Genomic DNA, 61,217 nt, shown 5'->3' with positions numbered 1-61,217 from the left:
GTCAAAAAGATTCGTTTCAAACCATTTTTCCTCAAAAGTTTGGATGAGCATGTCAGATTCTTCCAAACTTTTTAAAGTATTGATTTCCGGATACAAAACCCTGTCACTAAGTAATGTTGTCATGCCGCTCAAAAAAACTGTGGAAATAATAATCGTAGAAAAACTTAAAATTAAAAAGAGGATATTTCCTGTAAACAAATGACCAAGATGTAAAGATGGTGGACTCCCACAGATGAAGTAAGCATAGACAGTCAACAGGGCGGAGGTTTCCCTATAATAATCAACCTCAGCATCTGTATAGAAGCGATGGAATAGTTTGTACTGCGAATACTGGAAAATAAATTGCATCATGACAAGTGTGGTGATCGCTACAGAGATAAATGTCCAAACAACCGGTGAAAAACTCTTGAAAATAACCAGGCCTTGTGACATGTAACCACTGTGAGGGGTGGCAATGCACAACGCACTCGTGTCAATACTTACAGATATGGACTGAATTTTGCAATTAGGAACTATAAATTCTAGCCCGGTTTAAAAACAACGTATGAGCCATTAGTTTCCCTATGCACATAGGTGTTTTTTCAGATGTGCCAGAATTTATAGTTCCAAATTGCAAAATGCAGTCCATATATCGAGTTTGGAATAATCACTTCCCTCTAGAATTATTCCTGTTTCAAACAAAACCAGGCCTACGTCGTGTCTGAGTGCATACTCTATGTCGTACGTTATTGCGTACGAAAAGTCGTCCGAATAATCATGAGTAAAATTTAAAGAATGTCTCAAGTGTTCAAGCACGGTTGTATAAAAACCATGCCAGTTACTCCAAGCTGCCGCGTTTACAGTTTGTAAACCGCTTTGTCTCGAATAGTCTTCCCAAAAATTCACAGGTTTCTTGTGCATGTTTGTCCAAGAGAAGTCGAAAAAATCCCTGACCGCCTCGGTCCTGTCCTTGTAGAAAAGAAGGCTCTCCGTGAACGGCTCGTATCTTTCACAGCCGCCTGGGTGACATATGACAGTTTTCATGCCTTTGAAGAAGCGCCAAAAGAATTAGAAACAAAAAATTGGAGCGAGACTTTTGCCGTCTTCGAAATTCGGGAGAGTATCATTACGTGGCACTTTCGGCGGCCGCCCTTTGATACTTCGGCCCTCATTTTTTAATAGAAAAATTAAATGGTTCCGGTAGTTCCAAATCTTGTTGCGGTAGAAACCGCGAGTTGCATTGAAAACTGAATTACTATGAATTGAGCCATGTTCTAGTTCGGTGGATGTTATGCTTATCTCTTTCCTGCAACCCTCGGGGGTCCAAAGATATGGAAGTCCATCAATTTTAATGCAATAACGAGGTAAGGTCGCTACTGTCTGATTTATGGCGTCCTTCGTGCCACGCTCAAGGCCCGTTTCACGGTTCAGCTCATGATACTCTGATTGCGATAAAGTGCAAAAAGTATAGTCGAACAGCTCATCAACGTCATTAAAATTGAAGATGATATTTTTTCTGTGATCAGTGAACATCAAATCAGTCATTTTTCTGTGATCAGATATCGAGACCGTCTGAATTGCAGTTGCATGCATGTCTTGAACGAGCTGCTGAAATGACGGATCTGAATGTAGATCTACCGTGTAAAACAACTTTAGCTCGGTTCTGTTTACTATGTTTTGACGTACGGTGAATGAGTCAGCCTCAGTGGTGTAGTGGTCAAGGCAGTTCGCTGCCAACACTGAGGTCCCGGGCTCAATCCCCGGAGGTGACTGATATTTGAGGACACTCAAATATCAGTCATCGTGACTGTGGATGACTATGCCACTCCAATACCCTGACCCTTCGAGGTTACAAGGTGCGGGAGGGACATAGTCACCCAGTAAGTAATCCGTCTGCACTGTTCGACTGGGTTGTGAAATATCGGTAATCACTCGTAGTGTGCGCGACTGCCAGCGCTACCTACCAGTGTAGATTGCAACAACACAGTCCAACTCGGTGGAGGCATGGCCGTGCTCCGAAAGTCCGTGCTCTGCAGCGTCTGCCACAGTCTTTGATAAGACCTTCCGTTGGCTATCAGACGGCTGCTGAGCCTTGCGGGAATATAGATGATACTCAATGTGTCAATAGTACGAAGATATGTTAAGGAGTACGGTCCAACTTCGGGGTGCACGACGGCAGTTGCCAGTTGCCTTGGCCCCTTGAGGGCGCCTCGCCGGCCAGCCCGGCCTCGGCCTTACTTACTTACTTTACTTACTTACATACGGTGAATGCAAGATAATGAAGAGACTCCCACCTGTTTTCCATGGGCAGCTGAAGGTATGAATTGCTCGAAACGCTGGAAATAATCGGATTAATGAAGAGAAGACTCAAGTGGAATAACTTTCGAATCATCGGGAGGAATGCCATCACTGTCATGGTTAAACACGGAGGAAGAAATTAAATTTCGGTAATATGCCTTATTTTGCCCACGCAGCGTGCAACTTTTCATCAAAATAATTTCAACCCTCTTTAAGTTTTGAAAGAGTACGTTTTTGTGATAAAATTCAACCACACTGCATAACACAAACCAGAGTGATGCAAAGTTAGTTGAAAGCTGTCAAAAAAAAAAAGAAGATAACATTCAGTTTTCCTGTACTTTATATGACCCTGAACGATTGATTTAACGATTGAATTCAGGAAAAGTATACATTTCAACCTTCATTTGCCCTATTCAAGTATGTCAGACCTGGGCGATCGTGTTTCAATTTGGGGAATGGGGTTTTCCCGTTGAGGAATAGAACAAGCCATTCGGAGCGGACGAAGATGAAGTTCTCATTCTCAGTCCGGCTTACTACACATTTTAAGGGGTACTTCTAAATGGAAACGCGACGGAAAAGTCAATGCATTTACTATTGAACGCTGATGTTTTATATTTAGGACGATGTAACCTCATAAAGTTCCCATATAAATTAAAATGGCTCCAATCAACTCATCTCTGACCTTCGTGCGTCAGATTGGGAAAGTCATGAGAATAAAAGAGATTATAACTTCTCAAAGCACGGTTTTTGCCGATCCAAGTGACGCTGTAAGCGTATTTTTGTTGATGATCGATGTAGATCACACGGTTTCGTATTTTGCCATGCTGATTGCCTATCATTTTTGCGGAAGAATGCTTACTAATGAATTTCCTTGTCCATTTTCGTTTGATATTAGAGTCTAAAGATTGATAGTGACATTTTTCGTTTTCATAGGTTACCTACCCTTTTGGGCCCTATATATTTCGAGACGTCCGTACTCTCTCTATGTAGGCACTCTGTTAGAAACAACGCAGATTGCGCGGTAAAAAGCAGAATTCAGACTTTTTTTATGTGCCCAACGTGCGATTTTCGAGTGAATTTACGCTCAGAAAATGTATTTACTTGGCTGTATCTCTTGCGTACACCAGACCTATACAGGGAAGGTTGCCTCACGGATCCCGCAAAGATAAAAGGAGGGGGGTCAAAAAGTCGGAAAAAATGTCTTACTTGATACTTCAACTCTCAAACCTGGTTCCTCATACTCAAATAATGACTACAAATGCATTAATTTACTAGTGAACTGCACGGACTCACGTCGAAATCTTTGTGAAAATATACCAGGATTTTCATAGAAATTCAAGGAATTCATTAAAATCATTCAAGAGATACAATTAGAAAAGTGGTAAAATTTTAATTGCGCTCAATGTGACTCCGTGACTGGTTTTTCTTTCTGTTTTTTCCTCATTTTCAAACTTTTTTTTTTTTTCTTTCTATTGTTCCGTTTTGATTCTCAAACCACGGAATTTCAAATGAATTGAATGAACATTTGTTCCGTTTTTTGGGTAGGCCGGGTCACTTTCACGTGAAATTTTAATTTGGTCGGCATGAGAAGTGGAAGAAAAGAAAAAAGGCTGAAACAAGAAATTGCCAGAAAAATGGCAGCAAGGGAGCAAGTTTTTTTTTTGCTGACCTTCACTTTCCATTTCGCATTAGAAGATTTGCTCTATGCATTAAGCAGTTGCGGTAAATGTATTTCTAAAATGTTTATACGGACTCACCGAATGAACTCTGAAAAATGCTCAGAGAATGAGGGAGAACCTTTTTAATAGGCAGAACATTTTTTCTTAAACTTCATGATACTGAATGGATACCACGTTTAGTAAACTAAACTAAGATCCTTATCCATCACCATTCCCATAATTCTCCATTACCATCCCCAAAACTCGTCATTATCATCCCCAAAACTTGTCATTACCATTCCCAAAACTCTTGATAGCAAAGTTCTCAAACTTACAGGAGTCCTTAAGAAGATAACTTTCTCAAAATGAGCTAATAGACATTGATGGCTCTTCTGCGAATCAAAATGGAGAAGGAACAACAAATATATACAGAATGAATCCTAAAATGTGCATGAAAATAAATATATTTACTGGCAAAAGTATAATTAGACTTTTATAAAAATGATATCTACCCTTTTTAGGTACTGTGAAATAAAATTAAATAAAATTTTACACGGACAATGAGTCACAAAACAGAATTAAAACTGATATTCAAGATACACGTTTCTTTATAAAAACCCTTGTTAAATCTGACGCTCACTTCAAATAATTATAAATTCAGTTCGGTGAGTATCGTGTATGAATCGGTGAGTCTCTTTGGAGCCTCTACTTTGAACGTCTGATACGGGCTTTTGATTATAACCTAGCCGCGTGAAGAAGAGGAAGAATCCGAGGAATAATCACTTCGCGATCGAGTGTCTCTTGCATGACGAGAGGTTGCTGGTGGCGGAGGAGCCTGGTACTTATCGTGACGACCAGACTGACCATTCTTAGCGAGGGTGTCAAACGGCGGACCAACCCCATATTTCCTATAGTCGTAATTGTTCGATGGTTTCCTGCGAAGTACACGTTTCTTAATATATTGCTTGGATAAATAACCCAAGTAGGCGAGATTTCCTGCGTGAGGGCGCCTATTCACGACGGGCTTGTATCTTAGAACATTCTCCATCCCACTGTTGACGTCACTGACAAATTGTTTGACCCCCGGGCCGTACTCGTCTAGCAGGGGCATCGGATTGGGTACGTGGAAGGTCACGGGTATCGGGTCGTACTGATTACGCTTCGGTCCGCGAGGCTGCAGATCATGCACCGCTCCGGGATCCGAACCGAGGACGGCTGATATCGCTTGGTTTTGTTCGGGCTCCAGTCGAACTTCTTGTCCCTTGATTGTGACTTCGTTGGGTCGCGTAGGATCGGGAGTTTCGCGTTTCTGGAATCAAGAAAAAAAATCAGGAAACTGAAAGTAGCTAGAGAGGGAGAAGGTAGGTAGAAGGTAGAAGGTAGAGGTAGAGGTAGAGGTAGAGGTAGAGGTAGAGGTAGCCAGGATCGGGAGTTTCGCGTTTCTGGAATCAAGAAAAAATCAGGAAACTGAAATAGCCAGAGAGGTAGAAGGTAGGTAGAAGGTAGAAGGTAGAGGTAGAGGTAGAGGTAGAGGTAGAGGTAGAGGTAGCCAGGATCGGGAGTTTCGCGTTTCTGAAATCAAGAAAAAATCAGGAAACTGAAATAGCCAGAGAGGTAGAAGGTAGGTAGAAGGTAGAGGTAGAGGTAGAGAGAGAGGTAGAGGTAGAGGTAGAGGTAAAGGTAGAGGTAGAGGTAGAGGTAGAGGTAGAGGTAGAGGTAGAGGTAGAGGTAGAGGTAGAGGTAGAGGTAGAGGTAGGGGTAGAGGTAGAGGTAGAGGTAGAGGTAGAGGTAGAGGTAGAGGTAGAAGTAGCCAGGATCGGGAGTTTCGCGTTTCTGGAATCAAGAAAAAATCAGGAGACTGAAATTAGCCAGAGAGGATTCTGGACACCCCCCTCTCCTTTTTTATGTTTTTTTTTTTTTTACAAATTTCAAATAGCCTCTATTGGCTAATCCCACGCTTACCACCACACTGGAAAAAAAAAAAAAAAAAAAAAAAAAAAAAAAAAAATGGATCTAGCTTCCAGACTCTTGAAAACATTGACAAGAAAACATACTCTTAATTCAATCAGATTTTTGCTTAAATCAAAATGAAATCCGCTCAAATTAAGAGGCTTGGTTCTTGATCTAAGCAAAAATCCGATCGAATCAAGAGTATTTTTTCTTGTCGATGTTTTCAAGAGTCTGGATTCTAGATCCAATGTGTTTTTTTCCCAGTGCAGTATTCCATGATGGGAAACGTTTTCAATTTATAGGAATGTGTTACCTATGAGCCCCTTCCTTCTATTAAAAATTTATGGCTGCGCCTTACGGGAAAAAACGAAATTGCTGATTTAACAATTTTATAGAGTTTAAAAAATTGCCGGAAATTATTCAATGTAGATTTCATAATGAAAATAAATTAGCATTAAAATGTGACTTCGTTGTAAAATGTATATTTGAAACATGTCGGACGTATTTTTATAACAATTTAACTGTTAAATCAGCAATCCATTTCTTCCCTTGCACTAGAAGTAACTGAAATATCTGCGGAAATAAATAAAGAAATCAATATTTACACGTAAAAACAAGTAGATAGAGTTCTCGCACAGAGCAAAGATTTTCGAATTAATCAATTAATTAATCAACAAATTTCGCGGGATAGAATTATTTTTTTCTTTGAAGTCAACTCCCGAGCTCAAAAAAGTACTTGATGCTGAGGTGAAAATAGAGATCCTCCGGACGGTATTAGGTCTACCCCTTTGTATTTAGAAAAATTCTTCATGAATGAAATGGCGGAACGCATTTCATAGAACCACATACCAAGTCGCATTTTATTAAAAAACAAGAAAGAAAAAACTTAAGAGTAATTTTGAATTCAACTGGTCTTAAATTTTCCTCTATCGAAAATTCAAAGTCGATAAAATGGGTTTCAGGGCATTCCGCCGACGATTTTTTGTCCGCACTCCTGTTTTTTCCAGTAGTTTATGTCCACGCGTGAAGTAAGCAACAGTGACTTGGTCCAAGTGTCATATTTTAGTCCGTATGTAAAATTATATTGACAATAATGAAATGAGAAAATTGAGAGAGACGGAAGAGTTGTGGTAACTCATTTTTTAAATGAAATGTTATTTCCTTCTTTTGATCAATCTTTTTAAATTGTCGTGGGTGAATCATTTGGTTTTATTTCCATCCTTAAAATTTTCGATGAAAAATAAACCTTATCAATACTTTTTTTTTAAATGAAAATATTACTTTATTTTAAAAATATTTACATTTTTAAAACGTGGCCAACATTTGTAGAACCTTTTCTAAGCGATGGCATCGATATTAAAGTCAATGAGCAGTAGTTGTGTCGAAAGAAACTATGCACAAATGAATAAAAGAGGGGAAAACCGAGAAGCACGCAATCTTCGGTTTTAGCCCATTTGTACATCGATCTTTCAGAGTCAAATACGTCCTATTTTGAGCGTTTGGTTGCGCTCACACCACGCTGCAGCACAGTAAGAGCACAAAATATAAAGGAAAAAATTAATGTGCTTTGAAAATCATTAAATACGACAAGGAAACACCTTAATATTTACAAAACACACTTAAAATGTTCCTTTCATATACATATATTTTTTATCAATTTAAATTAAAGTAATCCATGGAGAGTGTGCAAACAAATGAAAATCATGAGTTGAAAAACGCTAACTCCGCGAGTTTAAATAATAGGCTCTAGCATGAAGCGGAGTGATGCGACGTGCTGCCAGCACGTACCGCGCACTGGCGCCTACAAACCTAAGCAGATACTTCACGCATTGCGCAATGCTTGAGGTATCCCTTAGGTTTGTAGGCGCCAATGCGCGTTCCGTGCTGGCTGGCTGGCCGCGCCACAGCATGCCACGTGCCACCGCTTCACTATTTCACAATGGAGGTGTTGTACAGTATTATACGAAATTGAAGGCACTCCAACATACCAACAATAAGAATGACATACATCCTTTAAGAGTACGGAACTTTCCTTGCAAAATAAGTCGAGATAAGAGAGATGAAGGAACATTCTTGAGGTTGCCGTCAAGAAGATTTTATTTTGAATCAAGAATAAAAAAGGTGAACAAAAGTGGATTTCTGCTTGATGTAAGTGACTTTCTGTTTTATAAAAGCGTCTTTTCTTCTTTAAGGAAACATTATTTTCTTTATTATTCTCTCTTTACTTTTTTAGGAAATCTTCTCGGCGGTAAATTTGAGAATATTTCTCCTTAAATTAGGTCACTTGTTCCTCTAATGAAGTTAAAAATCATACTTCACGTTATTAAATACAGATACTAGGACAGTAAGTTTTTCGACTACCGCTCTCTTTTTGTTGTCGTCACTCGATTTAATTTGCGAGGGAACTTCGTGCTTTTGAAAGATGACATCAATCATGATACGTTGGGGTGCCTTCGATCTCATATGATACTGTGCAACACCTCCGTGGCGAAAAAGTAGCTCGAAGCCCCGCGCAAACCAGTGCAGAAGTGAAGTTATCATGCACAGGAAAAAGAGATCCTTTAGCTGAGGCAAATCAAAAGGTTTTCCAGTTCAGGTATAAAAATATGAGATTTTCTTGAAAGATAATTTTGTGAGTCCTGTTGCACCAAAGAGGTGTAGAGATTTTTAGTGAATTTTCTCTCATGGAAATGACGCTCCCTCATTTTTACCAAAAATCTCAATTACATATTTTTCTCCGTTGGAGCAAAAAAAACAAAAAAAAAAAAAAAACAAGCAAACCCTCATTCTTCCAAGACATTAAACATTTTCATCCAAACATGTCGTTTGGATTGCCGTTTGTATTTACATGTGGACCAATTAACTTTGGATCTCAAGTGGTAAGTGGACCAAAACTCCCCTTCCGAAAAAACGCGTGGACGTAAACTATACTGGAAAAAACAGGTGCGCGGACAAAAAATCGTTGACGAAATGTCCTGTAACCATTAAATGCATATTACTGAACAGTTGAATACTTCGTCAGAGGTCAGAGCGTCCTCTTATATGAGCCCTATCGGTCAGGTTGCAGCATGCAACTATTTTAACAGTATGGATATGCGGGAAGTATTTCAGGAAATGAAGGCGTTTTGCGGGTCGCTTCATCTGTCCTCTCTCATAAAGGAAGTAAGACAGTGGGTCAAATTGAGGCGACTGAGGATCCGATGATTACTTTGCACCCCTATGTTCACATACCTATGATTTTAAAGAATACTGCAATCCCTAACGCATTTAAGGCTACTTATCTTGGCCTTATCACGGATAGCAAATTATCATGGAGAGAACATAACCCAAACTAAACGAAAGCAGATTGAACTTAAGCATAGAAAAATGTTTTGGCTTCTAGGTAAGCGCTCCAAATTAAAAACAACAAAATTCTCCTATATAAATCCATGATAAAGCCAATCTGGGCTTTTGGCAGCCAGACGTGGGCCTGCGCAGCAAATTCTAACTTAAGGTGATTCGACGGACGCCATATTTTTTGTCAGAATGGCATGCGATATATCGCATAAATTGGTAAGTGAGTGCTTTAGTCTCCTGACAACAGAATTGCGATCTCGAAATTGGAGGAAAATGACGAGTAGCTGAAAGAATGGAGCCAGTTGATGCGATATATCGCATGCCGTTCGGATACAAAATATGGCGTCCATCGAATCACCTTAAATCAAATCGAAATTACTCAAAATAAAATTTTGCGCCAAATGACCGGAGCCAGATGCCAGATCGATATTAGGGGTGAGCTCGGGATAGAATCTATGGAGGTGTACCTTCAGAAACTCGTAGGGTTCAATCTGCAAAGGAACATCACTTCGCTCTGTCAATTTGATCGCCGAATCGGTTGCTGGCTGGCCATGCGGGGTCCAACTTGAAATCTCAGGCTGTAGTCGCCGCGCCCACGGTTCCAGAAGAGCCGCCTCCGTGGGTTCCAGACTGACGATCTCCGGTTCCGTCTGGATTTTGTCGGGCGTCTCTCGAGCTTGTAAGTTTTGCATCGGACCATTCTCAGGCTCCTTTTGAACCTCCCGTTTTAGTAAACGACTTTCGCTTGGCTGCAAAATTACAATTAAATAAATTAATTGTGCTGTGTGTTCCTTGCCGGTGCGATTACACTATTTCTCACGTATCGGCATTGTAACAGTTGTAATTATTATGGTTTTAAGTTTTTCAGATAATACTTTAAATATAAAATTAAAACGACGAAAGAACTTTGAATTCCCATCAAGATCTAGATCGGCAGTCACCGATGAATATTCTAAAATATAAAGCAATGGGAACCTGTCAAAAGTTAAATTAAAATCTGAGTAGCCTTGTGATGATTTTTATGAAATGGCCTTCATTTTACTAGATCAGTACGGCGCTGCCCGGGAAAATCAGCATTTTCCTGCTTGAAATTAAGGTTGAAACTCGATTACGTATCAAAGGCCGGCAGAAAATTGAATTTTTCCCGGAAAAACTTGATTTATGGCCATATTTTCCGGGCAAAACCGAGCTGATCCCGAAGAATGGAGGTCATTATTAGATCCTGTGCTCTAATTCTACGTAGGCTCTCTTCGTCATGTCTTGGCATACCAACCCATGTTGGCATTTTTCGACACCGAAATCCTTTGACATTTCAACAAAACGTCGCGTGAAGTCTCCACCAACATTCTGAGAACTCGTGGTACTCGCAGTGACGCAGGTTTCGTGTCAACTCAAGAGTCGCCGTTGATAACAAACATTCTGGATTATTTGCCACCTCTCGTGGAATGCACGTGATTGGCAAAAAACCCTGACGCTAACACTTTTGCCGTTGAACTCGTTTCAGACCGCAGACATGACAGCTGGAATTCTCTGATGAACGCTGTAAAAAAAATCTGCATTGCGTTGTTGTGAGTTGTGCGTTGTGTCTCTTCAGACATTTTTTTCCAGAGAGACAATTGTACAATTTCAGCAATATACAGTTGCGGCCTGTAGCTCTGAGTTGCCACTAAAAGGGCCTACCTTTGAAAATGCATGTTTACTTCACACACGCGTGTATTTCAGGCAACATACAATTTGACGCACAGCACAAACAACTTGACTACACAAATTGCGATTACGTATGCTGAAATCCCCCCTCCCCCGCTCTAACATAAACATGTCCATTGGGAAAAAAAAAACACATTGGATCTAGAGTCTAGACTCTTGAAAACATTGACAAGAAAAAATACTCTTGATTCAATCGGATGTATGCTTGAATCAAAACGAAATCCGCTTAAATTAAGGCTTGGTTCTAGATTTAAGCTAGATTCTAATGGAATCAAGAGTAATTTTTCTTGTCGATGTCTTAAAGAGTCTGGACTCTAGATCCAATGTGGTTTTTTTTTTCCAGTGTGTGATGAATGTGTTCCAGTGTGTGCCAATTTACGTCAGTAACATGACGCCGGGTTTTGACATGTACTCTTTCCCTGCCATTAAAAACTGAACATCTCTTAAAATGCGCAAAAAGCACGGGGACGCTTCCAAGTCGCACACACCTGACTCAGTAACTTTAGGAAAATTTTGTCATGGGAACGGAGTTCCCCATGATATTAGAATCGTTCCGTTGCTTTCGCTATGGGATTCCCTATACCTCTGCGACCTTGAGCGTTTCGCCCAGTCTCCGATTTTTGGTTGATTTTCCGATGTATCAAAAACCGTTGTATTTTTTAGCCAATCATGTCTCTACGTCAAGTTGTGTTGATTGCTAAAATTCGCTTTCAGCGAGTTTTTTTTCTCCTGGAGATGTCGCGTCTGACTGGTAAATCTGCGCAGAACCACAAAGTTCCGTTTTTAGGCAAATTCTTTTTTTTGGGAGGTTCTGATTGGTTATTTTTCGCCATCAGTTTTCTGTTCGTTGGTGCAAAAGATCGCCTACCTCGGTGTTCTTGAGAAGCCGCCATTATCCCACCTCAAATTTGAAAAATAGAAGTAAAGAAATAATAACCATCGAACAAGGTGGAAAATTGTTCTGGAGGACTCGTTACGGATAAAGAAGTCAAAATCAGAGCTCGATTGATTGATTTAATTCATGGATACGCAAATATTGCCTTAGCTCAACTGCCGCGATCGGAATGCATAATGGGATGAACCTCGAGACGCATTAAAACAGCGCGAACCATGGCTCCTACAGCAATGCGCATCCCAAAAGCAGTCAAGGTCTCTTGTGATAAGTCCCGCCCATTGCCCGAGTCTTTTAAATGCTATTTTTACTCCCGCTCACGTGGATCCGTCATAGCCTAGTTGACCAAGCCGCCTCGTATTTGTGATTAGACGCGGGCGCCCGGAGATCGTGAGTTCGATACCCGACGGTGGGAACTACTTTTTAATGATTGTATTGAATGTTTTAGACCAATCATCAAAAAATAATTAATACTAGATGATAAATGTACGAACATTTTCTCGTGAGTTAATATGTTAAACAAAAATACTGGAATATACCTCCTTCATATAATCAGCCACATGTTCCCCCAAATTAATGACGTTATTTTCTTTTTTCAATAAAGTTAATTTGCATTCAACGTTCGTAAGTTAAGCAAAAAGTACCTATTGATACAAATAGAAAGACATGAAAATAGTATGTCTAACATTTCAGTTGTTTTTTTTTTATTTATTTTTTGTTTTTTTGTTTTTTCAATAAAACAAATTGACTGGGACTAGAATCATCGTATCTCTGAAGACAAAAGCAAAGTTTTTTGATACAGAAATACTAATATATTCATCCTTTATATAATCAGGGAGATGTTGACCCAAATATTGATGTATATTTTCTCTGTTCGCCCAAATTAATGATGGTATTTTTTTTTTTCAATAAAATTAATTTACATTCCACGTTCTTAAAGCAATATTTTCTCCAAAATTCAGCAAAAAATAACAATTTATACCTACGCAAAAAGTAAATAAATAAATAAAGCATTGACATGAAAGTAGTATAGGTAGTACACATCTAACATTTCGGTTACATCTATTTGAATGAAAAAAATGGCAACTTAGGAAGCACATAGGTCACTTATCGACGGTGAAACTACCAAACCACGTATCTCGGTTTGCGACGTCGCAGACTTCCTGTCATACTTTATTTTTTAAATGAAAAGCTACTTAACGTCCAGTCTTGAAAATTTCCGTGATTTTTCCTCTTCGTGCGGAGAAAATTCTGTGAAAATTTCAAGGAATGATATTGATTTGGTCTACTTCAAAAAAATAAAATGTGAGCGGAGATTTTTAAACACCGCAAACGAGATACGTGGTTTGGCAGTTTCACCGTCGTTATGATGCGTATTCGGGCATATGCGTAGAGTAAAAATATCATACTTTACGCCAAAAAAACGAAACTGAAAGTTAAATGCGTTAACTTCCAAAAACCATACATAATCCAACGAAAATAAATAATTGGTAAATAACAGCTTTCTTGTATGCAAAGAAAAAAAATTAAAAATGTTAAAAAAGAGATGTCGACACAAAATTACATAGCCCCTTCAATTCTGAAGATACTACAAACGAACTGTACCTTAAAATTTTCATATCCCAGAAGCAAAAGTTCCCATGACGAATATTGCTATCGCTAGCGATTGCAAAAACCAACTTGTTCCATATTGGACTCGATCGGTTCCAAATCCCATCGTTGATGGGCACCACGCTACTTCGATGACGACCAGACGTCGTTGCTAAGTTGATTTTAATTTCCGAGGCAAACGATGATGAATGAATCTATAGAAGTCTGAGGAGCTTCACTGTACGTTTGTAATCTATATTTAAGGCGCTATAAGGGAACTCTAAAGGGGGAACTTTCATGTAAATATTCTTAGGACTTCTTATAGCTTAACATGTATATCTGTCCAATAATGGTTCCACCTTTGTAACAAAATTAATAAATATTTCGTTATCTTTAAAAAAAAAAAGTTGATTTTAATGTTGCCGTGTATAGATATTTTAATCGTGCAAATTTCTTTGGAAACACTTTTATGACTTTCCACTCTTAAAATAATAAAATTGTAAAAAAAAAAAATTGGAGGCAGCAGCTTCCCTCCCTCCATTCGAGTCCTCATAGCTCTGTTAATTTTCCAGCAGATTTATATGGTTTCAATCGGACACAGATAATACAAGCCTTTAAATAAGACTAACATCAGCCACATATACTGTGATAAAGGTAATAAAAGTATATTATGTCTGAAAGATGAGTTTGAGTCAACTTTGACTGTACCCCTTAAAAATAGGGGGGTTGGGGGTAGAAAGTACCTCCCTTTAATGTAAGTACGTACATCTCAAAGTGTCAACTCGATAACCTGCTTATAAAAAATTCATCTGGGTGGTTTGTGACCTTCGGACGACACTGCAGGTATTATTGACACTTGATAAGTATTAATACATATATTATTCTAAAAATGTGTTTTTATTTTTGTGAACCCACTTACTTAACACTATACCGACCAGTTTTACCAATCTACATCTTAATAAAAAATCATGGAATCGTAATCATGGAAATGAAAAAATTTCCATTAGAATTGGTCCGGGTCTCGGGAAACCCCGGTTGGAAATTTAGGGGTAAAGATGAGTAAAAATTCCCCGTGACCCCATTTTTTTCCAAAACCGCCTAGGGACCCGACTTTAGAGGGCTTTTGTGGATTGCTCTGTAAAATACAGCATTGTAGGTGCCAAAAAAGGAAAATGGCAGACATTTTAATGAGCAGCCGGGCCTGACCCGGTTGTTAAAGCTAGGGTTAAACCTTCTCTAATCACAAGTTAAACCTAATAGGGCCTCCCAAAGAAAGGAGTTGTTTAAGAAACGATTATGAATACCAGCCCATGAATATGGATATGACTCTTACAAAAATAATTTTGGTTATTAATTCAAAAAACTCACCCAAAGGATGACACCCAGTGCGAGGAGGACTAGAGAAATGTTCCCCATTACTGACGCGTTTCTTCAGTTCTGTTGAATCTCCTCTAATTTTTCCAATATTTTTTTAACTATTTCCAGCCATGTTTTTGGATTATAATTTTATCTGAATTTTAATTAGTTCTACTACAGCCTTAATTTGAACTCTCTGCTGTTCCTCTCCTTAAAGCCCCTTACAATGACGCATTTGGAGTTTCAGCTAAACCAAATTCAGTTCCTTGATATCATAACACAATTAATCTTCCACGAATTGAAACGGACACAACATAGAGATCTAAAGAATCTATGCTTTTCTGGTGATTACTTATTGACGGATATGGATAATTGCCAAAATGGCAAGGCATACGTTCTCGTAGAACAACTGAACTTGCTAATGAAGGATTTTCAAAATTTTGCGATAATGCAAAGAATGAAGCGTAATTTTGAAAAGTCGATATCAATAACGTTTCGTTTATATAATTTCTACGTTTTTACACACCATCCGCACTAAGAGCATCCAAAACTATGAATTTTAACGCCACAAATGGAGGTGAAACTACGAATGTCGTTAAAAAAATATTGTTGAGGAGTGGGTTTCTGAATGACGGAGCTCAACCCACCGAAGTAATGGAAGCTTTTTGCTGACTCTCTCTATCTCTCTCTCCCCCTTCCCTTCTTACACAAGGATCAAATGATGGACGCTGTGCATATTTTCCCCTTTTCCTTTATGAATAGAAACCCGCAGACTGTAATCGCAGATTTTCTCGTCTACGGGCGAAAATTTTCCAGAGTCGCTATTTTTTTCAGGATGACTGGGAATTTTTAGAATTAAAAGTTTCAACGAGAAACACCCTGATTCACACGTGTTTTGACCTTTTCTCATCAATATTTTTTTGCAGTTCTCGGTACCTGAGTGCCTTTTCCCGTGCACGGCGGGCGAAAAAATAAATTGAACAAGAAGAAAAATCCAACACAAATATGTTGGAAAAGCGTGCCGAATAACTGAAATGTTGGGCACACACCTACTATTTTAACGCAAGATTTTAGTTACTTTTTCTTAATGTATCTAATGGCCTACTATCTAATGGTTACACGCTCAAATTTCCGTCAAAATCCGATCAAAATTATGACCAAGATGGCGGTCGAGAGTTATCTAGATTGATGAGTAAAATTAATTAAAACAGCGTGTTGATTGAAATAAGCACGGTTGTGTGGAAATCAGATGAAGGATGAGCCCCAGAGTCCCATCATCTACCATCAAATTTTTGCAGGCCGCAGAAATTTGATGGTAGATGGTGCGCACCAGTCACCATTTCATCGGAAATTGATGGGAATTTGAGCGTGTAACCAGCAAGATTTCCCGCTTGGTTTTTCCAAGGTGCGCACCAGTCACCATTTGATCGGATATTGATGGGAATTTGAGCGTGTAACCAGCAAGATTTCCCGCTTGGTTTTTCCAATGTAGGCATTTGCCAAGCTGCTTGATTTGACTATGCGCCTGTAACAAAAACATCTTCGAATGATGATTTAAAAAAAACCCAGGCAAGTTTTATTAACTAATTGGTTTTATACTCTGAAATAGAACATTATTCGCCCGCCTGATTGGCACAAACAACGCGCAATAACGCGGCGAGATAAAGCAGTTCCAGGGGAATCCCGTGCGGCGCTGTTGGGCGCTACCTCAGAGCCGCTGAACAACCCATTCATGGAAAAGTAACTCCACCAGGACGTCAGCCGCGGTTATAACGCGCTCTTATGCACTTCCAGGCTCACCTCAGAATAAATGTTACTGTTATTTTCCGTAGCATGGCAGAGCCGCGCTGTGTTATCTAGCAGTGGCGTGGCGTGCTTTGCGATGTATCGAATGATCTGCCATTTAAACCTATGGAAAAGGATCGATAAACAGGGTGTTTGCAGCGAACGCCTTAATAATAGATTCTTTATCATAGGTTTAAATTACATATCAATCGATATATCGCAATTTACACCACGCCACTGTCTAGCGCCACGCTCATCTGAGACTCGGTTTTCCTCGATCTGAGATCATGCTGGCGCGGCGTTTAAAAAACCCAACATCGGTAAAACCCGGCAGAACTTGTACTGAAAAATGTTATACTTCCCCCTTCTCGTCGGAAATCACGCTAAAAAATCTGATATTTCGCCTATGCCAAGACTCAATCAGTATCTGCTTTCGAAGGTGCTAGTTATTTCGTTAGAACGGTGCTCTTGTCAACGCGGTTAAAGGTTAGTGTAAAGCATTCAGTTTCTAAGCATAAGTGACTAGCAATGGAGAAAAGGGCCGTAGGGGTTTTTCTATTCATAAAATGAAATACGTTGAGAATTGAAATTATTGTTGTCATCTCCCCCTCCCCCACGATAAAGGTTTTGTAAGGCACAACTTCTGGGAAAATGCCGGGAAAATTTCGGTAGCCGAAAATGATACTACTTTTTCAATTGGTAATTGGTAATTGGTTTACATGCGCTCAAGGTGGGTTTTCATTGCACGCGAAAATTTGGAGGTGAGCGATTCCTAGGCGCACTAAAATCGGTTAATTTTTTGCTGATGAGCAATGACACGCGACCATACGAGTACCCAATGCTGCTAAGCTGTTTTGTATAGTTTGTTCTTATGAGATTTTAGCAATTTCTACGGGGATAACTACTACATCACCGGCGCAAGTGTATCTCATTTTACTTTTTTGTGTCTAAATTCTATCAATAATTCTAGACTTTTTCGGCAATGATTATCGTGGACACATTAGCGCATCAGGAAGCTTTAATTCAGGGCGGGGAAAAAGATTGGCGAAAATATTACGCTCACGAGAAAAGAGAAGCCTCAGAATATTCAATGATTTCCTATCCGAGTTTCTATAGTAACGTTTTACGTGATGTGATAGTTAATAATTTTTTTATGAAATACTTTCGCTCTCAACAGTAACACAGACCAAAGATAGAGATATAGACAGTGAATTTGCAAAAGCGCGTATTTCATTTCCGGTGTTTTAAAATCCCCACTCCTAGTTACCTTTATCAAATGAGAATGAACCGATACTCATGCGCCTGAAATTTTCACGGTCATGAAGGAGGTTTCCAAGGATGCGATTGAGTGTTTCACATTTAAAATTTAAATCATGACAGGTAATCAGTAGCGCCGCGAGCGGATATACGCGTTTTTTGGATTTTAATAAGCGACATGAAATGCAGTGTGAATGCCTCAGTCCGGTAAAACTTAACAACTTATAACCAAGCACACAATTGGTTCAAAGCGAATGGCTTGTCCTTGAATGAAGATAAGACTCAATTCATTTCTTATGTTCCGTCTAAAAGAGTCAAACAACCTACTGATCTTACTTATGGAAATACATTTGAAATCGACGATAACACCCAACTTAATTTTCTTGAATCCACAAATTTCTTAGGAGTATTTTTAGATCAGTACCTTACATGGGAATCCCACATTGATAATATAATTAGAAAACTCCAAAAGAGCAAATGGGCAATAAGAAATCTTGTGAAAGTTGCCTCTCTCAGTTCTGCTCTCCTATATTACCATGCTAATGTAATGTCTCACATCCGCTATGGAATCGCTGTATGGGGCAGGAGTAGCTTTACAAAACGTGTTTCTAAAGAACACCTCAAGATCATTAGAATTATGTACAACAAACCATACGGAAGTGACTGTAAAGAAATAATGTCATCAGAGAGACTGTTTACAGTGACCTCTTTATACATCTATGATGTATTAAATGAATCGAGGTATGCGAAAACGTCCGATGTCCATTTTTTTGGATTTTGAGTTTTTTGGCTTAACGTCATCTTCGAGGGTAGGCGCATCTATGTGTAGACGGATTTGACCTGTTTTTTGTTTTTTCGCCCCCATTTAGGGGGTCGAACCTCAAAAGTATGCGAAAACGTCCGATGTCCATTTACGAGGGTCATCCAATGAGGTTCCCTACCTCTTATCTTCCAAACGGAAAGAGATAAATCAAATCGGTAAAGAAGTTCTTATAAGGCATACTCTAAGCTTTAAAAGAAGCTCAAGTTTTTGAAAATTGGTCGAGGGGTTCGCGAGGAAACTTAATTTTACTGCGACAACTTCCTGTCGCCGCGCGCCCACCTTCGGAGTCTGGATGCGCGGAGAGTCGATTATTTCAGACTTGGGTTTTCGCCGCTAAGCATCATATCAAAAAGAAATTTGAAGGTTTTTATTGAGTAGACCTTACCTTACTTTTTGACGAAGTCCCTGCCTCTGTTTTGACATTTCTGGTGTCAATATTGCAGCTTCTTGATGCCTTCCGCGTAGAGGCTGGCTCTTGTCTTGGCACCGGAATCCGTCATTGACAGCGCTCTGTACTTCCGAATCATTCGGATTCCGCTTTCCACCGAGGAAGTTTTTCAGCTCAGTGAACAGACGAAAGTCACATGAGGCTGAATCGTAAGAGTACGGAAGATGGAGGGAAATTTTCTTATGCAAAGCAACTGATTCGGAAGTGTAGAGGGCTTGTCAATGACTGGTTTCGGTGCCAAGACAAGAGCCAGCTTCTACGCGGAAGGCATCAAGAAGCTGCAATATTGATACCAGAAATGTCAAAACAGAGGCAGGGACTTCGTCAAAAAGTAAGGTAAGGTCTACTCAATAAAAACCTTCAAATTTCTTTTTGATATGATGCTTAGCGGCGAAAACCCAAGTCTGAAATAATCGACTCTCCGCGCATCCAGACTCCGAAGGTGGGCGCGCGGCGACAGGAAGTTGTCGCAGTAAAATTAAGTTTCCTCGCGAACCCCTCGACCAATTTTCAAAAACTTGAGCTTCTTTTAAAGCTTAGAGTATGCCTTATAAGAACTTTTTTACCGATTTGATTTATCTCTTTCCGTTTGGAAGATAAGAGGTAGGGAACCTCATTGGATGACCCTCGTACTTTTTTCCACTCTATTAAATTCTGCGAAAACGGTACATGATAGCCCATGATTTTTGTTTAACAACCTGTATAAGTAATCGAAACTTTCCCAATCTTTTTTCAATTTTTAACTTGTTTAAGACGCATTTCAAAACCATTTTACTGACTGTAAATTTTTTATAGATGGAAAGTCATGATTAATGCTAAAGTTTCCGTCCGGTAAATGTATTACTCCAGTATTTGTCTTGTTCTTTCTCCTTAGCATGAGTTTTCCTGTTAAAAAGTTCACACTTTATTTTGTTTAACATCGATTCACCCTACTTTATATAATTACACTCGATTTTATGCATTCTAGGCAATCCTAGAGTAGAGCAAAAGAGTGGAGTGGTTGCGCGGACTGCACCGCCCCGGAAAATCCATTTTGAGACGGTAACTTTTGCAACGCTGGGGTGCCGTCTCGTTACGCTCTAAGGACAAGCTTGATACACGAATTTGTAGCATTTTGAATCTACTTTCATTTGAAAGGATCTACTTACTTTAAAGAATAGCTGAACAACAGTTACAAGCAAAAAACCATTAAAAAACGAAATTTTGAAAATTTTGGGCTATCTATGAGAACCCTGTAGTGACCGCAATTTTCATCAGAAAAATTTCAAACCGGGTTAAATAAGACCGAATTTTTATCTGCTTTCATGTGAGATCCACAAACTCTGTCTTAAAATCAACGGCTTTGGCGATAATAGCCGTAAAACGAGAGAATAACCTATTTTTGACCTTTTTTTATCGGGGGGGGGGGGGGGGGCTTGGAGGGGTCCCCATGATTGTTCGAGGGGGCAATTTTGGATTCTCGTTAAGGTCCCCCTATAGATGAGAAATTAAATGAGAAAAAAAGTTCTGCTCCCAAAACATGCGATGGTAGCCGAAAAAACGAGAGAAAATAACCGATTTTTGACAGTTGTTTCGATTATGGAGGGGTTTTCGGGGGGGTCCCCATGATTGGTCGAGGGGGCAAATTTGGATTCTCGTTAAGAACTCCCTATAGATGAGAAATTATATGAGAAAAAAATTTCTGCTCTCAAAACGTGCGCTAGTAGCAGAACAACGAGAGAAAATAACCAATTTCTGACTGTTTTTTTGATGTTGGGGGTTTTCGGGGGGGTTCCCATGATTTGTCGAGGGGGCAAATTTGGATTCTCGTTCAGGACCCTCTGAAGATGAATAATTTCACCCTACTTTATATAATTCTAATCGATTTCATGCATTCTAGGCAATCCTGAACACATATCTTGAGGGGCAATCTCAAAGTATGCGAAAACGTCCGATGTCCATTATTTTTCTTCTTCCGCCGTCACGTAACTTTCACTGAAGCCTCGAAGAAAAGAGAAATATTTTTTTTTGTGTTACTGGAGGTCTGACATTATGTTTTACTCTAGTTTAAAGGTTTTTGGAGGGGTCAAAAATAATGGTTTTTGGGCAGATTTTTGCAAAGTATGCGAAAACGTCCGATGTCCAAAGCCCTTTTTTTACAATTACTCAGCACTGAATGGGAGTTGGAATGGGACACAGTTGTGTGCCTTTTCTACAACCCTTTACTAAGAAACACATGCCTTGATTTTCTTCAAAACGCCGATTCTAAAGGCCTCCACAGTTTTTTGCAGTTACAATTACTTTTTTACATTACTCAGCACTGAATGGGAGTTGGAATGGGACACAGTTGTGTGCCTTTTCTACAACCCTTTACTAAGAAACACATGCCTTGATTTTCTTCAAAACGCGATTCTAAAGGCCTCCACAGTTTTTGCAGTTTACCAAGAGTATTATTTTGGACCATCGGACGTTTTCGCATACTCGATTCAAATATGCAGTAGAAGGAGAAATAATAAAGCCGGCTGATCTATTTCCCACACACAACTACAACAGCAGACACTTCTTCATCCCCAACAATTCCACCAAGTACAAAATTTCTGAAAACAGTGTTAAGTTTGCTTCTATTCAGCTGTTCAATGCTCTCCCTCTAAATATTAGACTTCACTTTAAGAACTCAGAGATCAGCAAATTTTTTTCACATTTGAAATCGTTTCTTTTGGCTGAATCCTTTCAAGATCTCTCTGAGTTTTTCACCACTGCTTAACTTCCTAACTTAATGTTCTAGTATTGATAACTCACGGTATTCACTCTCTCTGTTTTCCAACTTGCTGTTATTGCAGGTTATAAATTTATTATAGGATAAATTTGTTTTAACGTCTTTTTTGTAACTAAATACCATGTTGACTAGTACAATAGCCCCATATGGTGGCTTTATGTATGTTATGTAAAAATAAAAATAAAAATAAAATAAAAAAAATAAAAATAAAAATAAAATTGAAAAATTCGTGACTTTAATTTGATCGATCTAAAAAAGAATCTGTTGCGTACAGGAGATACAGTCGATCGAGTAATAAGTTTTGTAGTAAAACCAAACAAAAATGACATTAAGTGACAACAACTGGTGATAGACACACCGTCCGTTCCAGGCAACAACAGTTCCGGGTGCTGGGGCCGTAACTTTGACTGCTCCAGGTTCAGTGGCCGGAACAACGGGTGCTACACCCGGAACTTGAACTGCACTGAATTGATCATTTCTTAATTCTTGGACATTTCACAAGAAGAAGAAGAAGAAGAAGAAGAAGAAGAAGAAGAAGAGGAAGGTACATGGAGTATGAGTAGGTGGAGGGGCTGAAGATTTTGCACGGTCTATTCTGCCGCGCTAAAGAAGAACGTTGTATGAACATTCGAGAGTTGCCAAATTTCCTCCGCCAAGTGTTTATTTTTGAGAGAAGTTATTAATATTTTTTCTTGAAATTTTTAGACACTTCAGATCAAACGACCAAAATCATCCGAGAACTTGGAAGAAATCATTCTCAAATTTTCCTGAAAATTAGTAATTTGCCTGAAGAAATTTGGCAACGCCTGAAGGCTCATACGACGATTTCCCTCAGCACAGCAGTATTCTGGTTTGATTTGGCATAATATGTTGTTAAATGGCACTACAATAGTTAAATTTTACAACCAATTACTCTCAAATTGTTTTCATTTTGCAGATGCAAGTGTCACTCGCGTGCTTGATGATTTCAGTGTCCTTGAACGCCATTTTGACGGCAGGGCAAAGTGAATTGAGCAACGAGATCCCCGGGTCCATCTCTCATTCAGAGAGCTCTGCAGGAAACCAGGCAGACGAGGAGGCGAAGGATTGTGAATGTGTGCCTTACTACCAGTGCCTGAACAACACGTTCAACACCGATGGGGTCTACCTCATTGAAAATAGGTCAGGCACGCTACAGCTACATTCATTCAGGGGTGCAAAAATATCTCCTTGTATATTCAATTTCAGTCAAATGTAACTGAAATTGAGGGACTTGGAAGGCAAGGCGCATAGATTTTTTTTTTTTTTTTTTTTTTTTTTTTTTTTTTTTTTTCAAGCTTCAAATAGCCCCTATTGGCTAATCTCACGCTTACCGCCAGCCCCAGGTGACCATTGTCTAAGACCATTAAACTCAGGTCACCTGGCCGGGAACCGAACCCGAAGCTCTTGGTTGTAGGAACCACTGCACCACAGGAGGCCGACAAACAAGTGCAGTTTTTGAAAACTTGAGTTACTTATGATTTCGAGTAAAACTTGTCTTAATGCATATTCTGTGAGAAATTCGCTTACGAATTTCAATTTTTAAGCATTTAAAAGTCAGTTTGAACTTTCTTTTCGCCATAAGGATCCATGCAATTTCGAAACTTCAAACACATATTTCTCGAAATAGCAAAAACTGCACCTATGCATCTTGTCCTCCAAGCCCCGCAATGCATGATTATAGAGCCTCCAGATGATCGGAAAAACTTTTCCAAAAAGAAGAATTTGTCACAGCTTAACGTCATACACTCCTCTAGAGCGACATTCACTTCAAATTTTTTTTTTTTTTTTTTTTTTTTTTTTTTTTTTTTTTTTTTTTTTTTTGGCTTCCAATGTAAGATTGCGTAATGCGTAAAGTTATGACAAACATACATTTTAAATCCACGTGAATTTGTAAGTAGAAAAAATCTTCGTGGAATTTCGTTTTCAATGCGTTCGAATTCATACTCGGAGACTTCCATAATTAACGTTGGTTACTTCTCGATGTTTCGACCTCATTTTCCCCCTTGTCAGCTACACTGCAGGCACTCCAAGAGCCAGCCATCCTAGACACGGCGTCCGTGTTAGCTATCTTCGCCAATTTTCAACAAAAATGTGGAGCTTCTGGTACAACTTCGAAGTACAATAGCTACTATATTTCTGAATTTTTTTGAGGAAATTTTTATGATGAACAACTCTGACCCATACTGAAGGCATTTATATTTTTATGATAGGTCTGTCGATGACACGTTGAATGTTACTGATTCAATGAATGATGATAACAACAACTTACTTCATTATCTGAATAGTTGTGCACCGGGCTTTAAGTTTACTACTGAAATAAGCGGGAAGGTAATGCTTTTTTTGGACTTGAAAATTGATATGAGTATAGGAATAAATTTGGATTTAGTATTTATCGTAAACCCACAAAAACAGACTCTATAATTCCTAAAGATTCAAATCACCCTGAGGTGCTTCGTTTTGCTCTCGCCAACCCCTTTGGCCGAAACGCAATTTTCGTTCCCACCACCAGAGCCATGGCGAAAGACTTTAATTTCAACAATTTTGCAGTCTTGTCCGAAAGCAAATGATGACCTCTAAAATAAAAGGTATCAGTACTCCTCATTTGATTTTGTGTACAGTGACATGCGTTACAGTGGCGTGGCGTGCTTTGCGCATATATCGATTGTTCTGCCATTGAAACCTATGGGAAAGGATCGATAAACAGGGTGTTCGCAGCGAACACCTTAATAATCGATTCTTTACCATAGGTTTAAATGGTAGAACAATTGATACATCGCAATTCACGCCACGCCACTGATGCGTTAGGCCCTCATTATTACCGTCTCAACCTTATCTCTTCTACTAGATTTCGTCATAACAAAAGATAAATAAGGATCTAAGTATTGTAATGAAATGAGTATAAGCAGGCTGGTCTTTACCTTGCTGTACTTGCGAAATATTGTATGATAAGTCCCACTACATCCGACGATACGTCAAAATAAAATCCTTCAAAAATACATAAAACAGAAAACCAACATTTGCCCTACATGTTGTCGCTCTATTTAGTGACACATTTGCAAAGTTGTTCATCACCCAGTTTTATTACGTTCGAAAACACTTTGAGTAACAACATGCCCTATTTGTTTATTGGAACCTAACTCCTTCAGACGCTCGCTTTAATGATGAGTTTTTATTATTTATTCTAGTATTTTTGTGTTAAATTCTTAAACTGTCCGTGTTGATTCACGTTTTTTGATGTCAAAAATGTATGAAAGTTTGTTCCACAAAACCCTCAACAAAAGTCGAAACATAGGCTCTAGAAACAGCCACCAAAGGTTTTCATACAACTTGCTTTACATGGAATTTTTCGTTGAACGAAGGAACTTCAAAGGTGAGAAAATAATTTTAATCTTAAGTATTCAGAAAATAAAAGGTATCAGTATTCCTCATTTGATTTTGTGTACATAGTGACATGCGTTAGGTCCTCACTATTATCGTCTCAACCTCATCTCTTCTCCTGGCGATCTATTCTTCACTGAACCAATTTCAAATTACCTATACCAAGTGCCACTCCATCAGTTTCGTGCAATTTGCTTTGATTATATTCTTAAAGAAAATACTTTTCCTTGGATTTGAATATGAAATGAGATTTAATGAAACTGCATTAAGAAGAAGGTATCGTTGACATTCGTTGTAAATATTGGATAAGTTTTATTTTTCTCATTCAGATATTTGGAGGTTTCATATGCTAGCGTCACATCAGCGCATTTCTGCTAAAATGTTACCAACTTTGATACATTTTTCGGCTATCCAGGTTGTTCTCAGTCAACATAACAGTATTGAATTTTCGCATTCTTTAGGTCCACAAATGGAGCCTTTAACTCAGTCAGTTTTTGAGGTATGTGGTAAAATTTCTCAAACCCAGGAGCACAAAGTGCTTTACGTTGTGGATTTCAATGCTGATCCTGAAATTCCACATTTAATTAAACAATTTCATCGATCCTCACTTCAGACTATTTCAATTTCAGATCATGCTGAATTCACTAATTCAGTCGTTAATAATTATAATAAAATTATGATTTTCTCTCTGGACGATGTCAGTGAGCTATTCAGTTTGATTTTTCACTCAATATCAAAATCAGGTCCTACCGTTGTAGACAGTATGAAAAAAGCGAGAAAGCTAGCAACCTCCAATAACTTCACTCTTGCACGCTGCAGCCAAATGCATCAGGAACATCAGATTCTGCAGGGTTTACCGCGGTATTGTATCTTAGTGGATGGTCATCATCTTCACCCTGAAGGAAAAGGGTTCTGCGATGAAGAATTCAGAATAACTTCTCTAGAGCTGAGCCACAACTCGATTCTGTCAGATTCTGTTTTCAATTTGACTCGTGGCCTTTATATCAACGCAATTTGGAACTCGCAAGTCTATTTCGTTTTTATGCTGAGAAGTGACATTTCACCGCTCAAAAATGGCGGCCAAAATGTAATGGGTGAACTATTTTTTTGTTTCAAATTCTTTTGGCGCTTTTTCAGAGGTCGAAAACTCATCATTTGTCATCCAGGCGGGTGTGACAGGTACGATCCGTTTACAGAAATTATCCTCACCCTCGAAGACGCAACCGATGAAGGCTTCTTCGATTTCTCGTTGAAAAACATGCATAAGAAATCGCTAGGGGTCTTCTATAATGCAGCAAGTAAAAACAACAGAGTTATGACACATGGAGCTTTGGAGTTCTGGACTTTATTGTTAGACCCTATCGTTGAACATCTAGAAAAATCGATTAACTGTACGATCAAGGGACAAAATCGTGGATATTTACAATTAGCTGATGAACAAACTGAATTTATTGCGGATGATTTGAGTCTCAAGTTCGATGCTGATTTGGAAACCTTCGATTTTGGTATTTCTCTATCGGGAACCGATTACTCCAAACTTCACTTTTCACCCATGATCGGTTCAACCGCGCTGTGCATCGCCACTCCACGCAGCGAATATGTGCCTCAAAGTCTGGTCATTTTCAAAAGCTACACGCCTGTCGTCTGGATATTCATCGCAATCACGATCACTCTATTTGTCTGGGCGCAATACGTTTTCCAGTACACGCAATGCGAAGTATTCTCTCGTCTTTACTCGCAGTCAGAGGTTGATCTACATAGGAGTACGTCACCTTGGTTGACCGTTTACGCGTATTTCATCTGCGGGAGCCCACCAACTCTCCTTCTGGGCCGTTTGCATACCGGCAAAATACTTTTCGCCATCTTCAGTTTCTCTACCATCATAATCTCCACGGTTTATCTCAGCGGCATGACAAAATTTCTGAGTGACAGAGTGCCATATCCGGAGATCGACACTTTGAAGACTTTGGAGAGGTCCGATCTATTTATTCAAACTAATGACCTGTATGGTGCTTTGGATGTATTCTCGCAGCAAGAGCAATCGGAGAATCTGAAGACAAAACTTATCGGCACGCTTTATAATGATTGGGTGCACGTATTTTTTCAACCAACAAAAAATAATGTTCTTGTAGTGGAATATTTGTCGGCCGACGGAAATTTGTCCTTGCAATCGGAAAGCGAAAAAACAATGCTTGAAGATATTTTAAGAAACACTAAAAGTATGGTAGAAACGGATGCTTTCCTAATGAACGTGCCAGATACCTTTGGCTTAAAGCAAAACATTCGTTTTTTCAATGTCATGCTACAACAGAACTGTGAATATCATTTGATGGAGGAATGCTTGGCGACATATCCGGTAGCGTTCTCTTTCGGGAAATTTTCGCACGTTCTCCATGAATTAGACCGAGAAATGTTTCATTTCTTTGAAACAGGACACACAATACATATTATGAGAGATCTACTCTCAGTCTTCTATACTTACAAGACAATTCCACGTACCAAACCCAGACTAGCCGATGCCGAGAAACTCCGAGCTTATAATATGAATGATTTGCAATCAGCTTTTATTGGACTTGTGGTGGGGCTTTTCCTCAGTTTCCTTGTTTTTGTCGCCGAAATTCTAGTCGACATCTGCAAAAACTCAAAAGCATTGAATATTCCTGGACGCTCCAAAAAACTGCCGCTTCAGAAACGACGCATATGCACTACAATGTAATAGTGATTAACGGGACTTTTCTCAACGACCATATTAACCCGTTTAATGTACCGTGGTTAAAGGGAACCAAGCTCATTCATAAAATCACTTTTTTATGCGCGACTATTGGTAGATATGTTGTTCTTTTAATACATAATTGGAAGCAGACTACAATGAATAGAAACATCCAGAAACATAATTACTACAACACAGTCCGTTTCCACTCCTTGTGGGTGATCATACTTATTTGTTGTGGACTTCAATTACAAATGCGACGTTTTTGAAATAAATCATTATCAACAGACTGCGTTGAATCAACGACACCAAACGTTAAAAGCATATCGCTTAAAAAGCTCGTCTGCAACTCTTGTAGGAGTCGGATTGACCCGTTAGGTTCAGTCCGAGGATTGAGGTTGCAAGCAACAAAGACCGTTCTTAACATCACGTATTTCTATAAGCGATCAACGGCAGATCTGTCGTTTCTGAAATAAATGATCTTCAGCAGACTAGAGTGAGTCAAAAGGCATACAGTCACGATCATAATTCAATACCTATTCTTCTACACAAGTCTATTCGTTCCGCATTTGCGGGAGAAAGGGCAGGAGACTTAAACGCAAGGAATGTTTGGTAGATAATTACGCATTTTGCATCTACTGTGAAGAAAACCGGAAGATATTAATGTTCTTTGGAATTTGGCGGATTTCTGCTTGCTCTCGGTTAGTTTTTGGGGCCAAAAATTTAAATTTAATTCCACCTCACGCCAAACTAGTGCGATCATCACCGTATAACTCGAGAGGAAAGGATAGTGTTTTATTAGGATGTGGAGAAAGAGTCAGTTATGAGTGCCTTGAGGTTGATTTTATTTTAAACATTGCATAGGTACGCTAGTTGTAATAATGCCTATCAAGATGTCGAGAAAAGTGGAAAAATAGAAATTTTGAAAAAAAAAACATTAATTATACGTTATCCATTAACATGCAATCGATTGACATTCGGAGCAGTCAAAACATCAAATGGACCGCGTTTAACAGAAAGGAACCAAGCCACATCAGCTATCGCCAATTTTAGTTGGGCAATTTAATTTTTTACGAGAAATCGTTTGTGCGGATCCTTTTGAAAATGTTGAGGAATTTGCTTCGTATTATGCAAAAAATTCACTGAGTTTTGCACGAAAATCCGCACATCTGTTCTCATGTAAAAAATTAAATTAGCCAATTAAATTTGGCAATAGCTGATGTGGCTTGGTTCCTTTCTGTTTAACGCGGTCAAAATGCGCTAGAATTATTATTGCAATAACTAAAATTTGCACTGCTAGAGATAAATCAGATGCCACAAAGCAAAATATGTCTATCTATGAGGTGAGTTTTGAAAATACACATAGTCATAAATGAAAAAAAAAAAATATATAAAAACCATCCCCTTTGAAAATACAAAATGTGTTTTCCTTCTTCTTCAGTCTTGCACTGGCACTCATTAGAGCTCAAGATTTTTGATCCTCTTTGGCTTTGTTTTCCCCGCAAAATAGTGTGGACCCAGCATTATTTTACCACCTTATTACGCACAATTCAGGCCACGTTTCACGGTGTTTTTTTCTTGTTTGTAAATAGATTCATTTCATTTGATAACTTTAAACTATAATCGCCTAAACGAAAAATCCGACTGCCCCGAAAAAATTTTAACTGCGGAAAATATTCCAAGGACATCCTTGTGCTTTGAAGGGGAAATTTTTCTCGCGGGCCATTTTTGTGAAAAAAAGGGATACATAACTCATTCACCGAGGAGTCGATAAACTCGATGATTGGTCGGGAGATGTGACTGAGCTTCCGGAGAAGTCTATGGGAAGAAGCGCATGCACATGACCATTACACCGGCCCGCAGCTCAAGTTCGACCCTGTTGCCAAATTTCATGGAATTTCTCGTCGCTCTTCGTGCGTAGGCTCAAAAAGTGCAAATTTGTCAAAAATTAATGATTTTTTTCGGAAAAATTGAAAACAAATTGTATTGAAGAAGAATATACCACCTTTAGAGAGAGAAAACTCACACTAGAAAAAAAGTCGCTCGGATGTAGAGTCCACACTCTTGAAAACATAGACAAGGAAAAATACTCTTGATTCAATCGGATTTTTGCTCCTGATCAGAGCAACTTACTAAATTAGAGCCTAAACCAACATATGATAGTTTAACCATTACTGGCCGAAACCCACCCCATATTGGGGTGGTAGTGCAAAACGGATGGAAATCGAAACCCCCGACTTTGTTTACACAACCGGCGGAACAAGATGCTTAAATTGTCATATCTTCGATAAGATTCGCCACTTTTTCTCCCGGAAGAACTACCAAAAAAAAAAAAAAAAAAAAAAAAAAAAAAAAAAAAAAAAAAAAAAAAAAAAAAAAAAATCGGATTTTTGCTTAAATCGAGAGCCAAGCTTCTAATGTAAGCGGATTTCCTTTTGATTCAAGCAAAAATTCGATTAAATCAGAAGTATTTTTTCTTGTCAATGTTTGCAAGAGTTTGGACTCTATAGATCCAGGTGACTTTTTTTCCAGTGTATAAAGTTTGGTTAATATGGGAAATAAATCACAAAATAACCCAAGCCCTCGGTCGACTCTGGGGATTCCCAGTGTTCTCGTTGTTTTTTGCGCTAAACTCACCGCAAACTGTACCAAAATCAACACATCATTTGACTTGATCTGTGTTTTACTTCCATATTAACCAAAAGTAACACAAGGACACAAATATTTTTATCAATGGAATGGGCTAGTGGACAAGATCGGAGTTATAAAGAAACGTCCCATGATGGACTTAGAGGACAAGGCATGTACGTGCAGTTTCTGAAAAATTAAGGTATTAGTGATATCGACTAAAACTAGTCTTAGAATACATTCTGTGAAAGGTTCATCATTAAAATTTTATTATTATGCATCAAAAAGTGAGTGTTATATTTCTTTCCGCCATTCCGTGTAATTTTGAAACTTTAAACATGTTTCCAGGAATATAAAAGACTGTACTTGCACGTCTTAGCTTTTAAGGTATCCTCATGTATTTTTCTTAGGATCTGAAGAAAACGATCCACACAATGGATGGATCAAAAATCAACTCTTGCAATTGCATAAACCAACTTTCCGTGATGCCACGGTTATACTTCATTCACGCCATGCATAGTTTCTAAGCTTTGAGTTGGAGGTTTGTTGTCTAAAATTCCAGACACCAGATTGAATGTTAAAGATTCGTGAATGTCACAAAAAATTCAAGAAATCGATTTAAACATGATTCTACGGGGTCGTTTCTAAATAAGTAACGCTGTAGAGGGTAGGGGGAGGGCCGAGGAGAGCATTACGCCATTTTTCTTTGCGTGTTAAAGGATAATGAGGACCTACGTCACAAAAGCGTTACAAGGGGGGGGGGGGTTAATTAATACAATTAATAATACAGGGGGGTAATTTAGGGACGATCCCTCAGTGCTAATTAAAGTATCCTTCTCTGTCAGAAAGTTTCCTTTGAAATTGTCTCTACTTAGCCTCCTTTATGTCCTTTGTTGACTGGACTAAGCAGTTTTGTGCAAAAAGGAGAAATATAACGCGATTTATCTAAAAAATATCGTAAATTATATTTTCATAGGAAAACATACAGGGTTGCAAATTCTCTACAATCATGTAGAAAATACGACTTTTCAACGACCCGCACCCGACGCGCGACGCACCGTGGTATACGTTCAATGCATGAAGTATCCTGCAGACTTGTAAGGCGCTGAACTATCTGTGGCTCGCGCCGTGCTGTACGCGCAATGCATGAAGTATCCAGCAGTCTTGTAAGGCGCTACTATGCGTTCCGTGCCGTGCGCGCCACCCCCGCGCCGGCCGCACCGTGTTTAACGCGATTTTCAAACTTGCGGCGTCAGCGGTTTCCAACTTATGGTTTTGAAGTTTCTGTTCATTTTGTTGGAATTATTGACGCCTCAAACGATAAAACATTACATAAAACCGAACTAATCTCTTCTCTTCATTTACATATTTTTAAAAATAATTCTAAATAGAAGCATGCAAGTGAAACCGCTTGTACGCGTAGGCTCCCTCGTTGCTCAGCGAAGTAATGACGTGATCATTTGGACTATATTTTGCTTTACCAACAATTTCTGGCTCATCTATAAAAGCACTTGTGTGCATAAGGAAACTAACGTTATATAAGTTGTTCCTCAGCGAAGCCGGAGACTGTGGGTAGCGGAACGTAGTTGTTTTTTCTCATCGTGATAATTAAACGTGGAGACCGTTTAGAGTGCTGGTAAAATTTGTTTAATTAATGCCGAGAACAAAGGAATCTATTATGACCCTTTATGTCCTGCTAAAGCTCTCTAATATTTACGTGACTACTAATTTGCTTAGAGCAGATCGCTGTTTGAAATTTCCTTATCGGTTACACGTGAAAGCTGTGTGGCCATGTAACAGGGTTTCCGATTGGCTGTCATTTCGGCAGGCAATTAAGGCCAAGATACACCAGCAAGTTGCCAAGTGTCCAGCGACCCATCCAGAGACAAGAGACCCTCCTCTGGCCTCCCAGCGACAGGTGGAAGCTTTTACTTTCGGGGTTTCAACGATTCCTTATGGACAATTATTAGCGAGCAACCCTAGTTTCGGCTGTTGACTTACCTACATGGTCGATGATGAGCTTCGGATGACGTCATGAGCCAAACAACTTTCCCAAACGTCGGCCATTTTTGGCTTGTTTGCAAAACGAAACTGCCGACAAGTTGTTGAACATCAACCATGTAGGTAAGTCAACAGTAGAATGCTGAAGTCCCGAAAGTAAAAGCTTCCACCATGGCCAAGATACTAGTGGAGGGTCTCTTGTCTCTGGACTCATCAATCGTTGCTATGACGTCACGAGACCCTAATCTGCCAGTACTAATAGCTGCGTTCAGGGCCGGATTTAGGGGGTGGCCACATGGCCGTGGCCCATGGCGGCAAATTGTGCAATTGTTTTAAGAGTAGGTGTAAAAAAACTCGGTGTATCGGACTCAGAAAATAAAATCACAAATGAGAAAAGGTGACGAAATTTCTCATTTCCTGAGAGTATAATAATTTCCAACTTTGTCGTCTTTCGGTGGTACAAGAGACAGCGCACCTTTAATTAGTCGAGTTATGAGAAAATCCAAACACGCAATTTGGCCTGGAACGGCCTGGAAATTAGGCCACGGAATTTGACCTGGCGCAAACAGCAATGATGACGAGGACTTGAGATGAAAAGGAAAAGCCCTCGGCGCGGTGGTCGGCATGTAACACATTAGCGCCTACAAGACTGCATGAATACTTCACGCATTGCGTCAAACCTAGTGCGGTCAACAACGGTCGACGAGAAACGGATAGCGCCTACAAGACTGCACGAATACTTCACGCATTGCGTCAAACACAGTACGGAATCGGATGGTGTGCTTTTGGGACGGAATCAGGATATCACCCGGCCAGCGTGAAACGCGTGGCGCCTATAAGACTGTAGAAATACTTCACGCATTGCGCCACACACAGTGCGGTCAGCGCGGCGCGGCGGCGGCGGCGGCGGCGGAAGTTAAAATTATTAAACCACATTTATGTTTGTTCTTTCATAATTTTTTAGTTCAATTCTTACAAATGAAAGGCCTTGTCCACACAGAGTTAGGTTTACGGAACTGAACTCCCGCGCAAAGTTCTGTGAACTTTTGCTAGTAGTGTTGACAGGGCTTACGCAAAAAATGTGTCCAACACGAGTGAACGCGTTTTATGCACCCTTCCCCCTCTGGCACGTTCACTTGATGGTTTTTATTGATGTTTCAAAACGAATAAGAAGGGGGCGGCAAAATACAGGCGGCCCATGGGCGGCAAGTAGATAAATCCGGCCCTGGCTGCATTCGCAGTATTTTTCGTAGTTTTATCCCGATATGGGAAACTGTAGTAAAAAAGTTTTGAAAGTGAGAAAATCTCCCGACTAGTGACATCATCAAGTACAATTATTCATTTAAACACATGCAGATTAGACATTTTATCAGATTAGGTCTTTTGGTCATATCTCCTCTAAAAATTGTTTATTTTAGAAACCGAAGATTTTTTCATGCTTCGTTTACTCAGTGACGTCTTCTTTAACATACTCGTAAACTTTAAAAAATGTACAACACCTGCAAATTCTCAATTATTTTATCATCAACATCAGACGGTCACATTTGTTTTTCGGCCAAGACTGCAAAATTGTTGATATTCAAATCTCGTGCCACAGCCACAGCCACAGCCAGAGACAAGAGACCCTCCACTAGTATCTTGGCCATGGCGGGAGCTTTTACTACCGAGACTTCAGCATTCTACTGTTTTTACTACCGAGACTCCAGCATTCTACTGTTGACTTACTTACATGGTTGATGTTCAACAACGTGTTGGCAGTTTCGTTTTGCAAACAAGCCGAAAATGGCCGACGTTTGGGAAACTTGTTTGGCTCATGACGTCATCCGAAGCTCATCATCGACCATATAGGTAAGTCATCAGCCGAAACTAGGGTGATGACTGTTGCTTCCTAGTAATTGTCCATAAGGAATCGTTGAAACCCCGAGAGTAAAAACTTCCACCTGTCGCTAAGAGGCCAGTGGAGGGTCTCTTGTCTCTGGCCACAGCTCTGGCGGCGGGAGCGAAAAGCTGCGTCTTGGGTACAGCGCCAGATACACCTGCTTGCTACCCGCGCGTCTAGACGCGAAAAGTATAGGATCCGATCCCACTTTGAGCGAGTTACGGGCGGCGAGTTGCAATCTGATTGATTACGAAGACTATCTAATGGCCTGGTTACACGATCGAATTCCCGTCAAATTCCGATCAAATAGTGACTGGTGCGCACCATCTACCATCAAATTTCTGCGGCCTGCAAAAATTCGATGGTAGATGATGGAGCTGTGGATCTCATCCTTAAACTGCTTTCCACACACCCGTGCTTATTTCATGCTTGTTTCAATCAACACGCTGTTTTAATTAATTTTACTCATCAATCTAGAGAACCATCGACCGCCATCTTGGTCATCATTTTGATCGGAATTTGACGGGAATTTGATCGTGTAACCAGGCCAAAACACGACCGAAGGCCTACTCGACGCTCAAGACGCGCGTCTAGCTCGCTAGTGTATCTGGCACTCGTGAGCAAGACCTACGTCTCACTTACCCTGTGGACGGCCCCTATTTTAAACATCCTCATGTTGCAGGACCCTAGGGCCGTGCACCCACTACCTGGACGTCTACTGCTGCGCGCGGGTGACGTCGGACCCGAGGCTGGACGCAGAGGACCGCGTGACGTCACCATCGACACCAACACACATGCACGAGCGACGCGAATGTGGACGTCGGAACGCAGGGGGCGTCGGCGGCTTGAGGCTGAGCGACACCCTTATCAACGAGTCCCAGTTCGGGGAGTTCCCGTGGATGGTGGCCATACTCAAGGACGAGCCCTGTCCGAACTGCTCCAAACCGGACGCCAAGCTGAGCGTGTATCAGTGCGGTGGTTCCCTCATCGGCCCCCAAGTCGTCCTCACTGCTGCTCATTGTGTCCACCAGTGAGTACTGTCATTTTTGAATACTTGAATACACTGGGAAAAAAACACATTGGATCTAGAGTCCAGACACTTGAAAACATTGACAAGAACAAATACTCTTGATTCAATCGGATTTTTGCTTGAATCAAAACGAAATCCGCTTAAATTAAGAGGCTTGGTTCTTGAAGCTAGATTCTGATTGAATCAAGAGTACTTTTTCATGTCGATGTTTTTAAGAGTCTAGACTCTAGATACAAAGTGTTTTTTTTTTTCCAGCGTATGGATATCAATGCATCACTGGAAAAAAGTATGATAACATCTACTATGAGTCTACTTGAGTTTTTACACAGTGATACCATTTAGGAATAACCCGAATTATGGTAGTATTCACAAGAACTCTGCTGATACTTACCATAATATGGTAAATGAGAGAGTCTCGTGTTTATTACCATATACTCGTATCACTGTTTCAGAGTATGGTAAAATTGACCATATAGTTTCAGTGCAGTGTGTAACGATCTTAGCTTGCGTTAAAAATGCGTTGTTAAAGTCAACAACTGCACAAGGAAAACCCGCTGAGCGCAGCTGAAGGTTAAGCTTCGGGAAGAAAGTCAAGAATCTACGTCAAGGAATGCTAAAAATTTTCCAAAAAAATTTTCCAACAAATAAATCAATGTTTTCAATGTTGCAATCAATGTTTAAATCTAGGGAACGGACGCAGCTGTTGATGCTTAGTAGCTGTCGTTCTTGCATATCCATAACAATGGAGGCACTATGGCTCCATTTTTATGTACACCGACGGAAGGTGGAAATTTCTCATCCATATAACTCATCACAAAACGCTAATTGAACGGAGGTATATCGGACACAGAGTTACGTAATATTTTTAGGAGGGGATGATTCAAATTTATTTTTTGCCTTAATAAAAATTCAGACAAATTTGACGTTGAAAAAAATGAAGGTTTTTGAGAGAGAAAATGCTGAGTGAGTATTGAAAACCCTTGAAAATTCAAATTTGTGTAAGAAAAACACTGCTAAGCTACGATTTTTTCAAAGTGATGTCCATGTATTACAAAAATTCCCTTTACTATACTTGAAAGGAATAAGTACAATACAATTACACATATCACCCTGACATGTGTTGGCATATTCACTAGAAATAGATGAGGTATGTCAAGAGTGTTTATCGATTACATTTTAGCTACTGTACAAAAAAAGACATCACAGCAAGGAGCTTCCGAAACAAATACATTTACACATGAATGGTTTTGAAGGAAACTCCCAAATTTTTGCAGTTTTTTTACCACGATATTTTCAAATTTCACTGATTTACAAAAAAAGAAAACAAATTGAAAGGGTTGGCCAAGGGCCACACCATGCACTTTATTTATTCTAAGGTGAGGATGCAACAATTGATTCTCAGTGGTTGCTCTTGTTTTATATACAAAATAATGAAAACATCGAACGCAGTGTGTTGATTTACTAGTTTCACTTTGATTTTTAGGCAAAACACAGAATCATCATGCCAAGACGCACATTTCAAGTGTTTATTTTCCAAGAATTTCATCGGAAACCTTGAATTGAAGCTGAAAATGTGAGAATACTGAATTTTGTATTCTTGTATTCGATCAGCCGAATTGCACTGTTACTTTTCACTTTCGCATACTTTCTGCGTTGATTCACGTTTTAAAAACTCTTATTTTGGGGAATAAACAGCATAATTGTTCACTTAAGCGTATCATATCAATTCTATATAGAAAATTTAAAGTTAGACCAATACTTTTGAAATAGTTGCTTGATACATCGCTGTTTGGTGTCTTCCACTATACTACCGAGCTAAGCAAAAACGCCGTAAATCCAGCAAGCTTTTCCTTCGTTTTTTGGAACTTAACGCTTTGTAAAACAAAAAATGTTTTACCCATGCATCTCAAATTTTCAGGTCAAGCTCTTGATAGTATTTGCGAAAGAATTCTGTAAAGACACTGTCCCAAGGTACACAAGTTTTTCTGCTGTGATAAATTGCACCGCGTTAAACAGAAAGGAACCAAGCCACATCAGCTATTGCCAAATTTAATCGGACACTTTAATTTTTTACATAAAAACGGTTGTGCGGATTTTCGTGCAAATTTCAGTGATTTTTCTCCATTATACAGAGAAAATTCCTTAAAATTTTCAAAGGAATCTGCACAGACGTTCTCTCGTAAAAAATGAAATTTCCCTGTTAAATTTGGAAATATCTGATGTGGCTTGGTTCCTTTCTGTTTAACGCGGTCCAATTGTTTCCAAAAAATGTAAAACGGCGTTTACGGCGTTTTTGCGTTGCATGGCAGTATAGATCCACCGGTATGTATTCTTCAACGGGAACATCACAGTGCCAGTTCAACCCGCTTCAATCCGTCGCGCTTCAAGTTCCGGTACCTCGCCAACGCCCACAGCGGGAAATAGCTCGGGTACCCGTGGTACCGAAGGTAAAACATCCGCGGGAACGCGGTACCCGTGATCGCCTCCTCCTCCCAGGCCCCGCCCTCCCTTTGAGCGCCCACCAACCACCGAACTCCTCGCGCCACGGCCGAGTGGTCGCCCTCCCCGGCGGCCATTAGCCCAAGAAGCGCCCAGGATGTCTGCGTGGGCGTACTAGGCGCCCACTCGTGACAACAGTGATCGAGCGCGTAGCTCCCACCGTCCTCTCCCCACCCCCCGTCTTCATTCTGCACCCGCAGGAGCCACCCCACCGCGCGTCGGATTCTCTCGTCGTCCAACGGGAAGCCGACGGCGTTTAGGGCGCCCAGCGCGCTCCAGGTGCCGTGGGTGTAGTTGACGCCCCAACGGCCGTACCAACTACCGTCGGGCTCTTGCTCGGCCAGGAGGAAGTCGATGGCGCGTTGCTGCGCCTCGGTGACGTCATGTGGGTGTGACGTCAGCGCGGCGAGCATGGAGATGCAGCGCCCGGTGACGTCGGAGGTGGGCGCGTCGAGGAGGGCGCCGTACTCGGTGAAAGGGACGTTCTCGAGGAAGGAGTTGGTGTTCTCGGGCTCGAAGGCGCCCCACCCGCCGAGGCTCGTCTGCATGCCCAGAACCCACTCGGTTGCGCGGGAGATGCATTCTGAGTAGGATGACGTCGAGGCGCCGTCTTCATGGCTCGTTCTCTGGAAAGTAAGGGACAGAATTAGTTCCTGATTAAGGTACAGTAGACCCTGGATTATCCGGATTAATTGGTGCCGGGCCCGATCTAGAGTACCTATATAGCGAGAGTATAGACAGATGTGAAACTCCGAAAATCCATCAGGCCTTCACCGATGCCTCTGCGAATGAAGTTAGGGCCCAGAAATGCAGCCAACCTATGAATTTCAATTATCCAGAGAGATTTACTAGTACAATTATGACGAACCATCGTTTATAAAGCACGTATTTGACTTAGTTTTTGCCTAAATTTACTATTTTTTGCGGAAGAACGCTCATTTATGTACATTCTTAGCCATCTTGGTTAGAACTGGAATCTGCAGACTAGCAGTGAAATGTTGTGCGTTAGAAGTTGGTTAGAAGGGTGGCTGCATTTTTGGGCCCTAAGCCCTCCATGAAGCGATCTGCCCATACTCTCCCTATATAGGTACTCTAGCCCGATCCGAATGAAAAAGAAATCCAGATAATAATAGTAAACACAAACACCACCAACCAACACCACAGTATTCTTATTATGTATACATCATGTACATACCAACACGAATTTAAAAGGTTAACGCCAGATTGAACGACTCAATGGTGATTATGAATGGTAGCCGACGACGATAAATTACAATACAACGATTAAAGCGCGCAATGCGTGACGTATTCATGCAGTCTTGTAGCTGCTAATGTGTGTTAAAGGCTGACTAACCGACTGCACTGCGTTTGGCGTAATGCGAGAAGTATTTATGCAATCTAGTAGGCGCTAATGCGTTCCACGCCGACCTCACTGTTTGGCGCAATGCGTGCAGTATTCCTGTAGCCTTGCAGGCGCCAATATGCCTTGCGACCGCTTCTCCGCGGATCCGCTCACTTATCGGAATGCGTACGTCGTTACATGGTTGCAAAATCGATTCGGATAATCCAGAGTCCGGATAATACGAAGCCGGATAGTCCAGAGTCTACTGTATCACATTTTGCGTGTTTATTAACGAAATTAAATTGAAAAACGAAAGTCTCGCCCTCACACGCCATGTTGTATATTACAAGTTCTTATAGTGTATGTACATTTCGGACATCAAGTCCATCCTAAGCACTTAACGGTGGTTTCACGCTAACTGGAATAGTTTTGTTGCCGTAACAGACAACACATTTTTCGGTCACGTTTTTAGTAGAAATGATAAATCTTTGAAAAGCGTTATGAAACGTGACCCTGTGTAGATTAATGCAAAAAAATTCGAGGGATTATCATAACTACTAAAAATATGACCAAAAAATGTGTTGTCTGTTACAGCGACAAAACTATTGGGTGACGTCATGAGCCAAACAAGTTTGGCAAACTTTGGTTCGTTTGCAAAACAAAACTCCTGACACGTTGCTAACCATCCACCCTGTAGGTAGGTCAGCAAAATTTGAGGTTGAAGTTGTATTTTTCGGGATGCATTGTAGCTGATAATTTTACCTCGGTTTTACCCGGTCACGTTGATTATTCGACTTGACTTCGACGATAGCTATTTCGATCTGTTTAAGATCATCATCAGGTTACCGCACTAAAAATGTTTGAATGTGCGACATCCGTAAAACGAACATTACATGGTAAAACACTAATATTAAAAAAACTCATTAAAAAATTTGTAGGGTGCACCCGCCGAAATAACTATCGTCAAAGTCTAAAAATCAACGTGATCAGGGAAGACCAAGGTAAAATTATCAGGTAGGTCAGCAATGGAGATGTTGCATGTGTGAGGGATTTGCGATTTGACCATTGATTCGTATGTAAAAGCTCGCAAGAAACACGATGGTGCCACTGGTTTTCTCTGAAATCATCTCCCAAGCTCAAAAAAAGTTCTCAAAGTGAGGCCAAAATGGAGGGGATATCCCACCCTACCCTGAGAGTCCACCTCTACATCAAAACAATCTCTCCATGCAAAGATAGGGAACAAATACATTAGCAAGGTTGCCTTGTTTTCAGTGTTGGAGTCCCCAAATAAAGTGGCAGCCCTGTCAATGTATTTGCTCCCTATCTTTGCATGGAGAGTTTGTCTTGATGTAGAGGTGGACTCTCAGAATAGCGTGGGATACAGTGGCGTGGCGTGACTATATCCGGTAGGCGTTCGGTAGGAGTGTTAACTTAAGGACGAGGGGGGCTCAGAAAGGTTCACTCCCCTTCCTTAAAGGGGGTTCGGGGGGCCTCCCCCGGAAACTTTTTTAAAAGTGAAGCCGCAAGAACACGATTTTAACCCTTTCTGCTGAAAATTGTGCCGGTAAATTGTCATTGAAATTTTGTTCTTTTTACTGATCGTTTTCCAGTAATTTATTTTGTTGAATGATAACGTATTTTCGCAACACGCACCTGCAGAGAGAGGTGGGAGAGGGAGACTGGGAAACTGGGAGCTGCGGCCCGCAGGCGCAGGGGGGGGGGGGGGGGGGGGAAGCGGAGAGCGAATCGCGGCATAGAGGAAATTCGGCGGTTCGCAAACCCCTGCGGACCACTGCTATAGGAAACAGCTGGACTGATGAGCGGCTCTCCTCTCTCGTTCTTTTCCCCTCCCTTTTCTCTTTGCTGTGTTCCTCTCCTCCGCGAGCGCGGTCCGCACTCGTCTCCGAACCCAATGCTCACGCTCCGCTCTGCGCCGCGCGCCGGTGCCTCTCCTCTCTCGTGTACCCTTTGCCCCTTCATCATTGCACCCAGGTTCTCTCTCCTCACCGTACGCAGATCATCCAGGTTCGGTAGCCGGTGCGGACCACGCGTCACAGGATTTTCTCTCTCCGCCGCGCCACATGCCGATGTCGGAAGCCAAGCGCCCGATACTTATTTGCGATCTACTATTCACAATTCTGTATTGCTTCCCACATTCTTAGCCATAATTTATTAATTGTTTCAAAATATTTTAGGGTGTTCGGCGAACACTGCGAACCTATGGACGCCACGCCACTGAACTCCCCTCCATTTTGGCCTCAACTTGAGAGCTGTTTTTGAGCTTAGGGGTTGATTTCAGAGAAAACCGGTGGCACTATCGTGTTTTTTGCGAACTTTTACATATGAATGAATGATCAAATCGCAAATCCCTCACACATGCAACATCTCCATCGAATGTTGAAGTCCCGACTATAAAAGCTTCCACCATTGCAAAGATACCAGTGGAGGGTCTCTCTGCTCCAGAGACAAGACACCCTCCACTAGCCTCCTAGCGACAGGTGGAAGATTTTACTTTTGGGGATTCAACAGTTCTTTATGGATAATTATTTGGGAGCAACAGTCATCACCTCAATTTCGGCTGTTGGCCTACCTACATGGTGGATGATGAGCTTCGGGTGACGTCATGAGCCAAACAAGTTTCGCAAACTTCGGCCATTTTCGACTTGTTTGCAAAACGAAACTGCCAACACGTTGTTAAACATCAACCATGTAGGTAAGTCAGCAGTAGAATGCTGAAGTCCCGACTATAAAAGCTTCCACCATTGCAAAGATACCAGTGGAGGGTCTCTTTGCTCCGTCTTACCTTCTCATTGAGACGATCCGCACGCTGCATGGCAACGACAACAACAGCCGTATCGTCGACATCCGGGTAATAGGGGTTCTCGTACTGGAAGGCCCAGCCACCCGGTCGGAGTTGGGGTCGATGCCAAGCCCAGTCTCCGCGAACCTCGGTGATCTGCTTGCTGCGGAGCCAGTCCAACCCACGGCGGGCAGCCACCTCGGCGTCCGGCTCGCCCGTCTCCAGGAGTGCGTAGGCGGCCAGCACCGTGTCCCACACCGGCGAGTCGCACAGCTGGCAATAGGCCTCGTCTTCACGGACCACCAGGAGGTGCTCGATGTAGTCTCGAGCGATGGTGAATTTCGGATCATCGCGGGGACGCTTGAGGACGTCGTACATTATCACCGCGTTCATCGTCATTATGAAAGCTCCGCCCAGGCCTGGAATGAAATTAGTGCGTGGATTGAAGCTTTTAGGTTAATATGTAGCAAGAAATAGAGTACCAATATGCACTGAAACAAAAATCTCGGTGTATTTACTAAAAAAGGGTAAAATTACCAAGAATTCAGGGTTCTATTTGATCCCAGTTTTTTCCTGGTAAAATTACCATTCATGGAATTGGTAATTTTACCGAGAAATGTCGGTAAAATTATTGAATTTTCTCGGTAATTTTACTGGACCTTGGTAAAGTCGCCAATATTTTTTATCGACTGTGGTAGAATTACCGAGATAAAATGGCAAAGTTACCGGGAATTGATTACCAATAAAAGTGGTATTCTTACCTGAAAAAAAAAACCAATAAAAATACCGGTTTTCAGGTAAGCTTACCAGTCTGTCTTCGTAAAATTATCAATAATTGGTAAAAAAAGTGAGCTGGTAAAGGTACCAACGGACCGTGGTGAAAACGCCGAGAATTTTTTTTCAGTGTGGGGAGAGTACGGACTAGACGGACCGATCCAACCACGGAAACAAACATTCCGGTCGGATATTTTGAAACGCTACCTTGCCTTTCTCGGCGATGCGCGTTCAAATGGGTGCTTAAAAACAACCTTGAAGTCGTACTTTGTGCAATACATTACTTTTAAAAAAATCCGGGAAATCTCTGTCAAGTAAGTGCACTCTCTACGTTCCGAGAATTCAGTAATTAATAATTGCTAAATTTCTCTTTTTGACAAGAAAGATCCATCACGCCTCGAGACGAATTTCAGCTGTTTGTTCCCAATAAATTCTTCCGGAAAACCTCACATAAAACTAAAATAGACTGGCAGAAAAATTCACCCTTCGAGTTGACTAAAAGGGTGCAATATTCTGCGTCCATACACTTTCAGATTTTATTTTATAGTTTACAACGTAGATTTCTTGGGTTTAAAACAGCAAAAATGTGCCTTCAAACGTAATGGATTCGTGTTTTGCAAAAATATTTGAAATGGGACTCAGGTTCGGCACATGCTGAAAGCTGGTATTTCTGTTACAGATCATACGGCTTCGGGCGCATAGCCGAGCTTACCTCAAAATCTATTAAATATCGAACAAAAAATTAAAAATTTTAACGGGATATTTGCCACCATACACGCAACTCGTCTGCACTCATCGAACGTTCCATTGTATTATCCCGAGCCAGCTGCTAGTTTTTTGCGAGAATGTCAAATGATGCCGTATTTTCTCCAATTGACATGCATATTTGAGGCGTTGGGTGCAGACAGGGCATTTCTCGATTGCGTGGTTTCAGAATCTTTAGTGCTAATTTATCCTTTAGAGAGAAGACTATTGGGTGAATTATCTGAAATTTTACGTTTTCAGCATTTTGAAATCGTAAAGAATATTCGGAAACAGTCACAAAAAATTACATACATTTATTTTAATCATAACGGATGAAATGATAGCGGAGATTTTGAGACATCCCATCCAAGAAATGTCCTTTCTGCACCCAGCGTTTTATTCGCTACGATCACGAGAGATTCAGTGTTTCCCCAGATAACAGCGAAAACAGACATCAAAACTGTCGTTTTAAAGAAAAACGCCGTATTGGCCTTCAGGCGTTGCCAAATTTCCTTCGATAAAAACCGAATTTACTGGCAAAATTGTCATAATTTTTCTTCAAATTTTTCAGTCAATTTTGTTTGCAATTTAAACTTACAAATCGAAAAATTTCAGGGAAAAGTAAGAGTGACTTCCTTAAAAAATACATGTTTAATCTGAAGACATTTGGCTACTTTCGATTTTTCATACGGCGTTTTTCCTTAGCACGGCAAAAAAAAATGCGCCTCAAAACTTTGCGGTACTCGCAAAGCAGCAAACCAAGTGACAAATACGTCCACAAATGGAGAAATTGTATCGTTTTATCTGAGAGTGCTTAATGAGCTGAGTTCGCAGTATTTTTCATAAGTTTCAACTGAAATGGGAAATAGGAGGAAAATGGATTTAAAAGAGAGAAAATGTACCGCTTCGTGACGTCATCTGGCGGCATTTTCCATTTAAACCCATTAATTTTAGCAGATTAGTTTATTTTTTTATATTTTCTCGGATAATTTTTCAATTGAGATACCAAGGATATCCCCGTGCTCAATTTTCCCAGCAGTTTCATTGCAAAAATATTTACAAAATTTCAGGCACCTGCAAATTCTCCGTTCTGAATTAATTCTACTCGTCGATGTCAGATTTTGCTCGTTACTTGGCCAACACCGCAAACTTCTGGCTTCAACGGGCGAATGAGGAAAACGCGGCACTTGAACCTCGCACTACTGATCATTACTGGTCAGTTGTGCTCGTTACAGAATCGGGTTTTAGTAGTATCAATGTCTTTATGTAGATTTACGAAAATAATACGATCTGTTCAAATGCAACGTTTTTGCATTCAATATAAACCCTTATATGCCCCGGACTTTTTTAACACTCAAAGTTCCAGGTTGGGTCAAATTGACCCGTATTGATCTTGATAGTTGTTGAAGTATCGTTTGTGTTACTTGTATTTGTTTTTAACGAAGTGAGTACTTTTTTTAAATTATCACCTTTGCGTCACATGTTGGCATTTTTTTATCCCTCTTCCCACCCTCCACATGTAATTACCCAGAGGAGATAGTTGCATTAAGATCAGGATTGGGATGCACAGAAGTGGGTAGTCGTCAAAAGAAATTCCTTCACAACACACACACTTTTCGCCAAAATATCAATTTTTTACGCAAAACATGAACTCGCAATGCTCAACGTTATGCTGCCGATGAGCTGTCTATCAGATTCGAAAGAAAAGTTGAAACAAGGCCGGATTACGTTTCTCCTAATATTGGCTGTGATGGTCATAGAACCCTTGAACATTGAACCATCACTAGAAATGAGCCATACTAATAGTCCAGTCAAATTAGCTCTAGAACAGGGAAAATCAATATATGTATGTATAGGAGGTTCTTGCCGACCAGCGGCCGCACTGTGTTTGGCGCAATGCGTGAAGTATTCATGCAGTCTTGAAGGCGCTCATGTGTCTCGCGCCGGCCGGCGACCCTACTGGTGTTTGGCGCAATGCGTGAAGTATTTCTGCAGTCTCGAAGGCGCTCATGCGTCTCGCGCCGACCGGCAGCCGCACTAGGTTTGACGAGATTAGAAACGATGATACAAGATTAGATTATTGTATCGAAAAGTAAATGAGGGCAAGAAGCAGAAGCTGATGCGAATTAATTTTCATCCGTAATAAAGATACTTATATCGGAAGAAAATTTTGACGAAAAGAGGCAGCGTTTATTTTGCCAATAAATAGTTGCAATGTAAAGAGTTTGAAAAGGCAATAAGGGCCGATTTGCGGAAACAAGTTAATAAGTTCTCACCTAAGAATGTAAAACAACACTTCTTTAAATAATAGACAATTTTGAGGAGGAATAAACATAGCCCCAAAAGTCAATTTAGAAATCTGAGGGAACGGGTTTCTTGTGATAGATTTTTTATTCTAATGAGTATAAAATGGCAATGAAAAGTGCAATTGTTAGGAATTTTTTCACTTTCAGCTTTTCTTATACTTAAATCCCAACATTTTTGCTTGAAGTTATGTTCTGTTGTTTTGAACCAAACGATACATCGAACCACTATTGAATACGATTCATTCCGACTTGGAATCGCCGCCATTTTTTGGGATTTAAGGTTTCTATGAGCCTCCACGGCCGTAGTTTCCCTCTAAAGATACTCAACCAGAGATGGAAAATTTCATGAAATCTATTCGAGTGAAATTTTACGAAATTTCATGAAATTTCTTGAAATTTTTGGGGATACATCCAGGAGGCTAAGAAACGCCTAGAAACAGTGATTCTAAATTTTGAAATTTTTTACCCCAAGCCTAAAACATTCGCACGTTGCAAATATGTTCGTTTAGTTCAGAGGTTAGGTTGGGGTTCTTTTCTCTAAAATCCCCTTTTTGCCCCCTCTTTGTGTCTGGCACCTTCAGTAGACTAGCACAATACCGCAGCATTAACAGAAAGACCATCTGAAACGCTTTCAGACCTCCAAAGGTTTAATCAATAATTCTAAAAAAAATTAATAAAATCCAACTTCTGTGAAATTTATTCGAGCCTTATGAAATTTCACTTTCCATCTCTGTACTCGACTAGAACCGGGGAAAATCGTCTCTATCAACCCACTCACCTATATCTGTCTCCACCCTCTCGTCAACAAACTGGACTGCCTTGTCGACGGCGTGTCGCTTCAGCCACGCCGGTTTAATCGGCTCGACGAGCCTCAACGCCTTGTCGAACGCCTGGAAGAAGGAGAACCAGGCCGCGCTCTGATGGAGCGAGGGGAGAAGTGGGCCCACCTCTTCCGGTTTGCAGTGGAACAACTCTTTGATCCCTACGACCGGGCGGACCGGTTGTTCCGCCCGGAGAATCATCAGCGGCACCAGTGCGGTCCGGGCCCAGAAGGAGATGTTCGAGACGTGGAACGGGAACCATTGAGGAAGAAGAATGGCCTCCACCGGGATCATCGGGATCACATCCCACGGGATCTACTTGAGAGAAACAAAATACACACAGTATGAAAAAGTAATAGTGTGTTGATGAGTCACTAAACCATGAAAGAACTTTGACTTGCGAATAGTCATATCATCTCTAAAGAAAATCAACCCATCTGTCACTTCTGTAATTCATCACCTCTAACCATCAAATACATACTTATGGACTGCTCTGCCCACCGATATCTCCAATCAAAGATCTACTCCCCTACAATCAACAGAAATACGAACCCACTTACATGCGATGAACCCAATATTACAACCAAAATTCTGTAACTCTTCACCTCTCTTAATTCAAAAATCTAAAGTTTCGTATATACTCCCATTTTCAAAATTATCTGTAAAGACGTTAATAGCCTGAGACGCTGAATGTCTTAAAATTATACTAACTAACTAACTAACTAACTAACTATTTTTCCAAAGGTGAATGACGCGTCGAGTACGATAGGCCTTGTCTCCACGGGCCGTTTCACGAGATTTTTATTATTATTATTTTGAATTACTGGAAGATTTATTAGAGAATGAAGAAGGTGGTATGGGGGGACAGGTCCCTAACCAAAGGCCTACATTCACAAAACTAATAAAGGAAGATGAAAGGGCAGAAATAATTGAAAGGTCACAAAAGATTGAAAGAGGTAGTAGGGGAAATTGGTCCCAGGGAAAAATCCCACTTGTGAAGTTAGGAGAAATATTGAGTTAATCAATATTTTTCCCGGTATCAAGTACGGTCCTTGGACCTCTAAGACAAACAACTGAGAGAGGAAGATGAAGTGAAAGAGAACTTGCGATATTTTGTTGTTCGCTCGATTTTTTCGTGTTTGTTTATTTAAAATAATTTGTCTAATTGTTGATCGTGTTTAATTAATATCTTAGTCCCGGTTGAAAACTCGATTTTCACTAATTTTTTATCCCGCGCCAATTGGTCGCAGGAACGTGAGAGCCCCATCCCGTGGAGTCGGTAACTGGGAAAAATCCCAGAAGTTTCATTCATGCGATACAAATTTGGGACAAATCCCATGAAAACATCTCGTGGAAATGCGGTCATACGCAAATTGGGCGTATTTCTGTCAAACGGAACTAAGCGCCAATTTGAGTTCCTTTTGCGGAATTTAGAGGGCCGGACAGCGCGGTCTGTCAAATGGAACTAAGCGCCATGGAAAAGCATTGCGATTGTAGGACGGAATGAGCCCGACGCCCGGTTCCGCCGCTATCAAAGTCCCCCTCTACCTTCCTCCCCCTATGCCGCTTAGTTCCGTTTGACAGAAATACGTCCAATTAAAATAAAGCAAATCAATAACTCAGAAATACGCAGTTCAAAAAGCGCATTTTCTCGCAAATTTAAAACGTCCCGGTGTGAGATATAAATGCCGCAGCGATGATTATGATATCTCCTTTTGACCTCTCTCACACTTTCAACCTAACGGAGAGATGTATTCTATGTGTAGTAAGGAATCCACCCTTCTTGCGGAGTAACATTCGTTTTTTATTCCTAATTCATGTCACTCCGATTGTTTTCAATGCAATTCCGATACATATTCACTCAATGCTGTAACTTCAGCACAATTGGACGTATTTCTACCAAACAGACCTATGTGCAGCTGAGAAATATGGGGTGTGTTCTAGAAAGCTGCATAAGAAGCAGTGTAAAAGTGGGCGTGAATCCTTTTGAAGAATTGAAAAAGCGGGATTTTTCATTCTATCAAACAGACCTATGTGCCAACTGAATGCGAGATGCCTGAGCCGTGGGCATGGCAAGAGAGCGTTGTGGACAGGGCTCATGAGTTACAGCGCCCCGACGACGATCTCCCCCTTGCGCGTGCGCTTGATCATTGCCGCTGACGTCACTGGCGCTTTATTATTCTCATTCACTCTTACGGCCAGAGAACTAACGAGCACACCATATTTCTCACCTCCACATAGGTCTGCTCGGTAGAAATACGTCCAATTGAAAGAATGTTTCCGATTGCCAGCTGATGTAACCGGTGGTGCTGAATATTTCCGATGCAAAATCTGATTTAAAATCTAACCACGCCGAAAAGTGCGAGAAGCACTCGCGTGAAGACGTTCGAGGCCTCTGCACCGCCCGCCCGCAAGATGGCGCTGCGAGCATGTGTCATATGCTCCGCGGAAGGTGGATCTCCGATGAGGCGAAGGGCGAGGTAGGCCTGGACGGAGGTGTTGATGTTAAGCGGACCGCCGGTATAGAGGGGCCAACCGCCTTGCTCCTGCTGGAGGCGGCGCAGGTAGCGAGAGATCTTCTGCTCCAGGAGAATGTTGGGTGGTTCGCCGAGAAAGTGTACCAGCATGACGTATTGAGCCGTGAGTGTGACATCGGCCTCCAGTTCGTACACCCAGTGTCCTTCATCTTTCTGGGATTCGAGGAGGGTGGAGGTTGCGCGTTTGATGGAGGTTCCGATATCGTCGTCGAAGAGGGTTTGGTGGGTCTCGGTAAGGACGCCCGCCATTGCGCCGTCGAATCAGAGTCAAAGTAGTCCTAGAAAACACAAAGAATGGTGTAAAGTTCAAGCATACAGTACAAAGAGTCGTAGATGTACAAGATGACGTCATCCCAACGACTAAATAAACTCACCAGCACCAGGAAAAAAACACATTGGATCTAGAGTCCAGACTCTTAAAATATCGACAAGAAAAAATACTCTTGATTCCAGGCCCACCACATCCCATCTCGGGCCCTGGTACCAGTTTTAAGGTCCGGGCCCCAAGCACGGAGGGGGGGGGGGGGTCCGAGGGGCATCCCCCGAGAAATTTTAGAATTTATACCGCATTTTGAAGCTTCCATAAAGAATTTTTCCATCAATTTCTGCGGAATAATTATGTTTTTTTTTTATACTTTCAGCACAAAATACTTGCGAATTGTTGCATTCAAAACATCTGGAAAATTTGTATTTCTTTTTTTTTTGGGGGGGGGGGGGCATATGATACTATTTTCAGTTCTAATAGGGCCAGGCCCCCCTGGATTCCCCCTTCGTTTGTCTATGGCAAGGGAGTTGAGCCATGAGCCATTGAAGTCGAGGATGCCCAGACTGGGGACTCTTAGCATCTCACGACGGAAGCAAATGAAACGCAGTTACTAAAAATATCCCTCTGTACTGAAAATCTTGAAAATAGATAGAAATTGTCCAACAATTATACTTCTTTAAAAATTTAAGAAGAATTCTACAGTGCCCGAGCGTGTTTCTGAAAATCTATTCACCTTTTGCGAAATTTTTAGGGTAAATTTTTCACTTTTTCTTACGAAACAAGGGTTGCATGTGAATTCGTAGTGGTTTTTCACAGGTACCACGGGCCCCCTCCGGGGCCCGGGGCCCGGTACCAGAGACCCAGTATCTTCCCCTTGTAGCGGGCCTGCCTTCATGCACGCTGGGCTTGTCGATTTCCTCTGAAATTTTTGCAGTGGTGAATGCATAGCTGAAGTGCGCTTCAGCTAGAATTGTATTTAGCAAATGGGTGGTTTTTATACGAAGATTAAAAATAAACAAGTGGTTAGAAATGGAAAAAAAAATTATATGAACTATGCAAAACGATAATCCGGGTATCAGAACTTGGCTGATTTGAAAACGCCTTCAAATGCGGCGTGATACCTCACGCATTCCGGAGAGTTCAAATTGTTGTATCATTGCGCCGTATGAATGTGACGGAAGATTTAAATGGAAATGCCTCCATGCACGCTGGCCTTTTCGATTTCCGTTAACATTTTTGCAGTCATGAATCCGCTTAAGTGCGCTTCGGCTAGAATTGTATTTAGGAAATAGGTGGTTTTTATAGGAGGATTATAATCAAGCAAGTAGTTAGAAATGAAAACAAAATAATATGAGCTATGCAAAACGATTATTCCGATAACGGAACTTGGCTTTTTTGAAAACGCCTTCAAATGCGGCGTGATACCTCACGCATTCCGGAGAGTTCAAATAGTTGTATCATTGCGCCGTAAGAATGTGACGGAAGATTTAAATGGAAATAGCCTCCATGCACGCTGGGCTTGTCGATTTCCTTTGACATTTTTGCAGTGGTGAATGCATAGCTGAAGTGCGCTCCAGCTAGAATTGTATTTAGGAAATGGGTGGTTTTTCTACGAGAATTAAAAACAAACGAGTGGTACGGAATATAACTAAAGATTATGAACTATGCAAAACGATAATCCGGGTATCGGAACTAAGCTGTTTTGAAAACGCCTTCAAATGCGGCGTTATACCTCACGCATTCCGGAGAGTTCAAATAGTTGTATCATTGCGCCGTAAGAATGTGACGGAAGGTTTAAATGGAAATAGCTTTCATGATTCAATCAGATTTAAGCTTAAATCAAGAACCAAGCCTCTTAATTTGAGCGGATTTCCTTTTGATTTAAGCAAAAATCTGATTGAATCAAGAGTATTTTTTCTTGTCAATGTTTTCAAGAGTCTGGACTCTACATCCAATGTGTTGTTTTTTCTAGTGAGTCGGAAGAAAATCGAGGCGTTGTTGTTTAATTCCATAGATACAGAGATAGGAGAGAGATGAGACACAATAACCCGAAGGTAGACAACAATAAAAACACATTAAAATACAAAAACAAATCGGTATACAAGGCTAAGGAGAAATAAAACAAACCAGGACGTTACGGGCCAGTTTTATGCCCATTCTCAAGTGGAAAGAAGCTAAAAATGTAAAATTTAAAATGATAAAATCGTAAGAATCGTCGTAATGTAAGTGGGAGAACTGACGCCACTTTTAAGCATTTTCCAGATCCCGAACTCCGTAACTCCTGTGTGATGCCGGGCCACTTTTTCGATGCATAATCGATTGTTTTCGACACACGGTGACCGGCCGTCCGATGTAAACAAAGACGATAGAAATTACTACGTATTCCACACCGCCATTTTGGATAGAACATGTATCGAAAAAGTGACCGAAGCTCGGCTCACATCGGGCTCAGAACTCGTCGACCAAAACATGGAGTCAGAATTTTCATTTTCATTACGACTCTATGCACTCTATGGGTACAAGGGAGAGTACCGAAATATCGGTAATTTTAAGGTTAGGTCATAGAGCTTTCATGGCCCAAAAGGGCAGCCGACTCACAGGGATCCGGCAAACTGACCTAAGATAGCGTGAAGCACCCTCTGGAGGTTGGGCCGTATAGCGGCCGGGAGCGTACCCCCTTGCATTAGTGTAATATACATATGTAAACAACTACCATCATATTATCTTTAAATAAAAGAAATGAGGGAAATTTTTTGTGTTTTTGGTGCATAAAGCCAGAACGCTGGATGATGCCAGAACAGGAAGAACAGAATTTCTCATATCGACGGTGCAAGTCGGCAATCACATAACTCGTTTGCGGTGTCTGAAAATCTCCGCAACTATGTTATTTTTGTAAAGGAGAACAAATGGACATGATTCCTTGAAGTTTTTGCAGAATTTTCCTCGCACATAGAAGAAAAATCACGGAAGTTTTAAAGAATTACCGTTGAGTAGTTTTCCGTTTAAAAAATAAAGTATGACAGGAAGTCTGCGACGTCGCAAACCGAGTTATGTGATTGCCGACTTTCACCGTCGATATATTATATCGCCCAACAAAAATTGTAGCATGTGACATGCATACTTATGATGATTTTACGGGGAGTTCATGTTCATTTTGAGCGCATGAGAATTATTTTGATTTCGTGTAAGTAAAGGACAGCAATCAAGGAATCGCGGAATCTCGGAAATAACTTGCACTTGGATGGAGATAAATCGTTTTATCGCAACACGTGCGACTAGGTCACTATGTAAACGGAAGAAACTGCATTTTTAGTTAGCCCCGTGCGATTATTTAAGCTTGGTTGTTGGATAAGAGACGCTGACTCGTCTAAATGTCCGACACGCGTGGATATAGCTTCCGAATCTGAATTCTTAACATGTGTAAAGGGTACGGCTAATTTATTAATAAGTTCGAAAAAGTAATTTGAGTCCATTTTGCGTCAAAAAGTGACTTCCTCGACATCTTACAATGATTTTTTTTCCGTAAGGCTTTTCTCTTACGAGCTTATAGGTATCATAAGAAAAATTAGTTTTTCGAACACGGTTTGTTGGCAACATTCTGAATCACTTGAATTATGTAGAATCAAGCAGAAGGGCACAGTGGGACTTTTTCCAACTGCCAGGCAGCAAAAAAAGTCTAACGTTTTTTTGGCACAATGAAATATTTTTCAACTAAGCCTTCAATAGCTGTTTGGGTCCGGTGTTATTAAAGCTGAATATTTCAAAAGTCAAATTCGATTTATGACATAAATTTCAAAGAGAGGAAACTGAATATACAGTATTTGTTTTTTTTACTATTATTAGTCCCATTAGTATACATTATGAACGATAAAACTGCAAAAATTCGTATCTCTTTTGCGATGTTTCGAAATTTCCGCGTCCATTTTATTTTCTAAGAGGGTACCTATTATGACTTGAATCATTCACAGAATATTCTTTGCATAAGGAGTGAAATCATCGAGGTTTTCAAGAAGAAATGGCGTTCAGTGGTTTTCTAAGTGGAAATCCGATATAACAGGAAGTCTATACTTACACTGCAGACCGAGCCACGCATTTCTGCAGTTTTTCTATCGATATGCTGTGTAGACTCCACCAATATAATAAGTAAGTTTCGTAACATACTTTTTGGAGGATGAAGTTAGTGGCGAGGCGTAAATGATCGATCATCGATATTTCCCATTTTGAAGTTATGTTGAAGATTCGATTAATAAGGTACCGTTGCGAATTGACACCCTATTTATAGATCCTTTTCCATAGTCATAATGTAATCGCTCGCACCTGAATCACCCCGTATACATTTGTTTATGGTGGTTATATTTTATCACACTGACCTTCATTGATAAGTTGGCTTCTCAGAGCATCATCAACGCGAGCAGGCCAATAAATCAATTGGATGTATGTCTGTCAAATGAAATTATGTGCATTATGACGTGAGCCCTGTTACGCGTGCGTATATTCTTATGGGTCTCAGGGCTCATGTCTTAATGCACATAGTTCCTTTTGGCAGAAATACGTCCAATTAAGCTTTTGACCCGGCAATTATCGGGAAATCTGACTTTCATTGTAAGTGCTGCTGACTTTTCATTAGGCACTGTTGCTCGTGCATATTATGTCTATGGATTTCGCTAATGTGTTCGTCAAAATCTTTTACTCCACAATAAGCCCAAAAATTTGACAGTTACACAGTGCTAGAGAGGGAGAGCTAAGGGAAATCTGAGTATCGGGGGTTCAAACTAAAATGAATATCTTCAAAATATTTCTTTTGTAATAGCACACAATATGGTAGGTATTGCGAGTACTGTAAAATAGTACATTTTTACTAGGTCGCTTTTGCCATTCAACCCAGGAATATTAAAGTGCGTTTTGCTACCTCGAGGTTTCCTTGAATGAATCATAATGACTTCCAACACTTTTACGTTCCGTCACCTGAGATGATTTCAATGAAGAATCTGCGCACATCTGCACTTCGTATATGATAGTGCAGTAGTTTATGATAGATGGGAGAGTGCTTCTTTTTTGTACTTCGGTTACCAATCATAGCACCCATTTTGCATGAACTCAACGCAAATTTTGCGTTTGAAGTGCTTGCGCCAACCTGTGAAAAATATCTAGTGTGCCTGGAAGCTTCTAAATATGTGAACGGTACGGCGGTCAACTTTTAATTTGTTGCCATTTTGATTCAACTGTGAGACCCATCATTTGACATGATTAGCTTGATTCGATGAGTGTCATCTGCCATTGATTCTTACTTGTTTATTTAAAAAAAAAAAAAAAAAAAAAAAAAAAAAAAATTCGCATAAAACTCCGTGCAATTTAATGCTGTTTTCATAGCCGTTCATAAAACACCTAATTTCCTTAGAGATTTTATATGATTTACATTGTAATTAAGTTTGATTGAAAGAGAGCCTGAACATAGCATCATGTAAAAGGGCGATTCACACAAATCTCGGGAGCTTCCCAGCTATTGAAAATTTTTGAGTCGGTTTATACCAACCGTAAAATTTGTCAAATTTATATGATTTTTTTCTTCCGTTATTTTTCATAATTCAAGTGAATAATATCCATGGCAAGGCTCTATTTCTATAGTTTTACAGGGTGGGCATAAAGTAACTGAAAAGTGTCTATAACTTTTCAACAAACAGAGATATAGGGTTCCGGTTTGGACCACTGTTCATGTTCATTGTGGCAAGGGGCTGATTTTTTCAGGGGGGCTCATTAATGGGGCCCTCCAAAGGAAGCCCCCTGAAAAAATCAGCCCCTTGCCACAATGAACATGAACAGTGGTCCAAACCGGAACCCTATATCTCTTTTTGTTGAAAAGTTATAGACACTTTTTAGTTACTTTATGAACACCCTGTATAATTGGACTTTACGAGAGAATCGTTAAAATAATCCTTCTTCATGATGCTTCGTTATGGATTTCCATAAACCTAATTACGTTAAGATGTAAACTTTATGAGGCATCTTAAGGCAAAGAGTTGTTTAAGGATAGACACTACAGTGAATATGGACCCAAGTCGCACGCATGTTTATGAAATTCTAAAACGGGCAAGAATTAGTGGAAGGTAAGACAAGCCAGGCACGTCTAGCGATGAGCTTTAAAAATTTCAAATGAGAACGAGTTGATAAGCAAGTGATCAATTTGTCAATTTCTGGCTTTTCATGGTTTCTGGTTTTCTAGTTTTTATTTCTTAAAAATTTCCAAGAAGTACTCCATGCTACAGTACATCGGATTTTTTACACATAATTTAATCATGATGTATTTTGAATCAGTTTCAGCACGCTTGCGTTAAATATCGCAGATCGGAAGGCAAAATTACTGGCGATATTCACCCAAGTAGCACATTTCGAAATACGCCAAAATACACTAATTATCGATTGATCGATCGATTATCGAATAGTTCTCCAAAATGCTGCAGATCCACCTTTTGTAAATAGGCTGGAACATACCTGTTAGTTTTCTCTGAGTTGACTTGCAGACAAAATTTCACGGCAGGTTGTAAAGAATCACCATAGTATGTTACACAAATAATTTTGGGTATCCGCGTCCGCATACGGCAAATTAGCTGACATCAGTTCAACCTTAAAACCAGAACTGAAACTATGGTAAATTCGACTAAAATTAAAAAGATGTTGAGTACTTCGTCTTCAAATTTGAGAGCCGTTTTCCGCGTAATATGCAAAAGGCCACAACTGCGCCGCGCTTAAATGTCAATAGATAACAACCGAAAATATTACTCTCATTCTCATTAGTGATCAATTAATATCATCACGTACTTAAATTTCGGCATGGGTTCAAGGACAGCCTGCGCACGGTTTATCGTGTTTACCCGTTACAGTGGAAAATAAAGAGAATGCAGAAGCAGCCCGAAACGGAAACGACAATATCGAAAACACAGGAGAATGCGAAAACAAGGCTAAAATACAAAATAAAAGGGCAGGACGTTTCGGTACCTTACGGCACCATTATCAACTGCTAAAATAGAATTAAAAATAAAAAAGAAATTGAAATAAAAACCAGCAAACGGCGTTACATGGTGAAATTGCTATTTAAAATCTAAGATAGAAAATCTAAAATAGATTTTCAATACCAATTTCACCATGTAACGCCGTTGACTGGTTTTTACTTTAATTGGCATGGGAACGGAGTTCCCCTGTCTTTACAATCGTTCTGTTGCTATATTTTCTTGCAAATCGGTGCACGATAAAGGAAAAACGTCAATTTCAGATTTAGCCGTCAAAAATGAAAGAAATACACGAATGACATGTCTTAAATGTTCCCTGCTATTTCTAATGTCGAAATTTTTCCGGTCAAATGCATTCATTTGCAGTCACACCCTCTGTACATTCAACCTGCTTTTCCGGCTTTCAGGCAAAGAAGGCAAATATCAAGTAATTTTGAAGAAAGTACAGATGCCAACGGTGCCACGGGATGTTTGCCAAGCTGCTCTGCAACAAACCAGACTTGGAAAACGCTTCAGGCTCCACGAGAGTTTTATCTGTGCTGGTGGAGAAAAAGGAAAAGATGCGTGCAAGGTATCGAAATAAAACTTAAATTATGAGAATAGTCCTCCTGTACAGATATTCAGTAATTGTATCGATAGCTCTCCGGCAATCAAGATGTTTTGACAAACTTAAAATAGTTCTTTAAGCGAGGAGCAAACTTGCAGAGCCGCACCAAATCGACAGTCAAGCCACGCATACTCTCACAGACATAAATTTCCTTCATTCCGTGGGGTATGCAATTTGACCGCGACGCAAGTTGTGATTGATTGGACTGCATTTTGATATTATGAACAACAATTTCTGGCTGAATTTAGAAACAATATGTATATGTACTATTAGTTTCTCTATGCACATGAGTGCTTTTACGGACGAATTAGAAATTGTAGTTCCTAATTGCAAAATGAAGTTTGATTGTCCGACTAAATTTTCCCGTAGGAAACTGCTATTTCTGGCTTATTTTTTGAACAATATTTTTGCCATTAGTTCCTGTATTCAATTAAGTGCTTTCATAGACGAGGTCTCAGAGATAATTACTTTTATCATTGCAAAATATAGTCCACTTATTGGTGCCATTTATGTGAAATGAAATTCTTTAACGAATGTTTTTGAGAGATTAGAAAATTTAAATCGATAATTTTGACACGAAACCTGTTTTTTGTTGAGCTGCATGATTGGCCCGAGTTCAAAAGCATCGCATAGAGTCGAATCGAGAAAAAAAGGTTTGAAGATTTATTCCATCATGAAGACCAGTTTTAACGACTATTGCCATATTCAAGATATTTTCGCTTGGTTTTCTATTTTTTATAGGAGAAAAGTTATACGGGTTTCTTTTTCTCACTCAATACGACTAACAATACTCCGACTCTGATCAGTAGAAATTTTGCAGGTTGGCAACACTGTTTTCTTTCCATTTAAATCCATTGATAATATCGATTTTAGGTGAGGCAAGGTGCCTCGCCAAGAATCGATTGTTTCACGTATATTCGAATGGAAGAATAAAAGTGTTGCCAACTTTTAAGAATAGCTACTGACCCTGATTTTCATTGTTTTTTTTCCAGGGTGACGGTGGTAGCCCATTGGTGTGCCCAATCCAATCCCGACCAGAGCATTATGTGCAGGTTGGCATCGTGGCTTGGGGGATCGGCTGCGGCGAAAATGGCACCCCTGGTGTCTACGTAAATGTTGCCAAATTCCGAAACTGGGTCGATTCAAAACTCAGCCAACTTCGACTGGATGCCACCACGAACGCCTTCATCTCCTTATGAGCACATCCCAGGCAAAAATGACGCTATGACGTCATCCGCATATTTTTATTTTTTTTTTTTTGCATTGGAAATTTGTTTTATTTGAATGAAAATGAACGACTTCTCTGAAAACTTGAGAGAGAACTCCTCAAAATTTCCTTTAAGAAATCTTACAACGAAAAATTAAAACACATTTTAATTTTTTGACTTTCAGTAATTTTGGACTAGAATTTTCAACACTGAATTTTCAACTGAAACTGACGATTTTTCAGTTTCTTGATTTCTGATATGCCTGTTTTTAAAAATTTACTGTATGTTCACAGCTCATATGTTTTTATACTAATATAATACTAATGTTTAATACTAATATTGTTTTCATTCTACATCCACGGCAAGGAATCCAGAGCCTCTCCGGTAATTTTTCTCTTTAATATACAGCGCAGGGGTGGGGGGCAGCATATGTAGGTGCCTACCCCTCCGTCCGCAATCGCCACCGCCGAAATTCTCCGGTCCGCAAAGTCCACCGGCCCTGTTCCGCATGTCCGCAATCGCCACCGTCAAAATATGAGAATCCGCAAACGCCACCCGATTCTTAGAATCCGCAAACGCCACGTCCGCAAACGCCACCGCACCAATTTGGCAACGCCCGAGCGATCATACGGCGTTATTTTGCCGTGATAGCGAACAGACCAGTAAGTTCAAATTTTCGAAATCTAGTCGCCTTCAGAATTCGTCTTATTTCTTTTAGCTGAATCCATTAAAATAACTATCGTAGCAACTTTCATCTTATTTTCATTAAAACGAAAGGTATAAAAACCCTAAGTGCAGAAAAAATGACGCAGTTTCATACAAAACAGCAGTAAGTGACATTATTCCTCCTCAGAGCCTCTGAAAACAGTGCTTTAAAGTAAAGTGCCGCCCTCTTCTGCCAATTTCTAACCTATGAAATGTGTTTGTCGTTCGTCCAAAACACGATCACGAAAGCATACAGAGGACTACACTTGCGGCTGTCTTGCATTAAACTAGCCTAACATGAAAATGAAAAATACCATTTTAAGTCACTGAAATAAAATCGGTTTAATCATTAATTTAATAAAAATACTACAAATCCTCCTTCATCGCGAAAGAGTGCAACAATACCGTTACGGTTCGGGCGCCGTATCGCTTGGAAACAAAATCTCCGCTAGTTCGCCTTCAAATTTGGCGATGCATCCCAACCCCACACCGAAGTTAATTGAGTTGCTTCCACCGATTGGCTATATGAATGGCTATATGATGGCTATATGATGGCTGAATGCCTTTACGCATGCTGAGCAGGTGGACATCAGCATGACGGAGACTTTACCGTGCAGGTTGAAATATTGGGGTTACTTTCAAACTTCCATTCCTTTAGGTTACTTCTAGTTACATGTAATTCATTGATGTGTACATTGCTAGGGTGGGCAAAGAGGACCTTCCACTTTCATTTGAAGAATAATCAATTAATTGAAAGACAAACTGCCATGATAAGGGTAAAAGTCGTATTAACATTTGAATTTTCCTAAAACTGTCTCGACAGAGTACTATTTTGTGGGAAACATATGAGTAATTTTCAATGACAGTTTTGGATGATTTATTTAAAATTCCGAACAAACTCCGAAAGAATGAGATACAAATATTCAAAATTTCCCTCGGAAGCAAAATCGCCTTCAAATTTGACGATGCAACCCAACGTCACACCGAAATTAATTAAGTTGTATCCACCGACTCACTTTATCCTGAATTTTTCTATGTATTCTGGGGACCTATAACTTACGTTTGAGGGATTATCAATAAATTGACACACACGAATCTGCAATCATACAAATGTTTCCTAAATTCTACAACAAAAATTGATCTTCTGAGAAAGTTATGAATTACTACAAATCAAATACTCAAAAACAAAATTAAGAAAACACGGAATCAATTAATTCTAAAATTATAAAAAAAAACCTGTGTAGATCATAAATTTCAAAAAGTCTAGAAATTACTAGATCCACAGAATGTAAAATCCGGACTTTTATAACAGATTCAGATCATTTTGATACTAATGCGAACAAATTTCTCTGCAAAGAAAGAAAAACATTCAAAGCGTGTCCCATCAAGAGATGTTTTTTGGCCCAAAAGATTTCAGGATTATAACACGATATTCCTTTTAATTTTGATCTATATACATTATGGAACATCCCTGTTAGCTGATTTAAGTTAAAACTTATATGAATAACAAGGTGTTAAAATATACAGGGTGATCCAAAAGTCCCTTCCACCCCCTCTAACTTTTTACCTAATTGAGATAAAAATTTGAAACTTGGGGGATATTTCTAGGTCAAAGGGAGCTACTTTTTGGCCCCCCTCAAATTTTCAAGGGGGCCCCTCTTAGGGGGGCAACGGCCCCAACTTGCAATTTTCAAATAGGAAGACCCCCTTTGTGATAGCTCGTTCGAAAGAGCATAAAAAAAGAAAACTTTTCGCGCAAACCCGAAGTCAATATCTCAAACCGTTTCAAAATGGCGGCCGGTTAAAGTTCAAAATGGCCGAAATTTCACACCGGTTATTTTTCGATGGATTTGCGCGAAAATCGGTATGATGGGGTATTTTGACACGAGAAAAACGAATTTGACGTTAGATTTTCAAAAAAAACCAAAATTTCAAAAATGGCCGCCGGTTAAAGTTTAAAATGGCCGAAAATTTACACCTTGGTTTTTTCCTGATGGATTTGCCTAAAACTTGGAATTTGAGAGTATTTTGGCATAAGATAAACAAATTTGAACTTAGATTTATAAAAAAATCAATTTTCGGCCATTTTAAACTTTAACCGGCGGCCATTCTTGAAATTTTGGT

The 61,217-nt window shown here is 40.2% G+C and overlaps 3 protein-coding genes across 3 annotated transcripts; 1 reads left to right on the top strand and 2 right to left on the bottom strand.

Annotated features, from left to right (window-relative positions):
* Positions 1-4,385: 4,385 nt before the first annotated feature.
* On the bottom strand, positions 4,386-15,547 carry LOC109036891 (uncharacterized). Its single transcript, XM_072305089.1, has 3 exons — positions 14,779-15,547; positions 9,689-9,970; positions 4,386-5,244 (listed from the first exon to the last, which is right to left on the bottom strand). Exons 1-3 carry the CDS (start codon positions 14,824-14,826, stop codon positions 4,678-4,680), a joined length of 897 nt encoding a protein of 298 aa, XP_072161190.1. The 5' UTR covers positions 14,827-15,547; the 3' UTR covers positions 4,386-4,677.
* Positions 15,548-16,789: 1,242 nt separating this feature from the next.
* Positions 16,790-59,137, top strand: LOC109036911 (phenoloxidase-activating factor 2). Its single transcript, XM_072305334.1, has 7 exons — positions 16,790-17,037; positions 22,772-22,995; positions 35,134-35,481; positions 49,220-49,526; positions 54,606-54,750; positions 56,981-57,144; positions 58,173-59,137. The coding sequence occupies exons 2-7, from the start codon at positions 22,772-22,774 to the stop codon at positions 58,377-58,379; spliced, it is 1,395 nt and encodes a 464-aa protein (XP_072161435.1). The 5' UTR covers positions 16,790-17,037; the 3' UTR covers positions 58,380-59,137.
* Positions 36,426-56,375, bottom strand: LOC109036910 (squalene--hopene cyclase). Its single transcript, XM_019051330.2, has 5 exons — positions 56,059-56,375; positions 49,116-49,582; positions 46,725-47,082; positions 42,126-42,541; positions 36,426-38,606 (listed from the first exon to the last, which is right to left on the bottom strand). Exons 2-5 carry the CDS (start codon positions 49,551-49,553, stop codon positions 37,827-37,829), a joined length of 1,992 nt encoding a protein of 663 aa, XP_018906875.2. The 5' UTR covers positions 49,554-49,582; positions 56,059-56,375; the 3' UTR covers positions 36,426-37,826.
* Positions 59,138-61,217: the final 2,080 nt, after the last annotated feature.

The sequence above is a fragment of the Bemisia tabaci genome, chromosome 10, assembly GCF_918797505.1.
Source record: "Bemisia tabaci chromosome 10, PGI_BMITA_v3".
NCBI lineage: Eukaryota > Metazoa > Arthropoda > Insecta > Hemiptera > Aleyrodidae > Bemisia > Bemisia tabaci.
Note: the sequence above shows the minus strand (reverse complement) of the source record. Positions and strands in the feature narration are given on the sequence as shown.

Coding starts and splice junctions, on each gene's coding strand:
- LOC109036891 (XM_072305089.1), bottom strand. CDS start 14,826: ATGGGGAACATTTCTCTAGTCCTCCTCGCACTGGGTGTCATCCTTTGG. Junction 9,971..14,778: donor CACTGGGTGTCATCCTTTGG/GTGAGTTTTTTG, acceptor GTAATTTTGCAG/CCAAGCGAAAGTCGTTTACT. Junction 5,245..9,688: donor AACCCTACGAGTTTCTGAAG/GTACACCTCCAT, acceptor TCTTGATTCCAG/AAACGCGAAACTCCCGATCC.
- LOC109036911 (XM_072305334.1), top strand. CDS start 22,772: ATGCAAGTGTCACTCGCGTGCTTGATGATTTCAGTGTCCTTGAACGCC. Junction 35,482..49,219: donor GCTGCTCATTGTGTCCACCA/GTGAGTACTGTC, acceptor GCTCCGCGGAAG/GTGGATCTCCGATGAGGCGA. Junction 57,145..58,172: donor AAGGAAAAGATGCGTGCAAG/GTATCGAAATAA, acceptor TTTTTTTTCCAG/GGTGACGGTGGTAGCCCATT.
- LOC109036910 (XM_019051330.2), bottom strand. CDS start 49,553: ATGGCGGGCGTCCTTACCGAGACCCACCAAACCCTCTTCGACGACGAT. Junction 42,542..46,724: donor GAGGGTGGAGACAGATATAG/GTGAGTGGGTTG, acceptor ATTTCATTCCAG/GCCTGGGCGGAGCTTTCATA. Junction 38,607..42,125: donor CGGATCGTCTCAATGAGAAG/GTAAGACGGAGC, acceptor CTTACTTTCCAG/AGAACGAGCCATGAAGACGG.